Source organism: Folsomia candida, unplaced genomic scaffold (assembly GCF_002217175.1).
Source record: "Folsomia candida strain VU population unplaced genomic scaffold, ASM221717v1 Fcan01_Sc024, whole genome shotgun sequence".
Taxonomy (NCBI): Eukaryota; Metazoa; Arthropoda; class Collembola; order Entomobryomorpha; family Isotomidae; genus Folsomia; species Folsomia candida.
Genome location: NW_019091216.1, coordinates 194,374 through 266,462, shown reverse-complemented (window position 1 = coordinate 266,462; position 72,089 = coordinate 194,374). Strand labels below are relative to the sequence as shown.

The window sequence follows — 72,089 nt, the reverse complement described above, 5'->3', positions numbered from 1 at the left end:
ATTTTGCGAACCAGTGGTGCGCCGATCCACAAACTAGCAAGTGTGTGTATAAATAAGATTTTTCTTCCCGGTGATTTTGAAATTGATTTTGATTTGAAATTGATTTTGAAATTATGTCGTCCATATCAACCTTTCTTGAGGCAGTTTGTGCGATGGTCAGAATTTGCCAAAATATTTGAGGGCAAAGTTGAAAAATATGCGATGTTTAGCACAGAAAGAGAATTGAAGATTAGTTTGCTTACTCCGGCTGGTAAAAAAAATCAGCCATTTATCAACTCTGACCTCAAATATTTTGAGAAATTCTGCTCATCGCACAAACTACCTGAAGAATCGTTGGTTGTATTGACGAGGACCACATAATTTCAAAATTTCAGCCAAATCGGAGGGTTACACTTGATACACTCTAAGAAATGACTTTAACTTGTTTTTGGGTTAAAAATTGGTTAATACTGTCGGGGGTAAAGTCAATGCGTGGGTGAGTAAAATTCATAACCCCATGCCACATTGCATACAAAATAACCTCGATACAGGTAAAAGTAACCGATTTACTCGTGGGCGTATTGCCACAACCTCATAAGGAGTTGTGATTTTTTATCTCAAGTAAAAAGTGGAGCGGGTATTTAGATTCCGCCAGCCAGACCATGCCGCTCATTCAGTCTTCAAGTACGTCTCCTCCTGCTGCAGGACTTTGGAGAAAATAGTTTCTTAATTAATTTAACTATTCAAAATTGATCGACATGAGTCAAACGGAGGTGCATAGAGTTCTCACTCAGTGTGGATTGGCCGAATATATCACAAAATTTGAAGGTAAGACAATTTAAACATTCTTACTTCAGTTTTTTGGCATGCAAATCATAATAAAATATTGTAGTTAATTTTTAATAATTAATTTCTTCCAGAGCATCATATTACTGATGAAGATTTACTGGAACTTTCTAAGGAGGACCTCGCAGAACTTATTCCGAGCATTGGACACAGGACAAAATTATTCAACGCGATTAGCAAAATTAACGCCGGCTCCGTATATGTATGTTTCAAGTGCCTTGCTAAATATACAAATCTAAATAGCTTATCGAAACATTTGGCCGATTCTCACCAGTTAAAGACACACAGTGAGTATGTATGCCCACAATGCAAGGGTCATTTCCAACGACGGTCGTACCTTAATCATTATAGAAATTTTTTTAACTTCCATCCAGATTTATTACAAGGCGATGTGCATTTTAACATCCCGCAGCAAAATTTTGTTCGTAATTCTTTGTCAGTCCTTGATACGACAAATGATGAGGAAGAGGAGACCAATGTTCAATACTTAAAGAATTCAAGCAAAGAGCTAGAATATTGTGTATCGAAACTTTATGCCTGTATCTTAGAATCCGACAAAATTCCTATGTCGACATGCCTTAAAATCATCTCCGTAGTGAAAGAAACGGTGGATAAAGTTATAAATATTTGCAAAGGTGAAGTAAAAAAAGAGCTTGAACAAAATTGTATTGGACTAGATATTAATTTTAACTCCTTCCATAATTTGACGGAAATGTTCAATAAGTTTAGTAGTAAATATAAAATGGACAAGTTTCTAATTAAAAATGATTTCATGATAGCCCCCAAAGAAATTGTGTTAGACAGTGATATTTGTTTTAAATCACATAATTTAAGGACTCGAGGTCAAGTTTACGAATCGGTAGTAATGCAGTATATCCTAATCAAGTTATCAATTGCCCAACTCTTCAAGAAACCAGGTTTTTATTCGATCTTGCAAAATCGTTCTAGTTACAATGGTGAGGTTTATTCAAATTTTTATAGTGGTAAATTGGCTAAGCAATTTCAATCTGATAAAAATGTCTTGTTTCTTAATTTATATTATGATGATGCGGAAGTTGCCAATCCGTTAGGATCGAAAAGCGGAAAACATAAGCTGGCTAATTTTTACTTTTCAATCCTTAATCTGCCACAGCATTACAACTCAAAACTTGAAAACATTATTTTGGTTGCTTCACTAAAAACGGAAGATCTTAAACTTTGTTCTCCAAACGCTGTAATTCGAATAATTGTTAACGAACTGTTGCAGTTATGGAAAGAGGGAGTGGATATTCATCATAATGGTGAACAAATTAATATTAAAATCGTTTTAGCTCAGCTATCAGGGGACAATTTAGGATTGCACACTATTCTCGGCTTCTCAGAGGGATTTAATGCAAACTATCCTTGTCGCAGATGTAAAATGCAGAAAAGAGAGTGCCAAACTAAGTGTATCGAAGAAAAAGTGCAGCTTCGTTCTGAAGTTAATTACCAGCAGGATATTGAAATTAATAATTTAAGCGAGACAGGAATTAGTTTTCGGTCAATTTTAAATGACTTGCCATATTTTCATGTCACAAAAAATTACGTGTTTGATATTATGCATGATTTGTTTGAGGGAGTTGGTCCAGATCTTTTTCATGCATTAATTAGTAGTTTAGTTTCGGAAAAATTAATTACTATTAATAAGTTAAATTATCGTTTAGAATCATTTGATTTTGGTCGACATTATTGTGGAAGCCGACCCTCCCAAATTAAGCAGTCCTTTTTGAAAGGTGACATGAAGTCGGGTCAGAATGCTTCCCAAAATATTTGTTTACTATTATTTCTGCCAATCATTTTAGGTGATTTAATTGATCAAAAACATAAAGTGTGGTGACTTTATATTTTGCTAAATGAAATAGCTAGAATTCTGCTTTCGAATGAGATCAGTAAAAGTGGCTTAATTTACTTGGATTCGCTGATTTCAGAATTTTTGAATTCCTACACAGGTTTGATTAGAAAACCCTTAAAACCTAAGCACCACCACATGATTCATTATAGTTCAGCAATTAGACAGATAGGTCCACTTCGACAGTTTTGGAGCATGGCGTTCGAAGCTAGGCACAAATTTTTTAAAACAACGGCTCATGTGATTGGAAATTTTAGAAACATTTCCAAGTCGTTGGCCTATCGTTTTCAACTCGCTCGATGTTTTAAATTACTAGCAGTAGATAAATTCACCCCACACACATTTGAATGCTCCGATACGGAAGATAATTTTTTGTCTGATATGGATTGTGGTGGTATGATAGCAAGTTATCTTTGCAAAGAAATTTCCGAAAAAGTGTCTGGCTCACATAAAATAATTAAAAATGGTTCCATCTTTGAGGTGGGTGGATTTGTCTTGGTGTAACGTTGTACTCAATATCCCATTTTCGGTTTAATTAAATCAATTATTAATGAGGAAGACGAATGTTATTTCGTGTTGCAACATTTTAGTTCAGAATATGTGGAGCATTTTTGTGGTTATAAGCTAATTGATTCGGGTAATTTAGCTATATTAGATTGTAATGACGTTAAGTACTTTCAGTGTTTTTATCCGTCAATTTCATTCTGTAATGATTTAGAAAGGTACCATCCATATCATACTACCGGTAAAATTTGTATAGTTATGTAAGTTAAATTTTAAGATTCTTGAAACTGTTTATGTATATATTGTTTGTATAGAGTATTTAACGACAAATAAACCAATAAATGTATGAGCTAATTTGGTTTTGTTTTTTATTGAAAATAGGACTCTCAGTCATCCGGTTTTAGTGGTGTATTGCCAGGTGAACAGGAAATGAGAGAACGAGGATTGAGAGTTTCGCCATGTCTTTTCCGGAAATCATTCACCCCAAAGGTTGGCCCCCATTGTTCCAATGTCTGTGAAATCTTACCAGAAACAGCTTTGGTGCAGATGAATCATCAGGTAAATTGCGGAACAACGCATCTAAAATACATTATGCGTTTATTATATAAACATTCCGTAATTTGTATTAAAGGGAAGTGTACAAATTCTCGGAAGTCCACCTGGTCCAAATTCCAAGAGCGTGGAGTTTGAGCTTGACCTTTTGTCGCCAGGAAATTCTCAAGTGCTTCATACATTTGCAGAAAATCGGCAGGCTAACTCTCGCGAGATTCTTCATGGTGATTGTTCTTCGACATCAATAAAGTATTATAGTTTTGTAAGTTATCAGGCCAAGTGTGTATAATATAATGTGCCAATTATTAATTAATAGTTACTGTTTATTACCAACAATTAAATATTATTCTTGAAACAGAATTTGGAATCAATCTTGCTAGAAAGCGAGGCCGCACGAAGGGTTATCCTGGATAAAGTTCCTGCCAACATGTTCATAATTCGTGAAGATCGCCAAGCTATTTGTAATGCGCTCGTGGACGCATTAATTAAAAACTTAGGTAGAAGGTAAACATAATGAAAATTAAATTAAATTATTTTGTATTGTCATGCTTACGGATTTCGAATTAATATCCGTAGTCTCATTACTACTTGTTTTTTAGCCCAAGTAAGCAGGCAATGGAGCAGCTAGCCCTTGATTTGGTAAACAAATATCCACTTCTTGGAGATCCTCGTAGGAAGAATTTGGGGGCTGAAATGTGGTATTTTAATTCTGCACATTCGAGCGGGCCTATGGGATTCTTGGAAGAAAGAATTAAAAACCAACGAAAAAAACTGACCAAGAAGAAGGCAATCGAAAACAAGGTCGAGGATGACATTAGCTCGCTATCATGGGATTCTGAACTTGAAGAGGGTAGGTGTTTCTTTATCTTACATCTCATATTAAATCAGTTCGCTCATTAATTTATTGTCTACGTTTATACAGAAAATCCCGAACCTGATGCAAAAATGCTGGAATTTTTAAGACAGAATAGAGGTGCAGATATTGTTGACACAATGAAATCCACCGTGTTTATGCGCCGTACAGTTATTCGAGATGAGATGAAAGACAACCTCGCTGGTTTTCGTCGAATACCTGGAATTATTCCTCGTTTGTTTGATGTTGAAGGAATGGTAAGAACCCTTCATTGGTTTAAGAAAAATGAAGACAATAATTAAACACAAAAAAACTTCTTTATGAATTGCACGAGCAATTAAATTTAATTTGGTTAAATGGTTTTCTATTCATTTTTTCCAGATCGTTCAAGATTTTAATCTGCGACACCCTCAGCTCAACCTAATCGTTTATGAGCGATGGCCGGTTGCTTCAAAACTTTTAATTAGATACGCCGAAGAAAGCTCAATCGATTATAAGAAAACCCTGGGGCTTCATAAGCCAAAATCAGATTTGTCTGAGGGTAAAGAAAACATAATTATTTTGACTACTGACGCTATCAATGTACGATTTTAATTAACCCTTTATTCATGGCTAAATTGTCTTTCAATGCAGATGACATCTCATTGTTGGCTTATTCACTTCTTCCGTATTTGCTGCCTTCCTGGGCACGCAAGATTTCAACTGGGTTAAACTCCGTTAAAGAAGGAAGTGGGCAAAATAAAGGAGCAACGCGGGCGAGGTTGCAACTTCCGGGTGTTACAGGAAGCAGATTAGGCATTGCAGGCAGTTCTTCGGATGAAGAAAATGAGCAACGCCCAGTGGCTCAAAAACCTCGTAGGGCTCGGACTGTCAAAGCATCAAACTCTGATGCTCGAGATAGCTTGATTCTATTCCGATCGGTGAGAATTTTATACAAAATTCTGCGAAGTGTTGTATTATATGTTTATCGAATATTTTGTCCATATTTTTTTAATATCTTTTGTTTTGATACTTTGTTTAGAAAAATACCCACGTCGCGGATGTTTTGAGTGAAAATAGGAATGCTGCACCATTCATTTTGGCCCTAGGATCGACCTATGATTTGAGAACTGAATCTTTCTTTGTAATTTTGGACAAATTCGCCATCCCATGTGGATCAAGTTTTCTCCTGGCGCTGGATACTTGCCTAAAATCTTTCATAGTATTTTATTTACCACCCCCAGTGGAATCGAAAAATGTTTGGCAGTTTCTCCAGCACGGAATTACAGGAAAACCGTGCGAGAATTTCACACTGACTCCTGTTGTTCAAGCGCTAATTGGCCAGATAATTCCTCGGCTTAATTGAATTAAATTTATCAAATTATGATTATTATAAATTGTCAATTAATATGTAATGTCACTATGTAATTTATGTGTTTTGAGAGTATTTAAACGTTGTTATAAATGAAATATAAATTCATGAATAAGTAAAAATTTTTTATTTATTTGCATTTGGCGCATCTGGCATTGTAACCCATAAAAAAGTAATAGTAACCCGGCCCGCGTTAAAACGCTGCAGAGTTTCTAAGCAAAGGTTACCCATAATAGGGTAAAACAGAATATCCCGTTTTTGGGTTGATAGCCAACTCAACGTGAAGTAAAGTTGGTTACCCCTTTGCACTTTTGGGCTCGCTAACTCTGTACAGCGTCGTCGCCCTTTTTACCACTCTACGGATTGGCTTTTACTCTGTATGGGTTTATTTGTTTTAAGTGTGTACCATCGCATTGTAAGTTTAGCGCCGGACAGTAATACTTCAAAAATTTGAAAACGGGCATTTGTTGTAAAGTTCAATATATCAGAAGCGTAGTTTCATGAGAAAGGAAATTTTACTAGATAATTTTTTCAACTATTTTTTTTAATTAATGAAGGAGTTTTTTTTTTTAATTTATAATTAATTTGATATAATAATAGTAATTCTACTAATTTTTTCACGTAATGTTTACTCGGATAAACGAGTTGTAAATGGAAAATTGATATTTATGAAATTAAGTATAGCAATATTATAGGTATAGCAATTCACTTATCGTTAATTGCATGAAAATTGAAATTTTCAATATAAATGAATTTTTAACCGATGGAATGAAAAAGTGTTCGAAAATTGATGGTAAATTTACGAAATTCAGTGTAAGCAAGTTTAAAAGGAAATATTTACATTGTTTTAAATTTAGAGATCTACTTTAGAGAGCATGAAACTCGTAATTGCAGAGATTACATATCCACGTAATTTTTACTCGGGTAAAAGAGTTGTAAATGGAAAATTGATATTTATGACATCAAGTTTTTGGAAATTTTGGATCGGAGAGAAATAATAATAAATTTTAATGAACGATGACCTCTACTGTAAAGGTGAATGAGAATTACATGAAGATGGAAATATTATTAAATTTTTGGGGTAATTTTTGTAATTAATCGAGTTATAGAAAATTGATGATATATGAAATTGATATATGAAATTGCTTTTATTAAGTTTGACGTGGGATAGAAATATTCGTATTATTTGAAATTTGTAATTACTTCGAACATGGTTTTGCAGAAAAGTTTAATTGTTTTCATAATTTCGTAAATTGAAGTTTGTAATGATTCTTTTTACAACAATGGGTAAATTTATTGCCAATGGACATCATTGTACTAATATTTTCGAGTAAAATCAATTTTTTAATAATTGAAATGAAGATTTTTGGAGAAATATTGATATTTATGAACTTAGCGTCGAATAGAAAAATTTGTATTATTTGAAATTCGTAACTAATTTTAAGATGTGAGCATTCTGAAATTACTAGTGTTTTTCATAATTTTCGTAAATTTGTAATTATTTTTCCTAAATGGGGAAATTGCAAGATTGTTATATCTAAAATAATCTATAATTAGATAATGATTCTACAATTATTCTTTGTTAGCTGAACGTATGTGCAGCAAGAAAAAGAGGCTTTAAATGCTTAAAGCAATTTTAGAGGTGTGCGGACAATGCAAGTCTTTTACGTGTGCAACTCAGATCTGGTTGGGACCAATTTTATTTTGTTCACCACAAAAAATAAGCATACCCGTATTTTTTCATTTTTCATAATGCGCTAATTTGAGCGCGAGCCGCGAATTTTAAAACATTTTTCAGCCTAAACCTCGCTTTTTAAAAATTCTGTAAATTTTTGAATTTCAGCGCGAATCAAAAAATTCGAAAACATGTCTCTTCAGAATGACTTACTTGACTGTATAAAATCCAAATTTATTATTTTTTGAAAAATTAAAAATTTGAAAGAATTTGTAATTTTAATGAATTTAAAAAACTTTGACAAAAAATTTTGAAATTCATATTTTGAGGCAATTGGATTTTTTATAAGTCAGGTAAGTCATTCCGAAGAGACTTGTTTTCGAATTTTTGGATTCGCGCTAAAATTCGAAAATTCACAGAAGTTTTAAAAACCGAGGCTTTGGCTGGAAAACGTTTTAAAATTCGCGCCTCGCGCTCAAATTAGCGCATTATGAAAAATGAAAAAATACGGGTACGCTTATTTTTTGTGGTGAACAAAATAAAATTGGCCCCACCCGGATCTGAGTTGTACACGCAAAAGACTTGCATTGTGAGTGCTGATTTGATACTGTATCAGCACACTTGCTAGTTTGTGGATCGGCGCACCACTGGTTCGCAAAATATGCGCACCGAACCACACCGCGAACCACACCCGGTGTGGTTCGCGGTGTGGTGCACTGGTTCGTAGCTGTGGTTCGCGGTGTGGTGCGCTGGCTCGGAGGTGCGGTTCGCTATTGTTAATCGCAAATGAACCTTTAAACCTTTGGCACCATTTTAAGCTCTGGTAAAAATTTGGCTCAAAAATGATTCAGTGTTTCGTTTTGGACGTTTTTTTTACTTGCAGTGTCCAAAATTGTCCAATAAGACAATTTGCCTATTTGCTACAGCTTCTGTATTCATGCCGTTTTGGTAAATGCATTTTCAGATATAATGTCCTTTCAATTTTGGGAAATCTAATTCGCAATACCACGAAATTTGAGGATAGCCTTGTACTAAATATGTGGTAGTATATACGAACACATGCAAACAAATATATCTTACGTATATATCTTGAGAAATCAATCATAAATTCTCTAAATCGTGCCGTGTCATACTGTGTATACATAATATGCTCAAACTGAACAGGAATAGCATCTTCCAATAAATAATCCAGCAATACATTTTGGAGCTCCGAACTTTGAGGTCCAAAAGTGGTTAAAACCATTTTTGGACTGCTATTTTGGCCGGTAGTTACAACCACCACGAAACACTGGAATAATTATAAAAATATATTTACTATACAAAATAATAAAATGTTCCATTCTGAATTGATAAAACTGGTGAAAATGTGAAAATGTAGAATTTTAATAATTATGTATGGGGAAAGTTTTTTACAAGTCACAGTATTGTTTAAACATAACGTGTGTGTTTGTCGTATCTTTAAGCAGTCAGTGAACCATTGGTTCGCAAAAAATGCGCACCGAACCACACCGCGAGCCACACCCGGTGTGGATCGGGGTGAGGTGCGCTGGGTTTTCGACTTTCGCTGGTGTGGTTCGCGGTGTGGTGCGCTGGGTTTTAGGCTTTTGCTGGTGTGGTTCGCGGTGTGGTGCGCTAAGTTTAAGACTTGGCTGGTGTGGTTCGCGGTGTGGTGCGCTAAGTTTCCGACTTGGCCGGTGTGGTTCGCGGTGTGGTGCGCTGACCCAAACTAGCAAGTCTGTGTATCAGTGATACAGTTTTTGAATAATATGAAAATGGAAATTTTTAATGGACGTGAACAGTTTAATTTGAATATTATTGATATTTATGAAATCAAGTTTAGTTCGGCTCATACCTGTTCAAAAATTCAGTTTTCATTCAAGGTTCAGTCATCCTGATTTACGACTGAAGATTTTCATTCACATTCAGTAATTTTTGTCCAAATTCATTTCATTTTACTTCATCGGACTTCATTTCTTACTTCGCCCCATGGTATTAAGCATAGGGTGAAAAATGGAATGAGTGAAAAAGTCTTTCATTCACAGTCATTCATCTGAAATGACGGAATCCTTCAATCGTTTTCATTCATATGGCAGGAAACTCATTTTCACTCACTATCATTCACTATAATATTTTGTAAAATGAATGAAAATGAACAAGTATGTCAGATGCTCTTTTTAAATAGTATTTCAGTGGTAATTTTTTCATCCGATAATTGAATTGAAAAGTTAATTTATGAGATTAAATTGAGGCGAAAGTTTGACGTCGGGTAGAAATATTTGTATTATTTGAAACTAGTAATTAGTTTCAAGATTTGGAAACCCCTTGATTTGATTGAAATTTCATATTTCAAATCTGTTATGAATTTTTTAAATGAGAAGATTCTAGCAAGTTGAATTGCTTTTCATAATTTCTTAAATTGAAATTTGTAACGGTTTTTTTAATTGGGAAGAGTATTGACATCCAGTGAATTTGAGATGATTATGAAAATAAGTGCAAATTGCAAGATTTTAGAGAAAGTCTTTATTTTCAGCAGGAAAATATTACAGCTTTTAATTTCTGAAATTTCCAATTTTTCTTTGAAAAGGTCTGTTTTTTACACTTCATTTCACTCAAATAATTACATGTACGTGGGAATTTTATCAATTTTTTGAGTAATTTTTAATGGAATAGTAGAATTTTAATTAGAAAATTTATATTTATAAAATTAAGTTTTTGTAAAGCTTGACGTCGGATAGAAATATTTATAAAATTTTATAGAGAAGGTCTTTTAACGTAAAGATCAATAGGTCAATACTTCCATAAAATGAAGATTTTACTACATTTTTGGAGCATTTTATTAAAATTAATCGAAGGAAAAGTTGGAATATTTGGAAAATTAAAATTAGCAATTATTTTGTAGATCATTGGATCCAACAAGTTGCTAATTGGTTTTTGTAATTTCGTAAAGTGGAATTTGCAATGGTTTTCAAAAATTTGGAAATTAATTGATATCCATTTAACTCGTGATGAGTAAAGATTTTCACACCCGAGATGCTCTGTGTATAATTAAAACAAATCTTTGTTTTCTGTGAATGCAAATTAAAAGTGGAAATGTTATACTTTGGAGTAATTTAAGTTTTTAAAATATTTAGGTGAAGAGTTTTAGAGAAATACTGATATTTATGAAATACAAGTTTTGCATAGTTTAGCGTCGGATGGAAAAATTAGTAAAATTTTAAATTTTAAGCTACTTTAAAGATGGTTTAGGTGAAGAGTTTTAGAGAAATATTGATATTTATGAAATACAATTTTTGCATAGTTTAGCGTCGGATGGAAAAATTAGTAAAATTTTAAATTTTAAGCTACTTTAAAGATGACTTGTTCGAAAATACTCATTGTTTTGTAATAATTTCGTAACTTGGATCATGATTGTTTATTGTGGAAATTTATTGATATTCAATTTGTTGCGAATTTAGGCGTCGGATAGAAATGTTTGCAAAATTTTGAATTGAAATTTACCTTAGAGATCATCGAGTCCAGGAAATTCAATTGCTTTTCATAATTCCCTAAATTGAAATTTGAATTTTTTATTTTAAAAATATGGAAATTTATTGATATTCATTGAAGTTCAATGATTCAACTCCAAATGAGTATGAAAATCAATTCAAATTGCAGGATTTTCATAGTCCAGACGAGATCTAATTAGAGAAAATCTTTGTTAATTAATTGGGAATATAAATTAAAAATTGAAATTTTACTAAATTTTTGAAGTTATTTTATTACTTATTGAAATAATTTGAAATGAGTCTTAGATACATATATTAATGTTCATGAAATTAAGTTTTTGCAAAGTTTGGTGCCGGAGAGAAATATTTGCAAAATTTTAAATAATAATTTAGTTTAAAGATCATCGGGGGCAACAATTTTAATTGTTTTTCATAATTTCATAATTAGATAATTGTAATTTTTGTAAAATGTGGAAATTTATTGGTATCCATTGATTGGACTCGAGATAAGTATGAAAATAAATGTAAATTGCAGGATTTTCATAGTGGAGATGCTCCACATATAATTACAGAAAATATTTGTTATTTGCGAATGTCCATTAAAGATGAAAATTTCACGAAATTTTTCAACTTATTTTACTCTTTATTTAAATAATTGAAATGAAGAGTTTTGAAGAAATACTGATATTTATAGTTTTGTAAAGTTTGGTGTCGGGTAGAAATATGTATTTGCAAAATCTGAAATCAGTAATTATTTTCATATTATAATCAGTAAGATTACTTATTCCGGATACTTTTAATAGATAAATTTAAATAAATTAACATTTTAAATTTTAAATTAAATTTAAATGCATCAATACTTGAATTTGAAACCAGGAAGTGCAAATTTTATAGATTTTTATACCCGAGATAATCTACAAGTATACAAAATCTTTGTTATTTATGGGTATTAATAATAAATAATAAAACAGTTTTTTATCGATAATTTTAAAATGTGTCAATACTTTTTCTAGTGGAAATTTTTAATTGAATTGAAAGATTTTTGAGCAACAAGTTTTGTTTATGAAGAAAAAATTTACAATTTGGGGAAATCGAGACAATTTGTAATCAAATTTCATTTCAAGGTTTTGCAGCAAAAACAATTTTTTTATAAAATTTCATTTCAAGGTTTTATATCGAAAACAATTTTTAATAAAATTCCATTTCAAGGTTTTCCATAGAGACATTTTTTTTACTAAAATTTCATTTCAAGGTTTTGCACCAAAAACAAATTTTAATAAAATTTCATTCCAAGGTTTTGCATCAAACAATTTTTTATAAAATTTAATTTTAAAATTTTGCATCAAAAGCAATTTTTTTAATTACACGAAAAACCTTTGTCTTTTGAAATTTCAACAATTTAAATTTCTGAATTTAAATTTAAATTTTTTCCTAATGGTTTTTAAAAATCGAGCAAATTGAGTAATTGTTGGAGTAATTGTTAACAATCAAATTGAATACGGTCAGAAAATTGATATTTATGAAGTTAACTTTTTTGCTAAGTTCAACGTCGGATAGAAAAGTTTGTAAAATTGTAAATTAGTCACTACGACCAAGGTTATTAGATCATGAATGTTTAATTGTTTTCATAATTTCGTATATTGAAATTTGTAGTGGTTTTAAAAAAATTGTGGAAATCAAATTGACCTTAAAATACAACTAACAACTATTAACTTAAACATAATTTTTCCTGGATGGAATTGTTTTTTTTACAATTTCGTAATTTGAAATTTTTATTGAGTTGTAAAAAAACGGGGAAAATACAATTGATGGATAAGCAACACTATGAAAATAAATGAAAAACTACAAAATATTCGAGATACCCGAGATAACCCATAATTTCACATAATTGCCTGAAAATTTAAATAAATAAAAAATAAAAAGATAATTGTTAATATTACTAATTTAATTTTTACTCGAATGGAAGTTAGACGTCGGATAGAAATATTTGTAAAATTTTAAATGCATTACTCATCCAAAGCTGATATATCCTGCTCCTTTCTTTAGTTGGTTTTCGTAATTTCGTAAATTGAAATTTGTAATGAGTTTTTTTAAAAAAGGAGAAAATGAAATGGGTATTTTTAAAGTGAGAAAAAATAAAATGGATGCATAAGCAACGGTATGTAAACAAATGAAAAATTAAACTACAAGATTTTCATACCCGAGAAAATTTTGAGATTTTTGAAATTAGGTTTTTGTGAAGAAGTTTCGCGTCGAAGAGAAATATTTGTAAAATTTTAAATTAATGATTAACTTAGAGATCACGTTGATTTTAATCCAGGATTTATTTTTTTTTAATTTCGTAAATTGAAATTTTTATTGACTTTAAAAAAAAGGGGAAATAAAATTGATAGATAAGCAACATTGTGAAAATGAAAGAAAAACTATAAGATTTTTGTGCCCGAGTATAATTTCACATAATTACGTGGAAATGTAAATTTTGCTGAATTTTTGGAGTAATTTTTGTTCGAGGTAATCAGAAAATTGATATTTATGATATTCAAAGTTTGACGTCGGAAAGAAATATTTGTAAAATTTTAAATGCGTAATTACTTCAAAGATTATCTGATTCTGCAGAATCGAGTTAATTTAATTATCATAATTGAAATTTTTGATTTTTTTTAAGTTTCACGTCAGAAAGAAATATTTTAAAATTTTAAATCCGCCGTTAATTTAAAGATCAACAAAGATGATCCGCATACCTTATCGTAATATCGTAAATTGGAATTTGTAATGAACGTTTTAAAAAAATGGATAACGTTAAATTGATTGATTACATTAAATTGAGTGATAAAAACAATTTGCCATTGTAAAGGTGCGGGTTTACACTTCATTTCACACAATTCCATAAAGATGCAAATTTTACTAATTATTTGAAGTAATTTTTAATCAAATATAAACGACGAGAGTTTAAAAAAATTAATATTTGTGAAATAAAGCTTTTTATACAAATATAAATGGAAGTTATAGGATTTTCATACTCGAGATATGCATAATTAGAGCAAATCTTTATCTGTGAATATAAGTTTGAAATGGAAATTTTGCAAGTTTTTTAGAGTAATTTTAGTATTTAAAAAAATCGAGTATATTAACGTTCATGAAATTAAGGTTTACAATTTTAAAAAATGGGGAAAATAAAATGAATAGACAAGCAAAATCTGGAAATAAATGAAATTTATTTTTTTTAGCAAAGTTTGGCATCGGATAGTAATTGGATAGAAAGAAATATGTATAAAATTTAAGGAAGAATGACCTTCACTGCAAAGGTGAATGGGTTAGCGACAATTACATGAAAATTAAAATGTTACAAATATTTTGGAGTAATTTTTTAAATTAAACGAATATGAAAAATTGATATTTATGAAATTTTTGTAAAGTTTGGCGTCGGAGAGTAATATTTGTAAATTTTAAAATTAGTAGTTAACACTTTAAAGATGGCTAAAAGAATTTAAATCCTATGTGATAATTTAGAAAATTAAAATTTTTAATGATTTTAAGAAATAGGGAAAACATTGCTAGATAAGAAAAATATGATCAAAAAATTACAAGATTTTGGTTACCCCAAATAATTTTGGAATAACTGCAAATTACAAGATTTTTGTAATAGGTGCGTTTATTTATATAGTTCATTTTAATCGTGAAAATTAAAATTTTAGTATTTTTTTTGGAGAAATTTTTAATCGAATACAAGAGTAGAGAAAATGGATATTTATGAACATATTTGCTTTTTAGAAAGTTCTATGTCGGAGTGAAATATTTCTAAAATTTTAAATAAATAATTACCTTAAAGATTATTCATCCAAGTAGTTTAATTTTTTTGCAAATTTGGTCAAATTGAAGTTCGCAATGATTACAAAAATGGAGAAAATATCGAAAAATTTATGGAATAAATAGATAAAAAAATTGTAAGATTTTCCTACCCGAAAAAATTCATATTTATGAATTTAGTTTTGTAAAGTTTCACGTCGAAGAGAAATATTTGTAAAATTTAAAATTTATCATTTGACTGAAAGATAATTTTCAAGCCCGAGTTAGTTGAATTTTATGAAATTTATTTTTTGTAAAGTTTCACGTCGGATAGAAATATTTGTAAAATTTTAAGTACGCAATCAATTCAAAGATAACGAGCAGGAACCTATTACCTTAATTGTTTTTCATAATTAAAATTAATATAAATTAAAATTTGGAATGATTATTTTCATAAAATGTGAAAAATAAAATGGCTAGAAAAGCAGCAAAAGTATGAAAATAAATGAAAAATTACAAAATTTTCATGCATGATAAAATTGAATTTTAAAAAATTTACTTCTTGTAAAGTTTCTCGCCGGATAGAAATATTTGTAAAATTTTAAATACGAAATCAATTTAAAGATAAAGGAATTAACTTAATTGTTTTTCATAATTATATAAATTAAAATTTGGAATGATTATTTTGATAAAATAGGAAAAATAAAATGTCTAGAAGAGCAGTAAAAGTATGAAAAAGTAAAAAAAAATTCATTCCCGATAAAATTGGATTTTGAGAAATTCATTTTTTGTTAAAGTTTCACGTCGGAGAGAAATATTTGTAAAATCTTTAATTCGTAATCAATTTAAAGATAAAAGAGCATGTTCCTAATACTTGCTTTTCACAATTTCATAAATTTAAATTTTGAATGATTATTTTCATAAAATAGGAAAGATTAAATGTCTAGATAAGCAACAAAAGTATGAAAATAAATGAAAAACCTACTTCAAGCAACTTTGCGGGGCCTTTTAAGACGGCATTATTACCTAAACTAAAAGCCAGACTCTAAAGAACGATTGGCATATAATTTTTAGCCCGAACCAGGGCTTATGTAATCGACCTGTTCGTCTGGCTGTCTTTCCATAACTCTCGAAGGAGTTTAGTGCCGATTTTTACCAAATTTGATACAGACATGCATCTGGGCAATGCAACGACCTAGTTCGAAGATGGGTCAGATTGATCAGAAAAGATTTAGACCAGTGTGGGTCATATGAGTGGGTGGGGTATTATGCACCAAAATTTCAAAATTGTGATAGCTGAAATTTGGTATGTAGCGTGCTAATGGCTCATAATGAAAAAATCTGAAGTGAAATTGGAAAATTTTTCAACCGGGAGGGACCCGAGACGTGACCCATACCGATTTTCAGAAATTGCCGTAAGAAGCTAAATTTCGGCACGGTGATACTTAATGACTTCTCGTGAAATTATATGAACTAAAAGTAACCAGAGGTAGTAAGGTCGTCTTGTAAGTAATCAAGGAGTAAGTAAATATTTTTAAAAATTGGTAGAAGTAATACGAAGAATTGACGCTACTGGTTGGTAGTGTTTTTTTAGTTACTGTAAGAATTAAATGCAAAATGCACATAATTTTATACAAGATTCTAAATTTATCAATCCTGGTGCCAAATTTAGCTGCTTGCGACAAGTATCTTCGCAAGATACTGATTCGCTGAATCTTCAGCTTCCTACGGCAAATTTGTGAAATCGGTGTGGGTTATCCTATGGGGTCGTTCAGATTGAAAAATGTTGAAACTATACCCAAGCTTAAGACATTGGCAATCCACATACCAAATTTCGACCTCCTGCGACAAATTTTAGAAGTTTCTATGAAATTTAATTTTTTCAGTCAATCCTAACCACTTAAATGACCCTCATCGGTCAACCACTTGACCGATCAGGCTCATCTTCGAACTCATCCTTACTTTTTGCCCGTAGATGAATTATGCAAGTCGATAGCTTTTGCTTAAAGAGAGTTAATCGTGCCTACAGACGGACAGACATCCTGAAAAATCTATAAGGCCATCTTAAAAGGCCTAAAACTGTAAATTACAGGATTTTCATACCAGGAAGGATCAAGTGAAAGGATAAGGGCCCACTTTTAATACTTTGAAGGGTCCAGATTTTTGGCTTTTTTGTCAAAAAATGTCAACATTCCATAACCCGGACCCATCAAAGTACTAAAAGTGGGTCCTTATCATTTCACTTATCCTATTATATCCTCACTGCATAGTTTTCATATTTTCATACAAGGTGCCCTTTGCACTTGATTTCATGAAATTACATGAAAATGAAAATTCCGCGAATTTGTTAAGTAATTTTTAATCGGATGGAAGAGTTTTAAAATTAGGAAATTTGATATTAATGAAATTATGAAAATTTGTTGTGAAAATTTTGCATCGGATAGAATTAGTTATTAAATTTAATGAAGAATGACCTTTCCTGTAAAGGTCGATTGATGCAAAGTAATTACATAAAAATGAGTGTTGTTAATTTTTTGGAGTACTATTTGTAATTAATCGAATGAAAAAAGTTTTACAAAATTGATATGTATGTCATTAAGTTTTTGCGAATACAGAGTTTTAGAAAATTACTATTTTGAAATTAATTTGTGTTTCTGTGCTAAAGTTTTCCGCCGGATAGAAACATTTGCAAAATTTTAGATGCTAATTTACTTTAAAGATCATCGAGCTCAAGAGATTTAATTGCTTTACATAGCTGAGTAAATTGAAGTTTGAAATTTGTATTTAAAAAATGTAGAAATTTATTGATATTCATTGAAGGTCAATGATTCAACTCCAGATGGTTATACTCTAAATAAATTTGATTAAAATTTACTCAATTTTGAGTAAAATTGCCACGAAAGCAACTATTGAGTAAAATTTACCCTGACAAAGGTAAAATTTACTCAAGGTTGAGCAAAAATCTTTCAACCTTGAGTAAATTTTACCTTTGTCAGGGTAAATTTTACTCAATAGTTGCTTTAGTTGCAATTTTACTCAACTTTATTTACAGTGTATGAATATAAACGCAAATTACAGAATTGTCATAGTCGAGACACGTTATGTCTAATTAGAGAAAATCTTGTTATGTGTGTTATCTTACAGAATCTTTGTTATCTCACAAAAAAATGTGATAATAAAATTGACCTTAAAATAAAACTAAGCATTAACTTAAACTTGAAATTTTTATTGAGTTTTAAAAAAATGGGGAAAATAAAATTGATGGATCAGCAACACTTTGAAAATAAATGAAAAACTACAAAATATTCGAGAAAAACATAATTTCACATAATTACCTGAAAATTTAAATATGAAAAAATAAAAAAATAATTGCTAATATTACTAATTTTTTGAAGTAATTTTTACTAGACTCCATACCCCGGAAAAATATTTTTTTATCCTACCCTACTCATGTTGAGCTCAACACGAGTAGGGTAGGATAAAAAAATATTTGTCCGGGGTATGATTATGAGTAGAAAGTTGATATTTATGAAATTCAAAGTTAGACGTCGTATAGAAATATTTGTAACATTTTAAATAAGCAATCAATTTGAAATAGGTAATTATAGGAAAATGAAATAGGTAATTTTAAAATGAGGAAAAATAAAATGGACGGATAAGCAACGGTATGATTACAAATGAAAAATTAAATTACAAGATTTTCATACATGAGAAAATTGTGAGATTTTTGAAATTAGTTTTTTGTGAAGAAGTTTCGCGTCGAAGAGAAATATTTGTACAATTTTAAATTAATGATGAACTTATAGATCATTTCAATCCAGGATTTATTTTTTTGTTGTAAATTGAAATTTTTATTGACTTTTTAAAAATAGGGAAAATAAAATTAGATAGATAAGCAACATTGTGAAAATAAAAGAAAAACTATAAGATATTTGTACCCCAGTATAATTTCACATAATTACGTGGAAATGTAAATTTTGCTAAATTTTTGGAGTAATTTTTACTCGAGGTAAATAGAAAATTGATATTTATGATATTCAAAGTTTGACGTCTGAAAGAAATATTTGTCAAGTTTTAAATGCGTTATTTCTAAAAAGATTATGTATCCCGAAGGCCCGAGTTAATTTTCATAATTGAAATTTTTCAATTTTTTTTAAAGTTTCACGTCGGAGAGAAATACTTTAAAATTTTAAATCCGTCATTAATTTAAAGATCAATAGGGCTGTTATCCGCACACCTTAATTGTTTTTCGTAATATCGTAAATTGGAATTTGTATGTAATGAACATTCTTTAAATATTTCAAAATTTTAAATCCGCCGTTAATTTAAAGATCAACAAAGCTAATCCGCACACCTTAATTGCTTTTCGTAATATCGTAAGTTGGAATTTGTAATGAACTTTTTTAAAAAATTGATAACGTTAAATTGATTGATTAAATTAAATTGAGTGATTAAAACAATTTGCGGGTTTACACTTCATTTCACTCAATTCCATAAAGATTCAAATTTTACAGATTTTTTGAATTAATTTTTAATCAAATATAAACGAGGAGAGTTTTAGAAAATTAATATTTGTGAAATAAAGCTTTTTATACAACAGTTTGACGTCGGAGAGTAACATTTTTAAATTTTAAAATTAGTGGTTAATACCACAGATATATCAATCAATCAATCAATTTATTAAATAACATATGGCCTTTGGCCCTCATCATACATAGGAAAATATTGCATTACATTTATAATTTAAGGTATTTCGCTAAAATAATTACATAAGTCGAAAAGTTTAAAAATGTGTACAAAGGTCATTAATATATTTTTGTAGAATTCTGTGTTATTATAATTATCGTTGTACATAGCGTGGAAAGATGTAGACGAACTAGATAAGAATTTGCGTAAGAATTGTTGTACGATAGGTTTAGTTATATTACATTTGAACAATAAGTGGTGAACAGTGGAGCACTCATAACTACATAGTGGGCATTTATCGAATCGAATTCTTTTGTTTGATAACCTTATAGAGAATAGGGACACTCGGAGTTGGGCAATTAGTCTACATGTCGTGATTGGTAAATCCATAGTTAAGTATGGTTCTGGTTGACCGTGATGGAGGAAGATATCAGTGTGTGGGATAAATGTGGAACATTTTAAGCGCGTGATATCACTGGAAGTGGTGTCATTAGTAATTTTCTCTAGTATTCCTTTCAGGGATTTTTGGATGAGTGATGGTAGCTCCTTGATATCCGATAAGAAGATATCTATCCCGGTGTTGTGTTTCTTTAGTAATTCATTGAGTTTTTGCGCCCAGTTGTGTTTTGTGATTGATCTCCTTCCCCAGCGTAGTTGATATCGTATGCATTCACCCAGGAATGAATCCGCCTCTCGATTGAGCAATTTAGCAAGGAATTTTAGGGAATGCTTGATTATTTGTGTGATGATGGGGGTCATGGCAGTCTCGAGCCGAAGGGCGTAACCTGGTGTGCACATTGGAAGATTCAGTAGCTTTTTATAGTATTTATTTTGGAACGTTTCTAACTGTTCTGTAAAATTTAGAGACCAAACTGGAGCTGCGTAAAGTAGAACTGTTTTGACTAGAGCGTTAAATAGTTTTGAGTGGGTGTTGAGGACGGGGACGCGAGCACGACGAGTAATTGCATTTACGTTGGCTACTGCTGCCGTTGCTTTATTTATGAAAGAAAGTTTTTTTTTATAAATTGTTTTTGTTAATAGTTTTAGTAAATGGTTGGCGTCGAATAGAAATATTTGTATTATTTTAAATCAGTAACTACTTAAAAGATCATTAATCTGGGGGAAGTGTATTCGTCTTTAATAATTTAATTAATTTAAATTCTTTCGATGATTTTTGAAAACTGGGGAAAATAAAATTTATAGATAAGCAACAATATGAAAAAACTGCAAATTACAAAATTTTCATACTAGTTTTATACATTCAGTTAAAACTTTAATACATGTACATGGAAATTTATTAAGAGTTATTTTGACTGGAATTGAGGAGTTTTAGAAAATTGATATTTATACAATTATTGGTAAAATGTGCGAGTGAGTATAATAAGGAGTAAGGACGAGGATGAGACTCACTGTAAACTGTAGAATCCGGATTTAAAGGCCAATGGTCAACGTTTCGAACCTTCGTTCTTCTTCAGGACCGGAGGGAGAATTTTTGGTGACTGCTCACGGGAAGAACCAATGTGAGTGTGAAGGAATGGGGATAGGAAGGATGGAAAGGAAGACTGCCAGACCACGTGGGCGTAGCAGTCTAGGCTCAGGTACCTCGGGGTCGCCCAGACACCCGTCGGCAATTAAAAACCGCCCTGAGGGTATATTGAACTCACAAAGATTACTTTAAAAGAAAACTAAAATTGACATTCAAACCAGGAGGTTTGTTGGCCTTGAAATGAAAAATGATTTTATTCTCAAGTGTCAGGCGAGCCTTCTCATCTGAGGGTGCATTTACCAAAGCAGTGATCATGATATCATTCTCACTGTGATTATGGACAAAGTGATCGGAAACAGTAGTGTGAGAATCATTACGAATAGAAAGCAAATGTTCACGAAAGCGATCGGCCAGTTTACGAAGAGTCTGACCAATATATATTACATCAAGGCATTTGTTACAAGTGATAGCGTAAATTAGGCAGGAGCTAGTACAAGTAAAAAGAGACTTAATTTCAAAATTAATCGTTTTAATTTTTAAAGAAGGACGTTTAAGGACATGAGTGCAGGTTTTACACCGTGGGCGATTGCACGGAAAAGTGCCAAAATTAGTAACGTTGCTGATTGGGTCACGAATAGGTTGTAACTTGGATCGTACGAGAAGGTTTTGCAAATTAGGGGCACGGCGATAAGCAACAATAGGTTTAGATGGGAAATTTTTATTACGGGAAAGAATTGAATTGAATAACGATTTAGTTTTTGTAACCACAGAAGTAATTTGAGGAGAATAGCCAACAACCAACGGTAAGACCTCGCCAGCAGATTTATTATTAGGGGTCAATAAATGATCTCGGGACAAGTTTGTGACCTTATTTAGGGCATTATGTAAAAGCTCGGCTGGATAACTACGATTTAGAAAAAATTGGAGCATTTTAGAACTTTGGGTAAAAAAATCGTTATCATCGCTACAGATGCGTTTTAATCGTAGAAACTGTGAAAAGGGAATACTATCTAGAATGTGTTTGGGATGACACGAGTTGTACGGAAGATATGAATGGGAATCAGTGGGCTTATAAAAAATTGAGGTTTTGATTCTAAATGAATCAATGCTAAGTGTAAGATCAAGGAAGGAAACAGAGGTCGGGGACATATTGTTGTCATATTTAAGGAGGGGTGCCAAACTGAGAAAGCATTTAAAAAAGTATGAATTTCGCTTTCAGTGGCTTGAAAGAACATTAAAATATCGTCAATAAAGCGTTTGTATACAAGGGGAAGGGGACCAACATAAATTTCAAAGAATAATTTCTCCTGATACGCAAGAAAAAAACATGCATAGCTTGGACCAACTTTCGTGCCCATAGCCACGCCGGAAGTTTGGGAGTAAAATTCTGAATTGAACTCGAAAGCATTTAAAGTGAGGACTAATTCTAATAAACGTATCAAAACGTGGGAAGGGGGATCGTTTTCAGGTCGGGAGTCAAAAAAGAATTTGGCGGCTGTCAGGCCATCAGCATGGGGAATGACCGTGTAAAGCTGGGTCACATCCGAAGTAACAAGGAAAGTTGAGTTATTATGTGGGTCAAGGGGGAAGGAAAAATCTTTCAGAAAACACAGCAAATCCGTCGTGTCCTTAAGATACGACGGGGTTTGCGCGATAATGGGATGTAAAACGGAGTCAACGAAAGCTGAAATTAAAGAAGTGGGACATGAAACTGTCGACACGATTGGCCGACCGGGGTTACCAACTTTGTGGATTTTAGGTAGTAAATAAAATTGGGAACAGCGAGGGGACTTTTCAATCAAACGTTGAGCTATTAGGGGAAGCTCGCCACTGCCAACATAATCACCGACTGTTTTAGACACTTGTTTTTGATAAATGGGAGTTGGATCGTGGTCAAGTTTACAATAAAATGAAGAATTACTAAGTTGGGAGAGAGCCTCAGCTATGTATAGGTCACGTGACCAAACGACTACTGAGCCACCCTTGTCCGCTTTTCGGATAACAATGTCGTTACGGGAAGTAAGACTATTAATGGCTGAAAGTTCGTTGGATGAGAGGTTAGAATGTTTAGATTTGAAAAAAGAACCGTTGTCGGGAAGGGCGGCTCGACAAGTATTAATAAAATATTCTAATTCAGGGATTTGATTTGGAGGAGGAGTCCAGGCACTCTTTTTGGGGGCGACCGAATTAATAATTAATTCAGAGTTTGACAGACTAGAATCAGGGGACGAGTTGGAGGAGGAAGAACCAAAATAACACTGAAGGCGCAGGCGGCGGAAAAAATGTTCATGGTCTCTGTGCAAATCAAATAAATTAGACTTTTCAGGGGTCGGAGAGAAACTGAGACCACGAGTAAGCAAAGATTTCTCATCTGGCGAAATAATTAAATCGGAGGGAATAGTCACGACGGCTTTATCGGATGAAAAATTGGGGGCGGGTGTCAAAAGGGGTGAAGTTGAGCTAGGAGGACAAATTTTGTTAAACTTGGACTCCTTCCTGCTCAAAAGAACATTAAAATAACGATTATTAAAATACCGGGCAAGATCTACAATTCTACCATAAGTGCTTGGTGAGGCATGTCTCCTCAAATTACCACGAGAGTCATAAATTTGTGAAGAGAGTACGATATTTTGCTCAATTGAATGTTGTAGAGTCAAATCAATTAAAGAAAAAGACGCATTACGTAAACATTTACCTAACAGGTGTTTTTCATTCGCAGTAGGAACGAAACCGGGACTAAATTTTAGTTGAAACCCAATTGGAATGACTTTTTTAGAAAAACAACGACGTAAAAATTGAATATGAGAGGAGAGACGACATTTCTTTAAAAGCAAATTAAAGTAGGACTTTGCGAGTTCAATAATGGAGAAAGGGTAAGAGTTAATTGAACAGAGGAATTTATTGAATATTTGGGATTGGGTGGCCATTGTCGAGAAATTTTGAAAAAAGGGATGCACAAAAATTGAGGATAATAATTGGTAAAATGTGCGAGTGAAATGTGAGTGTGAAGGAATGGGGATAGGAAGGATGGAAAGGAAGACTGCTACGCCCACGTGGTCTGGCAGTCTTCCTTTCCATCCTTCCTATCCCCATTCCTTCACACTCACATTGGTTCTTCCCGTGAGCAGTCACCAAAAATTCTCCCTCCGGTCCTGAAGAAGAACGAAGGTTCGAAACGTTGACCATTGGCCTTTAAATCCGGATTCTACAGTTTACAGTGAGTCTCATCCTCGTCCTTACTCCCTATTTATACAATTATGTTTTCTAGAGTTTCGCGTCGAGGAGAAAGATTTGTAAAGTGATACATCGTAAGGATTTTAAAGATTGAAAAAATTAGTTATTTTTCGTAATTTCGTGAATTAAAATTTTGAATGACTTAAAAAATGGGAAAATTTCTTCACATTCATTAAATTAGAGTATGAAATAAATTCAAATTGCAAGATTGCATAGATTTTTTTGGAGAAATTTTTAATCGAATACAGGAGTAGAGAAAATTGATATTTATGAAAATATTTTTTTTTAGAAAGTTTCATGTCGGAGAGAAATATTTGTAACATTTTAATTAAGTAAGTACCTCAAAGATTAACTCGACAAGGTACTTTATTTTTTTTTAATTTTGTCAAATTTCGTCAAATAATTACAAAAATGTGGAAAATATTGAAAAACTGATAGAATAAATAGATCAAAAATTACAAGATTTTCCTACCCGAGAAAATTCATATTTATGAATTTAATTTTTGTAAAGTTTCACGCCGAAGAGAAATATCTGAAAAAATTTAAATTAACAATTTGACTTGAAGATAATTTGAATTCCGGAATGAAATTGTTTTTTTTTAAATTTCGTAAATTTAAATCTTATTGACACTGTGTAAATAAATGAAAAAGTATAGGATTTTCGTATCCGAGATAATCAATCCATAATTTTACATAATTACACTAAAATGTAAATTTTGCTAATTTTTTGGAGTAATTTTTACTCGAGGAATGAATAGAAAATTGATATTTATGAACTTCAAAGTTTGACGTGGGATAGAAATATTTGTAAAATTTTAAATGCGTTATTACTCCAATGATGATATATGTTTTCATAATTTCGTAAATTAAAATTTTTATGATTTTAAGAATTTTGAAAAAATAAAATTGTAGATGAGCTAAAGTATGAAAATAAATGCAAAATTATAGGATTTTATTACCCGAGGTAATTTTCATATCTAAGATAATTGAAACTTATGAAATTCATTTTTTGTGAAGTTTCACGTCGGAGAGAAATATTTGTAAAATTTTATATCTGCAATTAGTTTAAAGATCGTCGGAACATCATACTTTAATTGCTTTTCGTAATTACGTAAATTGAAATTTGTAATGAATTTTAAGGAAATTTATTGATCGATAAACAACAATATGAGAATATCTGTAAATGAAAAATTACAAAGTTTCGATGCTCAAGAACATGAAAATTTTTGAAATTCATTTTTTGTAAAGTTTCACGTCGGATAGAAATATTTGTAAAATTTTAAATACGCAATCAATTTAAAGATCAAGTAGTCTGATCTTGAATTGTTTTTCATAATTTCTTAACCTTTTCCTTCGTAAGAGAATTCTCAAAAATATCCCGTTGCTGCGGAATAGCAACGCCTCGCAACCACAGGTTGGCGTAGCAATTTTTTAATTACCAAAGCTATATCACGGAGCAAATGTAAATTTTAGTGATATGTTCCATGGATATAATTCCAAAATTATTCAACTTTCTGTGGAGGCATTTCATTTCAAATATGACGTAATCATGGAGACATTTCAGCCCGACCCAGGACTTATGTACCTGTGTTGTCCATCCGTCCGTCTTGCGTCTTGCCCTTCGTGAATCTTATTCTATCAACTTGAAATTTTGGAAAATTAAAAATGGCAAAGTAATAGTAAAAATTTAAAGTCGATAGGATAGATTTACGAGAGTTATTGATAACCAGGCAGGCAGAGACACACCGGACAAAACATGTACATGCATACATACATAGCCCCTGACTCGGGCTAAAAATCGAATTTTTTTCAAAATGCGTAAATCCATGGAAAAAATATTTTTTTCAATGAGAGGAAATATCCTTCGCTACGCAATAAAGTCAGTGACCAGAGGAAAGGATATTTCCTTCTTTCCGTATCTATGCCGAATTTTGAGACAACGGATAAATCCGTTGCTCCGTCGCAACGCCTTAAAAATTAGGATGGAAATATCCTCTGTTCCGTCACAACGCCAAGTTTATGACGACGGATATTTCCATTGTTCCGCAGCAACGTTCGAAATTCGGCGACGGATATATCCATCGTTACGAAGGAAAGGGTTAAATTTAAATTTGAATGATTATTTTCATAAAATAGGAAAAAATAAATGTCTAGAAAAGCAGCAAAAGTATGAAAATAAATGAAAAAGTAAAAAATTTTCATTCCTGATGATATTGAAATTTATGAAATTTATTTCTTGTAAAGTTTCACGTCGGATAGAAATATTTGTAAAATCTTTAATTCATAATTAATTTAAAGGTCTGGCTAATCCTTATACTGTAATTGTTTTTCGTAATTTCGTAAGTAGGAAATTTCGAATAACTTTTTTCGAAAAATGGAGAAAATAAAATGGTGAGAAAAGCATGAAAAATTGCAAAATTTTCATGCAAAACTTTGCTTGAACCAATCTACGACTGCCCCTCACGTTCTTGCGGCTGATTTTGCTACATGGATTCGAGTTGGTCTGACAATAATAAATTTTTGCAGTTCACACTTCCACAGTTTTTGCAAATTGCAATAGTTTGCATAGTGTAAAGATATTTAATTAAATGTAGGAGGAGGAATTTTTTGCAAGGATTCGTATTGTTACTAACTTGTGGAAAAGTTGGTCATCTTGTGTTAGTTGGTAAGTTAAATGTCGTAAAAGTGTGAAGGTTGAAAATTTCAACTTGAAATTTTTGAAATTGGGAAATTAATTTGTAGATTAAGTAAGTTCTAAATTAAAATTTGAAAATGTGTGAATTCTGTGGAATTTACTTGATCATCTTGTTAGTTAGTTAGTCAGTTATGAGTTAATTTCAAGTTAAATGTGGTAGGAGGATTTAATAAGTTGAGGATTGAAATTTCTGAAATTTGCAAATTTTTAGAAAAAAGTGCTCAAAATTTGGTAATGAGTGAGATCTGTGGAATTTTAGTTAGTCATCTTGTAAGTTAATTAGTCAGTTAGTTTAAAGGCAAATGCGGTATGAGGATTTGGTAAATTGAAGGTTGAAATTTCTGTGATTTACAAAGTTTTCGTGCAAATTAAAATTTGATAATTTGGAGATTTAGTTAGTCATTTGATTAGTTAACTAGTCAATTAGTTTCTAAGTTAAATACGGTTTAAATTTCTGAAATTAACAAATTTCTCGTTTTAAAATTTCCTCAGAAATGGGCGAATTCCGTGGCTGCCTGATTTGTCTGGAGCCTTGCACGGTGAAGAAATGCGACGTGGAGGTTATCAAGGACAAGGAACCAGAAATTTGCACGGGACACAATGAAGAATTAAATTTAATGTTCATTCTCAAAAAAGTTTTGAACGTTCCGAGCGAATTGATTGCACGGAACTTGATAAAACATGGGAGTCCCTCAGAGTGGGGGATTTCTGTGTGTGGATCGTGTAAACTGACGTATCTTGAAAGGTATGGGTGGTCAGATTTTATAAAAATTTTCAATTTTGTACATTTTTTGGTGGTGGACAATGGAGTTTTTGTAAATTTGAAATATTTGTATTACTGTTTTTTTTATGATTCGTAGAACCAAGATTTTGAATTGGATTTTATGAAATTTTGTGAATGTTTTGATGGCTGAAAGTTTTTGTAATTAGAAAGTTTGACGATCTTTAGAATTACGAGTTTTTGTAAACTTTGAATTCGCGATTTTGTAAATTTCAAAGTTTGTCGATATTTAGAATTTAGGATTTCATGCATTTTTGTAAGTTTTGAATTCGCGATTTTATAAATTATAAAGTTTGACGATGTACCGTGATCTTTTGCAAATTTGGAATTTACGATGGTTTATTGGCCGAAATTCTGTGCAAATTTCGAAGTTTTACGATATTTAGTATAATAATTTTTGTGTAAACTTTAAAAAGTTAATTATTCATATGATTTTTTGGTTATTTGCAGAGCCAAGATTTTGCACGATGAAGCAACAAGTGTGGAAATGGGATTTAAAACGCTCCGAAATCAGGTTGCGGAACATATAAGTAATTCAAAAATCAATGAAGAAGTCGTCCCGGGTGGAACTGTGCCCCCTCCACGACCCCCACCAGTCAAAGGAAGAGGAAAACGGAAAGGGGGAAGTGGTCAACCTAGCCCGGTTTTTAATGAAATAAGGTCATGGGTCGTGCAAAATGGTGAGTTTTTACGGTGGGGAAAATACTTTGGGTTCAAAATGCAGTATTTTGAGCTGGATTCTTCCCAGGGTTTGGATTTCGGGGGCTGTTACACCCTCAAAAAGACGAAAAGAAGGCAACAGGCAGGCGGAAATACAGATTTTGTAAACCTTTTGTGTTTTTATCGCGGTCACGCACGCACAAATGCATGTTTTACATTGATACAAAGTTAATTTCCTTTAAAAAAATGTATTTTAATCCTGAAGACCGAAACCCTACATCTATCGTCAGTTAAGTAATTAAAATTCGCCGTAATATTTTTTGGCGGTGTAAAATTCTTACAAATCTACGTGGAGAAGGCAACAGTCGTACGAAAATACGGGATTTGTGAAGAAATTCAAAGAATCTTTGACGTCTTTGACGACTGTGGTAGTGTGGTCTTCACGTAGATTTGTAAGAATTTTACACCGCCAAAAAATATTACGGCGAATTTTAATTACTTAATTGGCGATAGATGTAAGGTTTCGGTCTTCAGGATTAAAATACATTTTTTTTAAAGGAAATTAACTTTCTATCAATGTTAAAAATGCATTTGTGCGTGCGTGACCGCGATAAAAACACAAAAGGTTTACAAAATCCGTATTTCCGACTGATTGTTGCCTTCTCCACGTTGATTTTCGTCTTTTTGTGGGTGTAACACCCCCGGAAATCCAAACCCTGGGGAGAACGGGGCTCTTATTTTAATAACGTATTTTGCCAGGTCTTAAACTTGTGGGAGGATTAATTTGTAAATTATGATTTCAATTGTAGGCGACGACGAGGCCAAAAAGAATGTCGAAATAATGGTGAAAGCTGCTGGTGGGATTACGGTAACATTCATTAACAAAAAATTATTAATTAATTATGGGGCGAAAATAGTCTGACAATTTACATTTTACTTTAGAACTACGTGGCCCAACTAGATGCCGAAAAGACTTTTAAGACGTTGGGACCCGGGCGAAAACTTACGGATACTTCCGAACCTAAAGCCGGACCTTCGTCGGCAATTTGTGTTTCGAGCAAAGTACAAATCGCAGTAGCTTCATCGTCATGTACAAATACAAATCAGTCATCGTCGGCATCGATGTCATCATCATCGACAGGAAATTTACCGAGTGGAGGAGGAAATCCAAGTCAACCATCTGCCGCGTCCCAGGCCGCCTCCGCCGCTGCGGCGGCTGCTTTGGCAAGATTTGCAAAATCTACGAAGCCTCAAGTAGATTCAAAAGAGCTGTTAGCGTCGCGACAATGCGCATTTATTAAAGGTTTGTTGACATCAAAATGGTTAACGTACGACTATCACTAAAATTGTTAAAATCAACAAATTTTTAATCATTTTTCCGCTCTGGGAACTTATTTTAAAATTCTGGGCGACAAATTTGTAGTCAGTGAGTTGATTAATGGAATGGCGTCGAGTTTTTTAAGCCAGTTTCGACGAGTTCCAATTTTTCTGAAGGCTTCTTAACCTTAAGATTTCCTCTTTCAAAAAGTGTCAAAAACTGGGGTGTGTGTTTTTAAAAAATTGGCAACTCCCTGCTCTTCAAATTTGTCGTTCAGAATTTTTAGATTAAATTCCTAGAGCCGAGAAATGAATAAAAATGTGCCGATTTTGGTAATGAATCGAGTCCCACGCTAATTTTGTGTAAAATATTTATGCTAATTTGCGCATTTTGTAATTTAGAACAAGCCCGTAAAGAATTGGAGGCAGAACAACAGACATCCGAAAACGGTGGAGGAGATTCAACTAATGACAATCAGCCGTGTACTTCCAGTGATGCTGCCGGTAAAAAAGCGGAGAACGGTCACGTAGTCATTGATCCGGCGTGCTATGCAGTTCAAGGAGTGTTCTACCGGTGTCCAGAAATTGGTAGGAAGGAATTATGTGTCAATATTGCTTTGACTTATCTGAATCACAAAAACCACTCGTGTTAAACTACTGGGGAGTCGATAAGCGAGTACCATGCATCAATAATTACCCTATTCGCATCTCATTTTGCCGTACAAATTAAATTGTACAAGTCAATTATTTATTTCAGATTACAAGAAATTTTATGTAATTACAAATGATGTTATTATAAAGAGACGTACAAATTACACAAAGTTTCACCTAATTTGTTTTGTACGTTAAATATTTTGTAATTAAACAAAGTTCTAATATGATTTTGTAATTATGTAAAATATCTTTAAATCTGAAATATTTAAATAGGTAATTCATTTGTGTAATTTGTACGTCAAAATGAAGTGCAAAAATGAAAATATTAAATAGTGGTGGTGGTTGCGGCGGTAAGCTTATCGACTTCAGAGTAACTTGTGGTGGTAGATAAGTCAAACCTATATTTTCAGGACGAATAATAACTAAATATGTCGTATTTTTTTACATTTAGAGTGTCACACACCCGTCTCCAGAGCAGAGATTGATGACAAAATCCGAGAATATTTATTGAAACAGTTAAAAAATAGTGAAGCCGACCAGTACCTAATTCCGTGCCAAATGATTCACTCGTGCAACAAGCCGTTGGAGAGGGTTGGTCAGAAATATGGAAAAAAACTCCTTTGAATTTCCAGGTAGTTAAATATTCCCATTTTTTCTAGGTGACCACCTGTATCGACACGTTATGGAACATATTAAACAAGATAATCCACAATCCGACGGAACTAAAGTATCAACAAATCCGCTGTTTGAGTCAGGCCTTTCAAGAGAAAATTCATCCCGTCTTTGGCGGCGAGATATTTCTGAAGGCTGCCGCCTTCCAGAAAGTATTGCTCCCGAACAAATCCACTTTTAATGAAGAGGAAGAATATTATTGGGAATTTAATCCGGAAGATGATACCACTTTTGGGCCGGAGTTAATGGTAATAAGGCAGAAAATGGAATTATTCTCTACAATGTTTAAAGGAAGACTCATCGTCAAAATCAGCATATTTTTAATCATTTCTCCGCTCTGGGAATTTATTTTAAAATTCTGGACGACAAATTTGTAAAGGAGGGAGTGGCCAATTTTTTTTAGAAATACACACTCCAGATTTTGACACTTTTTGAAGGAGGAGATCTCAAGTTTAAGAAACCTTCAGAAAATTGGAAGAACTCGTCGAAACTGCCCTTAAAAAACTCGATGTCATTTTATTAGTCAACTCACTGACTGTAAATTTGACGTCCAGAATTTTAAAATAAATTCCCAGAGGGGAGAAACGATTACAAATGTACAGATTTTTGGTGATGAGGCATCGAATCCTGGGGCAAATTCGCCCTTAAATTTGACCCAGTTAGCAAATATTACTCGAAAATAATTTTAAAAATTTGTTGGAACGACATTTTGCAAAAAAAAGTGTGTCAAAAATTCAATATTTTTGGAAAAAACACATTTTGATAATATCTCTGAGTAAGAGCCCTCAATATTTGCATACATGTAAAAATTACGTAAATATATAAAAAGTATATAAAAAGTTTTAAGCTGTAATGATGCATTAAATTCGCAAAATCGACAGAAATTACACGATTACAAAATTAATTAAATTTTCAATATTAACAATTTCGTTTAACAGAATAAATACTTTTAAGACTTAAATTCAACTCTGTCCAATTTTTGTTCCAGGTGCTCCGAGACTTGCTCAAAAGTACCGTTCCCATCAAGCCAGAACTGGATAGAAACGTCCAAGTCCTTCGAGCTCAACAGGTCGCGATTAAAAGCGAGCTTCCCGATGAATTTTACACCCTCAGCAAGGAAGAAGTCAAACGTGAACAGCAATTAAAGACTGAAACTGTCGAGCGTGAATTGACCTTGCGGACGAAAGCGATGCGCGACCGTGATGCAACCAGAGAACTGCGGATCTACCGTTTTGGCGTGATGCGAATTCGGTTTCCTGACTCGAAAATTTTGCAGGTTTGTGGTAGACAAACAGGGCTTTCTAATTAATTATCTAATTAAATAGCATATTTAAACCAATTATTAATTACTAATTAACGTTAACTAGTACTACCGAAGCTAATTTTAATTACTAATTAATTAGAAAATCGCTAAAAATCACCAATTAATTGGCCAATGTTGTAATTAATTAGCTAATTAATTGGCTTAATTGGCAACCTGAGTTTAATTACTAATTACAAATTAATTAGACAAAATATTTTCCTTCTAATTATCAATTACTAATTAATTAGAAATGTGAGTAATTAAAAAGCTCTGTTAAGATAAACAAGTTATTTAAAATAACTTTTTTATCCTAAATAATCAGAAGGCAGTTATGTATTTATTTTCAACTTTTTCATTTGATCACGACCGACGGTCGAACATTGTGGGTGTGTTCCTTAACTTTTACGGATGACAAAAATTTCAAATTTTTTTACATATTCACGCAGATTTCTAGGTTTTCAGAAATATAAATATTTCCGCTACTATTTCAAAATACGTAAATCTTTTACATATTTTTCACAAATTTTGTAAATATTTCAAGGGTTAGAGATGATTTTTTTTACTCGAGGAAATTGGACCATAAAAATACAGGATTAAACTCAGAAATGCAAAGTTTATGAAAATATCTATTTTTATGATTTTTTTATTATTAAATATTCTGTAAATGTTTTGGCGTTTTTACATATTTCGTAAATATTTATATTTCAACGATCAGATACGATTTTTTTTACTCGAGGAAATTCAACCATAAAAATACAGGATTAAACTCAGAAATGCAAAGTTTATGAAAATATCTATTTTTATGATTTTTTTAATTAAATATTCTGTAAACATTTTGACGTTTTTCTTCGTAAATACTGTAGATAACCTCCCTGTGAAGATTGCAAGTTTATTTCACCATTTTTTGTTTGTTATTCTTTTCAGGGAACTTTCAGCGCATCAGATAAGCTCTCCAGCCTATTCAAGTTTGTCAGGAAATACTTAGTGTCTGCCGAACTTGAAGAGTTTGACCTAATTCAACCCGGTGGAGAAACGCTCAACAAGTTCGACATGGAGACGCGACTCTCCGAATTGAAATTGCTGCCTTCGTCGGTGCTCATGTTCAAATTGGAGCACACTCCGGAAGCCCTCATGTCTGGCGAAGTTTCCTATCTCAATCCAGATCTGCTCATGAAATGGGAGATGTTGTAACAATAATTATAGAAAAATTCTACAAAAAATAGGAGTAGTTTAGTTAGTTGCTCGATCGAATACATAATTTGCTACCTTTGAATACAAACATTTTCTATGCAAATGAGATAGATAGATATATTTTGATACATATTTACCTACATAAATATTTAATCAGTGGATATTATGTATCGTCCTAAATTTAGTACAAAGTTACAAAAGTATGTACTTTCTATTACCTGGGTGAACTTGGAGGTAGCAATCTTACATATATGTAGTTCTATACATTTGTTTAGTTCAGTGCAAAGGTGGGCAAAATATAAGTACGTTACTATTTATTTTGGGCTCAGTTGTTCCCAGGGTTTGGATTTCCGGGGCTGTTATACCCATAAAAAGACGAAAAGATACGTGGGGAAGGCAATAATCAGTCGAAAATGCAGGTTTTGTGAAGAAATTAACTTTTTATCGCTGTCAAAAACCGTGAAAACGATGTATTTTCACAGTTAATTTCTTCGCAAAACCTGCATTTTCGTGTGACTGTTTCTTTCTCCACGTGGATTTTCGAAGTCTTTTTGTGGGTGTGACAGCCTCGGAAATCTAAACCTTGGGAGGAACAGGGCTCAAAATATTTGCTCTATCTTGCCCACCCTTGTTAAATTGTGCAATTAACTATCCACACACATATATGGCTGCCTATTTAATTCTATTAAAATACGTAAGAAAAAGTTTGCACGTGTTTACAACATGAACTCGTATTGATGAATTGATTGCAAGAGAAAGTTAGTTTTCTCTTGATAAATAGTTGATGAATTAATGATACAATGCTGAAATTATGGGGTTATGTATTTCAATCTGATATAAGAATAAATTCATTCAACCGGAACATTGTTTGTCGTCGTTTGCATATTATTAAATCATGTCCTCACACAATAGGAAAAACACGTTTATTGTCTGCCAGTGACGAAGGAGTGACGACAATTCATGAAATTTAGGCAAGTTCATGGCTAAATTTACTCCCGTTTTTGTAGACATTCAGTTTGTCTTTATGCATGGATGAGCAAAAATGTGGCAAAAAAACTTTCAATTTTTCCCAGTATTTTATTTAGTTTCCGATAATCATTCCGATAAGTTGGCCAATATTTTTGTATTTTACGCAAGTTCACTGGTGGAATTGGTCCGTTTTAGGGTTCAGTTTGTCCTTATTGTGGGATCGCTTTAAGCAAAAATGTGGCCAAAAAACGTGCAATTTTTCCTAGTATAGTGTATCTGTATATCTCATTCCATGATTGTGACATTGCCAAAATGTGGCAAAAACACGTGCAATTTTTCCCCGTGTTTTATTTAGTTTTCCATCAAACAGTGGATTCTTCAGACAAATTGGCCGACGTAGAATTATTTTTTGATCTATATCCCGAATTTGTGCCCGGAATTACAATTTATTTTGAGTCGATATCATTTTCTGGGGAAGATTATGATTTTTTGGACAAATTAATATCCCATTTTTTCTTGGAGAGAGAAATTCCTGTAAAATTGGCAGATTTAGCGTCTCCATTCGTCCAAGTGACGAAAGTGTGGGCCATTTATCACGCCAAGGAGTTAAGTAACCCTCGACTTATCCGAAGAAATGATACGTTCCGTTTCCATCATATGCAACCCGAGCGAAAAACGAACCTAATTTTATACAAGAATTTAACCTTTTTGCACAAATTGACAAAATCCGTGCAAATCGTGGCGCCATTCGGGTTAATGAATCTGTACGAGGATTGCTTTGTGGGGGTAGCGTTGGGGGAAGAAGTGGAATCTGGGGATAGTAAAAGTGTGATGTATGAATCGAATTTGTTTAAGGTGTATCCCAAAATAGGGTTTGACATTGGGGGGGATGAAATCCATAAGTTTTGCTGGTTTCATTGTGACCCTGATAAAGGGTGCAGTATGTGGAAGAAGGTCGCCGATCTGGAGGAAGGGGGGAAAGGATCGAGGTCCAATTTGCATGGGTGAGTTTAGGATATGAACGCGTCAAGTTTTTTTTAGTTATGTTATCAGATTTTTAGAATAACAGGAATGAGAAGGGAAGATCTTGTAGGTCAAAAGGTCATATAACCAGAGGGCGGATTCAAAATATTTCCACGTATTGTCATTCATATTTCTAGATTTTCAGGCACATAAATATTCTCGCTATTATTTGAAAAAGGGACCAAAAACCAAAACCTAACCTAACTCAACCAAAAAAATCTGAAGAATGAAATTCAAAAGTTTCCAAAAATCCTTATTTTTATTATTTTTCGTAACAATTTCATAATTTTGTTTCTAAATATTACTACATATTTCAGCGATTTTTCGTAAATATATATCCGCCTTCTGGCCATAATGTTATATTAATAGTTGGGAATTTTATTGGTTATGACTTTATTTTTTATTTTTTGCCAGGCTGCCAATCCTCGTCGGAAACTCTGACCAAGACGCGGAACACTTTTCTCATTCAGATTTTCCCCTCCACGGCTACGACGACTCTCGCCACACCAACTTTAAGCTAAACTCTGCCGCGTCGCATGCCGTTTACACGTTCGTAAAACGATACAATGGCACCTTATTCTCGTGTAGATGGGGCGTGGGTCAAAACGGGATTCCGAACAGGGGTCCTTGTTCCCGCCGTCGAGATTTCCACCTGGTTTTCAGCCGAAGTCAGCACTCCTTATTTTACTGGTATTTAAACTGGCCGATCGTAATTCGGAAACATTTTTCCGGGGAAGCTTTTACCGCCCAGTTTATCGGAGTTCCAACGCCGGCGACGGGAGGTACGACATTTTTGGAGGCAGAGGTGGGCAAAATATTTTGTAGAAATATTTAGCATTATGCGAGCTTATCCCAGGGTTTGGGGCTGGCATACCCAGTAAAGGATGAAATTTTACGCGAAAATTTAGGTTTTTTAAAGAAATTTAGGTTTTCATTGCTGGTAAAATTAAATTATTTTCCCGATTTTTTTAAAATACAATATTTTGACAGCGATTGAATGTCAGAAAACCAATATTTTCGGGGTCAATTTTGTCTTTTTTCGGGTGTAACAGCCCCGAAAATCTAGACCTTGGGAAGAACGGAGCTCAAAATACTGTATTTTTACAAAATATTTTACCCACCTCTGATTTTTGTAGGCGAAGACGATGAACTTTGTCCTGGTTTATGTCACGTTTGTCGCTCTCATAATTGCGGGAATGTCCTTCCTTTGCGCCAAATATATGAGGAGGATTGATCAGAAAAGGTGGAACTGTTTCCTGTCCTCCTTCTTCCGACCGGTGGTGGCACATCCGGCCAATTTGACCTCTAGTTTAGGTCACGACCTCAAATTTCGAATCTTCTACGTCCCCTGGATAATATTTTGGATGTTGCTGTCCGAAGATTTTAAGGGAATGATTGTCAGCCAGATGACGAAGCCGAGAAAATTGTATTTTCCAGAGGTGGGTAAAATACTTGGTCAAAATTCAGAGTATTTTAAGCTCCGTTCTATCTAGGGTTTAGATTTCCGGAGAGAGTTACAAAGAGACGAAAATCTACTTGGAAAAGGCAAAAATCATGCAAAAATACAGATTTTCTGAAGAAATTAAATTTCTATCAGTGTCAATTTTTTAAAAGTTATGAAAATAGTGTATTTTGACCGGGATAAAAAGTTAATTTCTTCAGAAGTTAGATGTATTTTTGTCAGATTTTGGTCTTCTCGATGTAGATTTTCGTCATTTTGTGGGTCTGGTGCCAGCTAACAGCCCCGGAAATCCAAACCCTGGGGCTCAAAATACGGTCCATTTTGGCCAAGTATTTTACCCACCCCTGACTTTTTCCCCGCAGGATTTCTCCGCCTTAAGTAACTCAAGTTTTCCCACTTTCGCCATTTCGAACCACTCCCAAAGCGTCATCGATTCGCACGAATATCGCTATTTATTAAACAATTCTCGATTTTCCGGACTTCTCGAAACAATCGAGAAACACGCTTGGGAGAAATTCGGATTAATCGGGACGATCCGCGACTCCATGGGGAAAGAAGGGTCGCCAATTTTTGTCGGAAATTCGGGTGAAATTGCCATCGCAAAATTGTACTTTATCCTCGCCCTGGGTCCAGATTCGTATCAGATGTCGAAGCAAATTTTGACCGAAGAAAAAATCTGGATCGTGGTCAACACGCCGTTTGCGGGGGACGTTTTATCAACTTTTGTGGGGTTAACGACCTCCGGAATTACGCAGCATTTAGGGAAGTTGTTCCAACAGAGTGGGTCGGTTCGGTATGTGAAAGAGTATTTTGAGCGGGGGGAATTGCGTGGGGTGAAAAAAAGTGAGGGGGACGGGGGAAGGGGGAAGGGGAAGATGGATTTTGTTAGATTGGCGAATAATTTGGCAGGCAAGATTTTGAAAGTTTTCACAATATTTTGGGCCGGAGTGGAGGCCGCGGGAGGCGTGTTTTTTGTGGAGGGGGTAGTGTTTTATGTGACCTTGAATTATGTCGTGATTGGGGTGGTGGTGATGAGAGGGGGGAGAAAGGTGGGGAGGTTTTGGGGGGGAGTGGGGAAATTTTGTGGCGAATTAGGGAAATTTATGGGGGGACGGGTATCACGTGGGGTTAGGTGGGTTTGGTCGGGTTGGGGGCGGGGCAATAATTCGGATAAGTTATCATCTCTCACACTTAATTCCACGACGTTATTGTCAGTCGAAACAATAAAAGAAGATAAGATAAGAAATAAGATAAGTCAAGTTATCACCGTGGACCAAACATGATAAGAGTAAAAAATTGTAGGATTATTTATGATTTATGTGAGATGAGAATTGCGTCTCGTTTTTTAAGATTCTTTTTTATTATTTGGTGATATCAGACGCTGTTAATTTATTTACTGATTTATTTTCTTATTTATAACAATTCAGGTTGTGTGCAGTTTTTCTCTTATATTTGTAATTAAGATTCTGTTTATAAACGAAGTGATTTCGTAAAAAATTCGTGAATTATTTCTAAAGTAGTTCTGAATATTTATGAAAACTTATAAATACGGAGACAAAAATTTGAATTTTAGAAAAAGTTTACGGAAGTTTGAAAACACATCTACTTCGAAACTTGTGAGATGAAAAAGCCGAAAACGAATAAATAAACCGTTGCAAACGAAATGTAGCAAACGGTTGAAGCGACACGGTCACACGGTCATGGGTCATGGCACGTCAAAACCAGGTTGATTAATGAAATTCCGCCCAAAACTACGTCTAAAAAGGGCGAAATAAAAAATTCGACATTTTTGACCGTTGGCGTCATCACCTTGGCGCCGTGACCTTATGACCTTATGATCTTCGAACTCATCCGTACATAAAAAAAATTAGAAACACGTTGGCCAAAACCTCATGTCGAAATTCGAATCCGTTCTAAACTTATCATGGACACAGATGGACGGACAGACAAGACATAAAGGGATTTCACCTCTTAATATAGTCAGAAAGATAAGGGAAGTTATCACGGTGGAGCTAATGTGATAAGAGTAAAAAGTTGTAGTAATTGTAATTCATGTGAAAATAGTTTTTTTTACAAAAAAAATATTTTCGAATTATTTGTTAATAATTAGACGCCGTTTATTTAATTTATGATTTATTAAATTTTAAATGAAAATCTAGATCGCGTACCATTTTTGTTATAAAGGAAGCGTTTTCTCCAAGAAACATTGGAATTTTTTAAATAAAATGAGGATTTTTTATAAATGATTAAAGCATTTATATTTCTGAAAACCTAAAAATATTGAGGCAAAAATTGTAATTTGAGAAAATAATTTGAGATTTACAAAAGTTTGCTTAAAACTTGTGGGATTAAAAAGTCGAAAATGAATAAATAAGTAGACCACGTTTGATCAATGGCCGCAGAAGTGTGGGGAAAATGTCCCCATGATTATTTGATGTCCTCATCATCTGCCCCCCTTCCAATGGAAATGTCCCCACGGCTTCTGTGGTCTATGCATTTAATAATTTATAATTGAGGTTGAAGAATATTCCATCCTTTTTTTGTTAACGAATAATTAAAATACATAGATTTTATTTTATGGGAGTAAAGACTTACAATAAAATTAATTAAAATTTAATTAATTAATTAATTAATTAATTAATACGCGATAATTTCCGCTATCCAGGCACGATACTTTTCCACCGATGTGAAATGACTGATGGGTTCGGAATCTTGGATTTCTTCGTAGCTCATCACTCCCTAAATTTAATGGGTGGTTAATAAATAATGACATGAACATTATTACGCACCCTGTATTTTGTACCTTTAATGAATATCTGGACCCAAACCGTGTCTTGGTCAGAGTGACGAATGCACCTCCGGTGTCAACTTGTCGGACAGAATTTCCTGGAAATTTTTTTTATGTAATTTGCATATAAAGTTTGCATAAAATGGTTAATTAATTACAATTTCGCAGGTAATTAATTTTTAAATTCAAGCTCTATAATTTTTCTAACAAATCGTTTTACATCCAAATATTGACGAAATAGTGACAAAATTTCAGGGTTGGCCAAGATACTTTGTTTCAAAGATACAAGATACAAGATACAAAATATTTGAACGAAACCTTAAGATACAAGATACTAAATACAAATAAATAGTTACACAAGATACAAAATACAAGATAGATTTTATCTGCTGTAATCCCAGATACAAGATAAAAGATATTTATTTGAAATAATTTTTTCAAGATACAAGATAAATTATTCTGAGCTTGCAAAGAAACATGAAATAACGAAGCACCGCTTGATTTTTTGTATTGAAGCCGAGTAACTTGTTAATAATGATAGAACAGACTCATAACTTGCATTGTAATTTATAATGCAAGTCCTCACCCTCTATTTACAATTTATAAACAAATATGAGGATTTCATCTGTGGTGACCCATGCTGATTTTTTTAAATTATTCTATGGAACTGAAATTATTATTACCAGTATATTCAGTTGAAATTTGGAATAATTGCTCTAATGGTGGTACAAATTAGGAATATAATGCAAATGACAAAATTTGCCAACATGCGAAGGTTTATTTACTGTGGATAAATAAATATTACGACGTTATACAACCGAACCTTGCGTCCGGCTCGGCAAAGCTGTACACTGAGGTTTTTAAATCTTCATAATTCCAAGTTTTAATACTACCAAATATGCAAGTTTCCCGGTTTTTCACTAAAAAAGTATCTTGTATCTTGACTAGTATTTCAAATAAAATACGGTTGAAATAAATTCTCCAGATACAAGATACAAGATACAAAATACTTTTGCGAAACGTTCAGATACAAGATAAAAGATAAGATAAACTCCGTTACACAAGATACAAGATAAAAGATATATCTTGTATCTTGTATCTGATATCTTGTATCTTGTTAAATTATCTTGGCCAACCCTGCAAAATTTACGAATTTTAAATTTTTTGAACATACATTTTTTTCAAATAATAACAGAAATAAAATGAAAGGTTTAATATTTTGAATTTTTCCGGAAATTGATTTTTAGTCTGAATCTCGAATATTTTTGTAATTTTTTAAAAATAAATATAAATAATAGTATAAATATTATTTCAATATTTTATTATTAATTTTAAGTATAAGAAGGTTTAAATACCTAATTAAAATTTCAAAAATTTGAAAATAAATATGTAAAACAGGAGACATATTTAGAAATTAGTACCCTGCTTGTGCCCCACGCATTGGAATTGGGCTGCCGTCGTGACGCCAAAAGTATTCGTGACACATGCCATTTCTGCGACGGAAGGGAAGTTGTGAATGTGGAGACCCGTTTGTGCAAAGGAAATCAGGCTCGAAGGTTCGGAAGGGTTGTTCGGAAGTGCGGCGATTTTCTGTTAGTAATGTTTTTAATTTGCATAAATTTTTTGCACAAATTTTGGCACGCATTTTAAATATTTAGCTCACATTATCGATGCTATACTTATCTAGGAAACAGGCGGGGCGAATCAAGGCACCGAACGGTAAGGGTCGTTTGAGCTTGATGAGGGCGATATCGGCGGATCTGGATTTTCTGTCAAATTCGTCGGGTCTCCAGACGTTGTCAATCTGAATAAAAAGATTCCAAATTTTCATACAAAAACTTAGGAGTCGATGGCGCTTCGCCAAAATCAGCACATTTATAAAGTTTTCTCGCCTTTGGGAATTTGTTTTAAAATTCTGGATGATAAATTTGAAGAGCAGAGAGTTTCCAATTTTAAAAAAATGTGCACTCCAGATTTTGACACTTTTTGAAGGAGAAGATCTCAAGTTTAAGAAGCCTTCAGAAAAATTGGAACTCGTCGAAACTGGGTTAAAGAATTCAACGCCATTCCATTAATCAACTCATCGATGGCAAATTTGTCGTCCAGAATTTTAAAATAAATTCCCAGAGCGAAGAAATGATTTAAAATGTGCTAACAATTTTGGCGATAAGTCATATACGAAAATTCTGGACGACAAGTGGGTGAATTTTTAAAGCCGTTTCGACGAATTCCAAATTTGCTGAAGGTTTTATGAACTCGAAATCTCCTGCTTCAAAAAGTGTCAAAATCTCGAGTGCAAATCTTTAAAAAATTTAGAAAAGAATTTTAATAAAGAAAGAACGTCCAGAATTTTAAAAAATAAATTCCCAAATATTTTAGTATTTACGTCCGTAATGAAGGGTCGATCATGGTTCAAATTTTCCGAGAAATTTTTTCCCACCGCGGCGCCCACAACTTTGAAAGATTTGAGAGACGCGTTGGGCTCAAAGCAGGAGCCGGCAGTGATTAAATATTTTGTCGAAATTATGGTAGCTCCACAAGCAAATTTTATTTTTTGCGTGGAACGATCCAAGTTGAAAAGTAGTGTGTGCCACGGGAGGACGATGGCGTCGTTTTTGGTGAAATTTGTCCCGGAGAAAGTTATCTTTTCATTGATGATGCCACAATCTGCAAAAAAAATCGATGGATTTACGAAAAATGTGAAAATATTTATTTGCAAAAATTGGTGAAAATATTAATTTTCAGAGATTTAAAAAACACGGTATTTATATATGCAAAAAAATTCAAACTATTTACAAAAAATCAGAAAAACATTTATTTTCGGCAGGTATTATTTGAAAATTAATTAACAAATTTATGAAAAATTGACAAAATATTTTTTAAATCGGAAAAATAGGAAAATTTGCATATATATTTTTTAAACTTTTACAATATTTGATGGATTTAGGAAGAAAATGGCAAACTGTTTTCACGAATATTGCAAAAATGAGAGTTTTAGACATTCATTTCCAAAATTAAGTCAGAAATTCGAGCATTTACATATATTTATATCATATTGTTATTATTACTAATTGATTATTTATTCGTAAAATTTTGGTAACGTAATTTTTTTGCCTAATATCTCCGAAACATTGGCAAAGTTTTTTTTTTAAGATATTTACGAAATTTGGATATTTATGAAAAATACGGAATTTAAAACATATTATGGATTAGATTAAAGTCGAAAACAAATAAATCAATCATTAGCAATAATCTGACATAAAAATTAGATCGACGGAATGGTTAGTATAAGGTAGAGTTAATTAATAATTAATTTATAATTGGCTAATAATTGATTAATAATTAATTAGCAACATAAATACTTAATTACAATTAAAATAAATAATAATTAATTACTAATTAATTAATTACCTGGTTCACACTGCATTTTGACGTTTGCGTCACTCCATTTTCCATCTTCGTTGCATTGCTGTTCTAATCGTGACTGGATTTGTGTTGATTTATGGAAGGGTTTGCATTTTGAAATTGCAAACGTTCCTTCCGGAATGAAAGTGCAATTTGCCAAGGCGTTCCTATTCAGGGTGACGTACTCGATTTGGACGCCCTTCATAAAATCAAGGTAAATGTGACAAACTAATGAGGTATTGACAGTTTATGTGATTGGAAATGGTTTATATTTATGAAAAAAAACGATGGAAAAATATATTTCCGAAAAAAATGTGAAAATGTAAATTTCGGAAATTTTGGGCAAATTATTACATATAGGCTTATATTAATATAACTCTATGCATATAGGAGATTCTAATTCATTTTTTTGTAGTGCAATTTTTGTTGCATTTTTTGGTTTAAATTATGGAAATAAGGGTAGAAGAGTTTACTTGTTTTTGAAAACAATAGATGACAAATTTGCAAAATATTGATATTTTGAAACAAAAAAAAATCGTGGAAAAATATTGAACTATATTTCTGAAAAAAATGTCGGGGAATTTTGTTGCCAAATTGTTTAATATTTTTATAATTCATTTTTTATAGTAAATTTTTGTAGTAAATTTTGTTTCGTTTAAATCTTGAAACAAATACTTGAGAAATATTGATAGAGGATTAAGATTAAAAGTATTTTTGAAAAGCTAAGAAGTGAAAATTTTACAAAATAATGATATTTGGGAATCCATTTTTTGAATTTTTTGATGCTCTATTTGGACATAATTTTTGAAAAAATGGTTGACACATTTTCACAAGAAGCACATGTCTTGAATTTTTTGGACCACACTTTAAATTCGAAAATAAATAAATTGTGACGTACGTCTGATTCGTGAATTGATGGGCAATGTTGCTGCTGGGGGAGGGAATTATCTTTGGAAATGTGTCTCGAACTCCGCGACCCTGCGATGATGATTTCCCTATTGCACAAAATCGGGCTTTCATCCGAACCTTGGTCACAGTCTCGAACGCCGTCGCAAATCCGCTGCTTGGAAATGCATCCGCCCCCGCCCAAATTGCACTGATGGAGGGAAGGGTCCCCTCCACAGGTGCGGTTTATGTCGCAGAGAACGTCATGCTCGTCCGAATCGGTGTCTTCCAAGCAGTTCCGAACCGAATTGCAGACCGATTCGAGGGGGATGCAGGTCCCGTCGAAGCAGGAAAAACTGAATGGGCTGCACCTACGTATATAAAGGTATCAGTAATTAGAAGATGAAAAATTCGCGAATTTTGGACCAGTGACCGCGGAAGTTGTGGAGACATGTGGGTACATTAACAATTAACATTGTAGGGCGGGGTTTATATAAGATGGGCAGATGATGGGGACATAGAAAAACCGCGGCCACTGTTTTGGACTGTAGCGCAAAAACTCGTAATGTACCCCCCAATATTATTAAGAATTCTTTTTGCATAGAAAAATTACGCAAATTTTAAGTGTAAATATACATGAAAATCGTTTGAAGATGAAAAACCACGATCTCATCGTATACATATTTCTAGATAAATAATTAGTTTGAGAACTGTATGAAAATCGCTGCTGCGAAAATTTGCACATTTCCCAGAAAAATGTTCTGTTTTGCAGATGAGAGATGACAAATTTTTCACAAGTTTAAGAAAAATATCTACGTATGTATTTTACTCCGTAATGTGCATGAAATTTGTGAAGAGCTAATTCTGCAAAAAATATTTTGCACATATTCGCCCTTTGTGCAGTGAGAGTTTACAAATTTGATCTTCTTCATAATGTGACGAAATTTGCAAATTTTTTACAGTTAATTTTCTTATATCTAAAAAAACTCAATTTTAGAAAATTTTAAAAATTTGTATTCGTCATATTTTATTCAAGAAAATGTTTTGTTTTTTTGAGTTTAACTTATTTAAATAAAATACATAACCTAATCATATTGATGTCATTAAGGTTTAAATAAAAAATTTATTTTGGCGTCTTCAGCTTACATATTTCTGAAAAATCGTAGAAATATTAACATCGTCACCTATTTTTAAAAAAACGGTATGTGAATAGGGTACTTTTTGCCAAATTTTTAAGTTGAGTATAAACAAAAATTGTTGTTTTTCTTAAAGATGATTATGCATGTTATTATTATTTAAAGCTTTTTTAATTCTATAATATTTACTAAATATTTACGAAAAGTGAAAAAATATGAATTTTAGGCATCGTATATTATGAAAATTTTAGAAATAGATACTTCTTTTATATTCGTCATGTTTTCTTTACTTCAAGAAAATGAGTTTTTTTGGGGGGCTAGATTTTAAATTAGGAAGGAAAGAACAAAATCTAAGAATATTAATATTCTATAAAATTTTAAATCAAAAATAAATTTTGGCGTCTTCATATTCAAGTTTTTTCTTGTTGAATTTTTTATATAAAAATAATTATTATTGAATAATTTAATATTTTAAATTCAAATTTTTGAATTTATATGTGAGCTCGCCAACTAAAAAATCTACATTCTAATTGAGGAAATGTTACAAAAGTTTACGAATTATTACGCAGTGAAATTGTGTAAATTTGTGGAAAATTCTGTACCTCTCTGTTCTGCAGAATGTAATGAAATTTGCAAATTTGTTACAGTGTTAATTTTTTCATGTCTACTAAAGAACCTCAAACTTTTCCTAAATTTGCGGAAAATTCCGAATGTCTGTTCTGCAAGACGTGACGAAATTTGCAAATTTTGTTACAGTCATGTTTTTCATATGTAAAAAAACATGAAACCTTTTTCAAATTTTGCAGAAAATTATGCACTTCTTTGGAATAACGACTCCCACTACCAGCAGCGAGCTTATCCCTGTTTTGCGTGATGTTTGTGCGTCAGAAGAATGAGCAGGATGAACTACGAAATCCTCTTTGTAATAATGATGTGAACAACAAACGGATGATTTCTATTAATAGCAACACCCAAATTTATTGTCACCAACTAATTTCTTATTAATTTGAACAACTATTAATTTTGCACAATGCTGCCGAATTACAATTCTACTACTACTCTCCTCGACAGCTACATTACGACTTAACTGCTACTAAAAAACTCCCCTTCTTCTCAAGATCAAGTTCAATGTCACGTACATGCCGTCTCCTTTCTCTTCCAACTCATCAACCGGCATGTTTAAGTATTTGGGGCAAAATAATACATTTTAAAATGCGAGAAAATAAATACATATACATTCATGTTATGCAAAATCCTCCCACCTCTTTTGTGACTGAAATACGAGCAAAAGACTGCATAAATTCAATTAAATTCAACATTCATAAATAAAATAAATTTTCTATTGATCTCTAAATCTTATTGGTCGTTGCACCATCCGTCCTGATCTGGTTTGCACTACTGGTAATGTCGCAATTGATTGATTGTTCGTTTGATCTGGCATGTTGCTCTTTGCGATTTTCTGAATCGTAGCTGGAACGTCTGGCAAATTGGCTTCACTTGAGATCTCCAAAGGAAATAAGCGTTGTAGCGGACGGGTCAGGACACCGCTCGTCGTCTTCACCTTGGCGACACGACAGACGCCATCCGTACCGGCAATCAACTCTACGATACGTCCCATGGGCCATTCCAACCTTTTCCGGTTATCACTTCCGATAAGAACAACTTCTCCCTGTTGAAATCTGTAGTGCGACTTCTCTCTCTGCTTTTGCACCAGAAGTCCGAGGTACTCTTTTCGAAATCTTTGTTGTAGTTCTCGTCTCAGCGTCTGCATCTCTCTATATTTTGATCTTAAGTCTTCTTCATCCAATGTTCTCATCTCGGGAAAATTTGACTCTCTCTGACTCTGTATGAACATTGCGGGTGTCAGGGGGATGAGGTCGTCTGCGTCCTCTCTCACGTAAGTTAGGGGTCTCGCATTGATGATTCCCTCCACCTCACAAAGACATGTAATTAACTGTTCCTTATTAAGACGAGATTTACCCAGCATCCTCTTCAACAAATCTTTGACACTCCGAATGAGTCTTTCCCAGAAACCTCCCCACCATAGACCTGAAGGAGGATTGAATATCCATTGGATTTTCTTCACCATTGCTGTTGACTCTATCTTTTCCCAATTTAACTTCTTGAATAGATTGTCTGCTCCCACGAAATTCGTCCCATTGTCTGAATAGATGGTCGTGGGTCGTCCTCGCCTGCTCACAAATCTGGATAAGGCCAAAATAAACTCTTCCGTTGAGCAGGCTGTCACCAACTCTAAGTGTACTGCGCGGAACACGGCACACGTAAATAAGACGATCCATACTTTCTCTCCGCATTTCAAAACCAATGGGCCTGCAAGATCAACTCCCGTTATCTGAAGCACCGTGGCGTCTTGCACTCTTCTGCTTGGTAGTGGGGCTGATTCGACATCTTGCTTCTTTAATGCATGCCTTCTGCACCTTACGCAACTTGTTACAACTTTCCTTATTGACTTTCTTGACTGCAATATCCAATATTTTTCTCTCAATTGACTCATTAAATACTGGATCCCGGCGTGACCATTCTGCATATGTTCCTCTCTAATTATCTGCGTCACGAACGGGTGCGAATGAGGAAGAAGGATGGGTAGACGAAAGTATTGTTTGTCCTCTCTGTTAATTAACTTCGTCTCAACAACTATCAATCCATCTTCTCCTGTCTTGACTTTCACCGTGCATTTCTTTTTCCATCCGTCGTCGCTGTTGAATGCCTCATTCTGGATTAGTCTGAGCACCCTTTTCTCTGCATTCCATATTTCTTGTTGGCTCAGCTTTCCAGATTCTCTATTCTTCTTTCTACATTTGTCCACAAATCTGAGACACCACGTGACGAGTCGGATATTTTTGGGGGCGGATGAGTACCGCGTTGCGTACGACGGCGTCCTTACCTCCAATGACACGATAGCTACACTTGTTCTTTTCTGCTCTTTTTCACACTTTCCTCATCTGTAATCTCTTCACAGGTTGGCCACTCTTCTCTCGGTTTACGTAACCACTCCGGTCCCTCCCACCAACGACTGTCTAATAATTTCTTCGGGGTACAGCTTCGGGAAGGAAGGTCGGCTGGGTTTTGCTTTCCTGGGACATGTGACCACTCTTGGGGAGACGATAGCTTGCATATCTCTTTCACTCTATTTCCGACGAATGTCCCCCACTCACTATTTCTCTTCACCCATGCTAGGGCAGTACTGGAATCTGTCCAGTAATATTTGGGGACGTCTTGCAACGACATCGCTTCCACCACGGTCATCATCATCCTGGCCAGTATTACGCATCCTAACAACTCTAATCTTGGTATTGTGGTGGTGGGTCGGATGGGAGCCACTCTAGACTTGGCCTGTAGCAAATGACATTTGACACTCCCACCGTACTCTACTCGAATGAAAACTGCGGCCGAATATGCATTTTGGCTTGCATCTGAGAATCCATGCAGCTGGATACTTTCTCCTCCAAATGCGAAGCGTGTAATGCGCACTCTCTCCAATAATTCGGCCTGTTCCCACCACTCACGAAATTCCTTTTCGATCTTCTCGTCCAGTTTCTCATCCCACGTTTTGCTTGTTTTCCAACTTCTCTGTAATAATATCTTCGGGATGATGGTTGCTGGACTTAAATATCCCATACGGTCGAAAATACTCTGCGTGTGCGACAACAACTTCCTCCTAGTCATCTTCTCCGGTAGCTCACTCTTCGGTATGTTGATGTGTAGGCAATCTTCTGCTTTATCCCACGCCATGCCAAGGACACTCGTCGTCAAATGAGAGGAGTAGTCGCTGCCTGGTCCAAGTAGGCACTCACTACACTCCCACTGACGGAGTTCCATGCTGGCGGAGGCAAGAAGTTTGACCGCTTTTCTTCTCAATTCTTCTAAATCTTCCACCGAATTAACTGAAGTAACGAGGTTATCCACGTAGAGGGATTTCGCCACCATGATTGCTGTCTCTCTATCCTCTGGACTTGCAGATTCCAAGTGAAGTCCGATTACAGCCCCCAGCAGGAAAGGGCTGCTATTTACGCCAAAAACGACGCGACGATGTCTGTAAATCTTCACATCTCTTCTCTGGTGTGGATCCTTCCACCACAAAAAGCGGAGGTAATCTCTATCCACGGGATCCACCAAAATCATTTGAAATGCTTTCCGGATGTCCGCGATGACTCCTATTTTCTTTTGCCGGAAGCGTAGAAGAAGAGACGGAATGAGCTCGAGTAAGTTGGGACCCTTCTCGAGACAGTCGTTCAATGAAGGATTTCTCCCAGTTTTGCAAGAGGCGTCAAAAACTGGGCGTACCGGAGTGGTCAAGCTATTCGGCTTAAAAACGGGATGGTGGGGCAGATAGTGGATTCTTGAATTCTTCTCTTCTTCCTTTACTTCCTCAATGAATCCTTCTGCCTCCCATGGCTTGAACAAATCTCCGTACTCTGCGATCTTCCCTTTTTCCAACAATTTTCTGGTGCCAGACATAAGCCTCTTCTCTGCAACTGAACGGTTGTCTGGCAAAGTTGGATTCTCGACTATCCACGGAAGACGAATTGAATATCGACCCTCCTCATTTCTTGATACTGTTTGTTTAAACTTTTTGATAGTTTCTTCTCCTCTCTCGGTTTCATTCTTCATTTCTGCCGGATCCATAATTCCCAAACTTTCCAAACTCCACAATGACGTAATGGATCCTTGACATGCGAGAAGAGATAGAGAAACTGCTGCTGAACTTCTTCCTTCCGGTCTTCTTCCGGATAGCGCCCACCCCCACACATACTGAATAGCAGTAACCCCACAATCAAGTGACTCAATGTGCCCGGTCATCAGCATCCCTTCATAATCATTTCCAACTAATATCTCGATTTCCGGGTTGTTTGATTGTAAATCTGAAACTCTTATCTGTTTTTGAGTTAACTGCTTCATCCACTCCCCTCTCGGTATACGCGGAATAAATCCCACGATCTCCTCTTCATCATGAGCGAGAAGTGTTCGCGTGTTGCGTCCACTAAGGTCAGCAATCCTCAGTTGGTAATTGTGGTGAAGTCGTTCTGCGGTCACTCCCCCTCTGTACACCATCTTCGATTGTTTGAAGGCGCCGACAGACTTCAAATTTAACGACTTTATTGTGTCCTTCCTGACGACAGTACGGTGTGCGCCTCCATCAAACAACAATCTTACTACTTATCTACTACTACTTATCCTCCACTGTTGTCGTACAGCCGCACCAATAACGTTCTTGACAATACTGCGCCAGAGCATTCTTGACTTGCCATCGCACTTGAAGAGGAACCTCTCTATTCTCCTTGGTCATCTCTCGCCGCCCTCCCTATCTCCATATTTCTGTTGGACGGGTGGTCATAACACATAATTGAGTGATGACGTCTGTTGCAGATTCCACATTGTACCTTGGTCTTGCAAGCCGATGTACGATGTCCAATTTTGAAACAGACCAGGCACGCTTTCTTTTCTCTGAGCTTGTCCCCTTTTTCCTTATAATTCATCTTCTGTGCTGAGTAGCATGATTGACCGGAGTGACCTCTTCCACAAAATGTACAGGCTGAGTTTGGACTGGAACTTGCAAATAATCCAGCCGCGGTGGCAACTTCCTCCTTGCGAGGTGATTTCTGACTTGCTTGACGTTGCGCACCTTTCTTCTTCTCCTTTTCTCCACTCGCCTGTTCAATCTTCCATTCGCTTTCCACTTCATCTTTCAGGAACTCCAACATGCACTCCAACTTTGATTTTGAGGGGACAAGGTTTCCTCCATTTACTTTTGATAATGGAGAACGGAACCACGCTGTTAGGGTCTCTTTGGGCAAACTCTTCACGATCATCGGGACAAGATATTGGGACGATTCTTCTGACTTGACTCCGAGTGATTCCAAACTTTGTAATTGAGTTTGCAGACTGACAAAGAATTTTGATAATGGACCCTTATCCTTATTGAAAAGCAGCTCCGCTAAATCCGTCATGTACATTGAAATCAACATGTCCTTCTTTCCATATTTTTCTTTTAACATGCTGATGGCCTTTTGATAATTTTCCGGTATTTTAGGAAAGCTTGATACTATTTCCGCCGCTTCTGTTCCACTTTCCAATGACTGTACCAAATACCGAAACTTGTCTGCTGTTGAGATGGACGTGTCTGTATGTATTTGATTGAAATACGTCCACCACTCCAACCAGTTCCTCATCTTCCCATCAAATTTTTGCAAATCGCATTTTGGCAGCTTTACTCTTCTCTCCCCCCCACTTGATGTGAGGCTGTTGGCACTTCCAACCGGCGAATCAGGTCGTCTGGAGCAGTTGTCGCGATTTTCATGCGCAACGTCAATTCGACGACTTCTTCATTGATCTGACGCCACTTTCTCCTACTTTCGCGAAACTTTTCCTCCAGATTCTTCTTCACATAATAATCCAAAACTTGACCCGCAAAATCTTCACTTTCATCTAATAACTGCTGAATAGTTTGTAATTTGGGATTTAGAAGTGCTTGATTTGGCTGCTCCTTTTCTAACTCCAGATTTGCAATATTCATATCTTCTTTCAATAACTCCAACGCCACCTTTCTTCTCATTTTGACTTGGGTGATGGGAGGAGACAACGGTTGAATTAACGGTCGTGGACTCATGGGGACATGTGAGGATTCAACATCTTCAGGATTGGGAATGAATTCTCGCTCCATGTCCTCCTGTCGCAGACCTCTGTTCATGAACCACATCTTTTAGAATTAATTCTCAAATTATTATAATGGGAACGGTATGACCTGGTTTTACTCCCGTCCGGTGGGAGTAAACCTCTACGTATTTGACGTGTCGATTTACAGCACGACACCGGCCTTTCCGCTGTTTCCCTCTGGCGCTGGGACCTTGTTGATCTCCTTCGGCGATTGTGACGTGTCCAGTCCTCCTCTCCTTTTATGAATTGGGATGACCAGACCGTCTTCTCTTCTTATAATCTCAGGATCAACACACCCAACAAACGATACCAATTAGTGGTGCAAATAATCAATTCCGAACGATACCGACCTGGAGATGCTGCCTTTAGGGCGACAGCAAACCGCTCGTACTTCTTTTTTAACAAATCTCCTGTCGTTGATAACGAGTCCTCGCCTCCCACCGTCTGCACTGGGCCACAGCTGGGATGACGATTCTGCTTCTTCTTCTGTGATCGTTCTTGCACAAACGATCACGTCGAGGTCACCATTAATTTGGGATGACGGCTCCCACTACCAGCAGCGAGCTTATCCCTGTTTTGCGTGATGTTTGTGCGTCAGAAGAATGAGCAGGATGAACTACGAAATCCTCTTTGTAATAATGATGTGAACAACAAACGGATGATTTCTATTAATAGCAACACCCAAATTTATTGTCACCAACTAATTTCTTATTAATTTGAACAACTATTAATTTTGCACAATGCTGCCGAATTACAATTCTACTACTACTCTCCTCGACAGCTACATTACGACTTAACTGCTACTAAAAAACTCCCCTTCTTCTTAAGATCAAGTTCAATGTCACGTACATGCCGTCTCCTTTCTCTTCCAACTCATCAACCGGCATGTTTAAGTATTTGGGGCAAAATAATACATTTTAAAATGTGAGAAAATAAATACATATACATTCATGTTATGCAAAAACTTCTTTCTTCTGCAAAACCGGAAGAAAATTTGCAAATTTTGCTACAATTAAGTTTCTCATACATATGTAAGAAAAAAAAGAACCTCAAGCTTTTTTCGATCCATTCATTGGCCGTGGAGAGTCTGGAGTTGAAGTAGACGGTGTCGTTTCGACAGAGGCCACCTTTTCGGCCGCGAACGTACGTCGTCAGACCGGCGAGATAATATTGATGACCGATTTTTGTCGTTACGGCGCTTCCCTGCATTAGGCATCCGGTCGGTGGAGAGATTCCAGAATCTGAAGCGGAATTAACAGAGGGCGGATATGTATTTACATATGTACGACAAAATAGAGTTCAAAACATTAATTCAAAACTAAATTAAAGAATAAAAATGGGCCAAAAATTGCTAGAATATGTCTTTAATATTTACGAAAAAGGAGTAAAATATTTGCGAAATATGTATGTACTAAAAAACTAAAAATGAGCATTTTCACACAAAGCTTCTGCTTTCGAAATTACATTCAAAGCTAAATTCAAATGTGCGAAAAATTGCTGCGATACTTATTAAATATATTAACGAAAAAAAGGCTTAACATATTTGCGAATTGCGTCTCAAATCGGTGAAGTGTTGACAAAATAATATACATATATTGAAAAAGATTTCCGTCTTTTTTAAATAATAGCGAGAATATTTAAATGTCTGAAAGAAACCCCAGAGATATGTGACAAAATGTGGAAGGTATTTTGAAAATTTGTAAGAGTTATGGAACACACCGACAAAGTTTGATGGTCGGTCGTCATCAATGCAAAAGGTGGAAATGAATGCATATCCGCCCTCTGCTCATTGCCTTAATTAACTTATTTAATTATAATTATTTAACTAACTAAATTACTAACTTGGAACTGGGGGAGGCATCACGGCACAAAACATTCCGACGGGAAAGACGCCGCCGCCGTAATATTTTTCATAACTTTTGACACAATTGTAGCCCATGACGGTCTGGACGAAGTGGACCTGCAGCCCGGCGTCATCCTCGCCGGGAAAAAGCCCGCCTTTATTTCCCGCCTGTTTCAATTTGAGGAAACCGCCATGTAAAAATTCCCCCTTTCCGCCGGGGTTCCGCCCAAGTTGGAAGTGCGGGAGGCAGATCGATTTGACGAAGGGGGTCGAGAAATCCAGCGTAGTTTTTAAGTGAAACATGACAAAGTGAAAGTCTCTCTGGGAACTTTCCTGTGTTATGTAGGGTTCGATGAAGGAAACCTAAAAAGAGAATATTTTAGGAAATTTTTATATGAAATTTTGTTAAGAAACGTGATTTTTTAAAAAGTTTTGTGAAACGTTTTGTGAAAGTTTTGTGAAAAATTTTTGTTACAAAAACAAGTTTTTATGAAATTTTGCTGTAAAACGTTTTATTTTTTTAAATAACCTTTTTTAAATGACATTTTTTGCTTGAAGTTTGATGTAAAATACGTTTTTTATGAAATTTGTATTGCAACATATTATTTTTGCAAGGAATTGTTTTGTTTTTCAAAAAATTTCGTTCGTTAAAAATATTTACTCTGTATGAAATTGTGTTGCTAAAATGTTTGCTGTTCACATAATTTTGTTGCAAAAAATATATATTTTTAGGGAATTGTGTTTGAAATTCTTTGTTTTTTCAGTAAATTGTGTCACAAATTTTGTTGATGTAGCTTTGTTTCAAATTTTTTGTAAAATGCATTTAAAAAAATTTTACATAATTTTTTTGCATATTTTCATGGAACTGTGTTATAATTTGTAAAATGTAATTTTTAATGACATTGTGTTGCAAAAATGTTTGATTTTCAGGGAATTTGGTTGCAAAAATAGCACATCTTTTCATGTAATTGAATGAATACCTCTGCAAATTGTGAGTGTTTATCGGCGTGGTGTCCACTCAAATTTCCGGAACGTAAACCGACCCCGACTAAAAAGTTTTCAGGACCCGAATTTCTCCCGGGTTTTATCCTTTTCGCAAGTTTTTCTAGCGGAGACGTGAACACGGTGAGGATCGTGGTTGGAGAGAGGATAGTTCCCGTGGCGTGGAGGGCAAATCCGCCCCCCACGGTTTTTAGATAGATGCCCGCCGTCCATGGAATTTGCGTCCGAGTGTCGCCCGGTATTTCTTCAATTAGGCCGCAGTCATCTGTACACAAATTTATGACGGTATTTTTGAAAATTGAAAGTTTCTGAGGATGAACATACACTCAAAATAAGGTAGTAATGAATCATTACCATGCGGAATGACTATGTGGCTCTACCACGTCGGTTACGATTTGTCGTAGAAATGGTAATAATAAGTTCAGGGAAATTCAAATTTAATACATAATGGTATTCACTTCCTTAATATTTGGTAATGAATTTGAATTTCCCTGAAATTATCATTACCATTTCTACGACAAATCGTAACCGCCGTGGTAGAGCCACATAGTCATTCCGCATGGTAATGATTCATTACTACCTTATTTTGAGTGTACGTCTAGGTATATTTCTGAAAATCCTACTATAAAATTTGTTTTTTTAATGAAATTTGAAATATTTATTATTAGCCCGCAATTATCTGTACACAAAATTTATGATGGTATTTTTGAAAATTGAAAGTTTCCGAGGACGAATATATGCATATATGTTTCTGAAATATTGTGAACTAAAATTTGTTGTGTTTATGAAATTTGAAATATTTATAATTAGTCCGCAGTCATCTGTCATCTGTACGCAAATTTATGGCGAATTTGAAAGTTTCCGAGGATGAATATACGTATATTTCTGAAAAATCCTCACCTGATTTTTTTTTATGAAATTTGAAATATTTATTAACTTCCTAAGTATTTTCTGGTATAATAATTTCACGAGGACGAGTATATATTTCAAAAATAGTTATTTTATGTTTCTTATTTTCAAAACTAAAATTTTCAAAATTTCTTATTTTCAAAATTTTCAAATTTATTTGAAGAAAATGCGTTTTTTAGCCCAAATTTGAGAAGCTAACCATGAAGCCATGTGATCCGATGTTATTAATTGTATTAAATTGTACATAAAAATATATTTTGGCGTCTTCGTCATTCAAATTTGAACAATTTTTTTTCAATGAATTTTTTATCGATAAAAAAATTATGAGCTAACTTTAATGTTTTGCAAGATACAAATTTTGGATTTTATATATGTGAACTCGTTAGTTAAAAAATGTGCATTTTAATTGAGAAAATGTTACAGTTTTTGAACTGAAACGTAAAAAAAAACTTTTTCTAGTATTTTTCAAATTATTATTTGAGTATGCGCAAAAATTGTAAATTTCTGAGGACGAATCTGTAATTATGAAAAAGCTTTTACTTCAAGAAAATGAATTTTTTATATGGAGATTTTGAATCCCTCAGTCGACGTGGGATCTTAATATGTTTAATGGAGTAAATTGTCAGAAAAATATATTTCGGCGTCTTTACCGTACAATTTTGAACAAGTTTTTTCAAGTGAAATTTTGTATCAATACAAAAACTCATTTTTTTCGAATGAAAATTTTGGATTTTATGTATGTGAACTCGTTAATTAAAAAATTTACATTTTAATTGAGAAAATGTTTATGAAATATTGACGAAGAGAAACGTGAAAATTATGAATGTTTTTCTTATTTCTGTCCCAATAATTATTTGAGTATAAAGAAAATTGTAATTTCCTAAAGATGAATACCTATGTTTGTATTTATGAACAATTTTGAAAAATTTATATTATATTCCATATTTTCAAATCATTTACTTGAAGAAAATGGATTTTTTATCAGAAAATTTGTTTCCATCAACTAGAGTGAAAATTCTCTATCTTGGTATGTTGATAGTTGGAAATTCTGAGAAAAAGAAATATTTCGGCATATTTCGTACGAATCATACCTGTTCAAAAAAACATTTCTTCGTTCAAAATTCAGTCATCCCGATTTCTGACGGGATATAATTCCAAAAAAAGAATCTTGATAAATCTACTTTAATGAAATTTCAAGGAAAAATACATTTCGGCTCGTTCATCTTACAAATTTTAACCAGTTTTTTAAAGAATTTTTTTAATTTGTACTAAATTATGATACACTAATTATGATACACTACAGTTTGGCCATTTAAATTAGAGACTCTTTTTGCATTTTGCAATTTTTCCCAGGATAGCAACAAATTAAAATTAAAATTCGCGAAGAGCCGTTCGTAGACTTATGCAATGAATTATTTGATAGCAATTGCATTTTTTAATTGGCATACAATTTGTGAACAGCTCTTTTTAAATTTTTTAAATATTTTTCTTAGTTACCAGAAAATTTGAAAATTTACCAAAAGAGTCTCTAATTCAAATGACCAAACTGTAATATCTTGAAAAATGCAAAATTTTAATTTTATGTGAACTTGGTCAACTAAAAAAATGTGCATTTTAATTAAGAAAATGTGACAATAGTTTAAATAAACTACGGACGAAGACATAACATTGAATTTGTTAAATTTTAAATCAAACAATATATTTCGACGTCTTAATCTTACAAATTTTCACAGGTTTTTTTCCTCGTGAAAGTTTTAATCGATATAAAAAAATATGTATCAACTTAAATCTTTCACAAAAAGCAAATTTAGGATTTTATACTTGATCTCCTCGATTAAAAAATGAACATTTTAATTGATAAAATGTAACACTAGTTTCTGAACTATTGACGAAGAATAATATTTAAAATATGAATTATCTAACATTTTTTTACACATTATTAATTGAGTATGAAAAAACTTGAAAAAACTAAGATGAATTTTTATATTTTCAGGGATGTAATTCTGAACAAAAATTGGGTTAATTTTTTGAAATCGGGTTAAAATTCGAAAAGTTACAGCATTTTAAAAATCCTGATTTTGGCTGAATTTTTTTTGAAAATTCCGCCAAGGGCGTAAACATGGCAATTCAGGAAAACGAAGAAATACAGGTCCACTTATTTTTGAGCGTGAACAATTTAAAATTAGTCGGTGGATATCGGCGATAATCACCACACACCTCCTCATTGTCAGTTATTTTCGTTCAAATGCATTTCATTTCACTTCATTTGACTTCATTTCTTACTTCGCCCCATGTATTAAGCATAGGGTGAAAAATGAAATGAGTGAGAAATCCTTTCATTCACAGTAATTCATCTGAAATGACAGATCCTTCACTTATTTTCATTCAAATCACGGGAAATTCATTTTCATTCACTATCATTCCCTATTATAATCAGTCAAATGAATGAAAGTGAACAGGTATGGTACGAATTTGAATAAGCTTGTTTTTTAGTGGAATTTTTTATCGAGAAAAAAATTCCAATTTTGGATTTTATACGTGATCTCGTCAATTAAAAATGTGAACATTTATTGGAAAAATGCTACAGTTTATGAAATATTGATGAAGAAAAATGTAAAATATGAGAATTTTTGACATTTTTAGCCAAGTTATTAATTGAGTACAATTTTTTAAATTTTATAAGGACGTATATGCATTTATGGAAAATTTCAAAATTTTTATATTTTACAACGTTTTTCTTAGAAATGAATTTTCTGTTTACATTTTCTGAGGATAACCATGATCTGATAATCTTGATTTTATTAAATTGTACATAACGCGATATATTACGGCGTCTTAATCTCACAAATTTGAACAAGTTTTTTTCTAGCAGAATTTTTATTTATACAAAATTACATATTCAGTCTAATGCTTTGCAAAATGCAAATAATGGATTTTATACGTGAGCTTGTGAATTAAAAAATGTACATTTGATTTTAGAAAATGCTACAGTTTATGAAATATTAACGATAAAATGTAAATATATGTAAGACTTTTTGGTATTTTGAACTAAGTTATTAATTGAGTTCAATTTTTTTATTTTGTGAAGACGAATGTACATTTATTTAAATTTTTTTAATTTGTATTTTAGTTTTGTTATATTTTAAACGTTTTTAATTAAAAATGATTTTTTTGCCTAAACTTTTACGAGGCCAATAACAATCTGATAACATTGATTTTATTAGATTTTAAATAAAGCAATATATTTCGGTGTCTTAATCTCACAAACTTGATGAAGTTTTTTTCCGAATTTTTTAATGATACAAAATTACTGATTAACTTTAATGTTTTGCAAAATATAAATTTTGGATTTTACACGTGATCTTGTCAATTAACAAATGTACATTTGAATTAAGACACTGTTACTGTTACTGTACTGCTACAGTTTATTAAATATTGACAAAAAAAATTTTAAATATAAGAATTTTTGGCATTTTAGGCAAGTTATTAATTTAGTAATTTTTTTTGAGGACGAATATTTGTGGAAATTTTTTTAATTTGTTTTTACAAAATTTCAGGACGAGAATAATTTCATCTGGTAACATTGCTTTTATAAAATTTAAATACAAAATAGATTTTGGCGTCTTCATCTTCAATTTTGTGGACTTTGTTACAGAACAAAATTATGTATTGGATTTATTATTTTATTTTATTGTAAATTTTGGATTTTATATGTGAGCTCGTCAACTATGAAAATGTGCATTTTAATTGAGGAAATGTCACAAAATATTGACGAAGAAAATATTTTGCAGGAAATGTGGTATTTTTTGGCATGGCTATTTTCAAATTGGTTGTTTTAAAATTCATCAAACAAAACCTAATTTGATTAATTTTTTCCATACAAGAAGGAAAATTTAGAAACAATATTTCCATGAAAAAAGTAGCGTAGCTACAAGTTTTAAATAATTGGAAGTGTTTGACACCTAAAATAAAATTCTAGTGAATTTTAATTTTTTTTAATTTCATAAATGAATCATTGACCGTTTTCTGGTGATTTTTTGAGTGTCGAATGGAGGTAATGAAATAAATTGTATGATATCCACCAATTTTTTTGATAACTTTAAAAAATGAGTGGGCCAAAACACTTTGATAAAATGCAATATTTTAATCACACGTCTTCCGAAGGGTTGGATTTCAAGGAAAAAATTTCCACGAGTTAAATTCCTGAACGATTTTTGCATGGAGAAAGTAACAAGATTTCAAAAATTGCAAGAGTTTGTCACCGAAAAAAGAAATCTGGTGAATTTTAACCATATAGAATTCAATAGATACGTTCTTTTGGGATTTTAATGTCAAATGAAATTATTTAAATTTTATCATAGAAAATAAATGTTTAACAAAAAGAGTTTGCCAAATAATTTATCAAAATGCAGTATTTTAAGTTCTATCTCTTCCAAAGGGGATGGATTTCCGGGAAAAAAAATTCCACGATTTCCTAAACGATTTTTTCATGGAGAAAATAACACAGATATAAGTTTTCAAAAATTGCAAGAGTTTGCGACTAAAAATAAAAATTCTGGTAAATTTTAATTGTATAAATTGTGACAGATTTTGCTTGATACTGATCACAGAAATTGAATGATAGAAAAACAGAGATCTTTTATGAAACCAGTTTGAAACCAGTGGTGGCCTAAAATATTGCATTTTGAGTTAATTTCTTCCGAAAGGTTGAATTTTGAGGAGACAATTTTCCAAGATTTCTACACAAATGTCTAAACGATGTTTACATGGTGAAAGTAACGTAGGGACAAGTTTTCAAAAATTGGGAGAGTTTGACATCGAAAAGAAAATTATGGTGAATTTTACTTGTTTAACCCTTTATGGTAGATATATAGGGTATGTAATCCGTTTTCATTGAGTGGTAAAACGAAACAATTTAAGTAAATTGAATGATAGTAAACACTGATTTTTTATGACTTTAAAAACCAGAGATGGGTGGAATACTTTGTCAAAGTGAAGGTTTATGAGTTTACAATGCGATGGTGCGAAGTATAACCCTTTGTAGAGCTGTGCGAGGGTATGATTTTTGAAAATCCTACCCGACCCTAGGTTTCCCAAGATTCTAAATACCCTACCCTACTATACCCGACCCATTGTCGTGCCCACCCGACCCATACCCGGCCGGAGCCGGGTAGGGTATGAACCCGTCAGGGTAAATCCATACCCTCGCACACCTCTAACCCTTCGATTTGGTTGAAATTTTAAAATTAGATATGTGGACCAAGTCAATACAAGCAACTCTTCTTGAGGCAGTTTATACGTATGGCAGGCTGAATGAGTGAAACTAATACCAAAGTTATTAAAATTGTCGAGAAGTATAATTTGATGCGAATATAATAACTTTCTTGTAGTTTCAGGTTCATATTTTTAAATTTTGAAAAGATGAGGAGTTAAATAGTATTAAAATTTGTACACTTTTTAGAAGGAGTAATCCTCCATTTTATTTGTTTCGGTACAGTGAAAGATTTACAGAAAAAACAACGTGTTCGGGATGCATTTGATATCACATCAAGTTTTTTTCCATTTCATTTCATTTCCTTGCATGTTAATAAGGATGACTGACTTAAGGTGTTATTGGATGAGGATTTTGTATGGCATGGATTTTTAATCTCACTCTACCTCTGTGCAGTTAACGTGATTAAATGCAAATTTCTAAAATGGCATAAATTTCATGAGTTTTCACATAAATGCAACTTTTCATATTATAATGTAAAGTTAATTTTTGGTGCTACAAAACTATCGAGCTAAAAAAGTATTGCTACTAATTGTTAGTCTACAATTTTTTCACAACAAATTTCCTCAAAAATAAATTCGCCATTTTTGTTAAATCGATACTCTTGTATCACCAAAAAATTCACTTAACATTATCGTATGAAAAGATCCAGTTATCTCAAAACTCGCGAAGAAACATGCAAAACATTGATTTTTTGGTCTAACGTTTTTCCAAATTATTATTAGACACAAAAATTGCAATTTTCCAAAGATGCTTATTTAGGATAAATTTTGAAAAATTCATTTTATATTTGGTACATTTCAAGAAAATTATTTTCTTCAGGAAATTCATGTTTTTGTCACTCGGCGAAAAAGAATCTTGAACATGGTAATTTTATGCAATTGTAATTAAAAAATATATTTTGGCGTCTTCAATTTACAAGTTTTTTTAGTAGAAATTTGTACACTCAAATATTTTGTACTCACTTTAATGTTTTGCAAAATGCAAATTGTTGATTTTACATGTGACCTTATCAATTAAAAGATGTACATTTTAATGCAGAAAATATTACATTATATGAACTACTGACGAAGAGAAAGGAAAGTAGAAATTATGAATTTTCTTGCATTTTTCTTTTCAAATTATTAATTGAGTATACACAAAAAATGTAAATTTCTGAGGATGAATATGTAATTTTAAAACATGTTGAAAAAGGTATTTTATGTTTCACATTTTCAAAGCTTTCACTTCAAGAAAATGGATTTTTTATTCGGAAATTTATGCCCACAGTGACTCAGAGGGAAGATTGTATCTTCACATGTTGATTGTAGGAAATTGTAAGAAAAAATATATTTCGACATATTTACCGTACAAATTTAAACAAGTTTTTTTTTTCAAGTGAAATTTTTTACCAATAAAGAAATTCATTTTATTTTATTTTTTCCAAAATAAAAATTTTGAAGCTTATTTAAGCTCGTGTGTGAGCTCGTTAATTAAAAAAAATGTGTATTTTAATTGAAAAATGTTTTCCTGAAATTTGTTATTTCAGTTTAAAAAAATAATTTTTTGAGGTGACTGGTCAATCCATTGTGAAAATTGTAAAAGTGTCTTAAATTAGCAGAATTTGGGAGGAAAAGATCTGAAATTATTTTGAAAAATTTGTTCGGTAGATAATTTTAGACGAAAAAAAATCCTGCATAAAATTTAGGCAGACATAATTTTCAAAAAAAAATTATCATTTTTTGACACATAGAAATTTGTTTTAGAATGAATGAAAATCTAACCTGAATAATTTTGTTCCGTACACAAAATAAAATTTTTTTTTTCAAAATATTGTTAGTCAAAAATTTCAAAATGATATAACCATAACATAAATTTTGTAAAGTATATATTTAGCAAGAGTTTGACACCAGAAAAAAATTTAGGTGAAGTTTAATTATTACAAATATAATGAGATATATGTTGGTGGCTTTCCCAGTTTTTGAGTTGTGAAACGAAATCTTTGAAATAAATTGAATGATTGTCAGTGCATAGAAAAAATATTATGAAAATTGAAATGTACGCTAAAAACTAGCAGATTTTGGGGAAGAAAACATTTTTTTTAAATCTGGTCGGGATATAATTTTAGCGAGAAAAATAATCACTGGATGATTTTTGCATGAAAGAATTTTGTGTTTCAAAAGACAATTTCTACAGAAAAAAATTCCTATTTTATTCTGAGGTGAGGAAAGTAACCAAGGGCTACCCTCACGACAGAAAAGCGCATGGTTACGGCGAAGCCAAGGTATGCTTTCAAGACAGGGTCCTAAAACTTCCGCCACGGCCACAGCTCGAACGGTTGCATTCAGTGAAAAATTGTTGAAACAAAAAAATCAGACAATTACGAAATCTAGTGTCTTTTCATCTTTCTCGTTATGAAAGTCTAATATTGCAAGAATGTTAGGACCTTTGAAACTTTAAAATGAACCGGAAATTCAATTTTACCATACAATGATCATGTCGGATATTGATTTTATTGTGCGGGCACTGATTACGCACCATTTAAGATACGTTCGAGCAAAATCGGTTGAAAAATGAGAAACTTTTGATGGAGGTATCTGCAGCCGTTTAAGCTGCTTAATCGCATATAATAATTGCACCTTACCTATCTTATTGCTATTGGTAACCAACAAAAAAAATTCCAACCCTAAAACCAGAAAATAAAACTACATTTAAAAAACGGCATTCTTCGGTGAGGGTGCGACTAAAAACTTTTAAACAAGAGGATTGAACAAATTTTAAAATTTAATATTACCAACTTTTGCCTCACCGTGGGTCCAAAATGATTTTGCATTTAAATAAATGCCCACGGTGAGGCAAAAGTTGGTAATATTAAATTTTAAAATTTGTTCAATCCTCTTGTTTAAAAGTTTTTAGTCGCACCCTCACCGAAGAATGCTGTTTTTTAAATGTAGTTTTATTTTTCTAAAAAATTTTATGCGGTTACGTTTTAAAAAAAAAGTGGAAATGTTTTTTTCGGCGTATATATTTCCAAATTGTTTTTTTTTCAAAATGCATCAAACACGACCTAATCTAATCTAAATAATTTTGTTCCATACAAAAACGGAAATTTTTCAAAAATTGCTAGGTTTGATATCGAAAAAGAAATTTTGATGAATCGATTCTGTAGGAAATGCGAAATTAGTATTTTTTTGGAATGTCTATTTCAATTTTTGATTATTTCGAAATGCATCAATGAAAACATAATCTGAATAATTTTTTTCCGTACAAAAACGAAAATTTCTAAACAATTTTTGCACGGAGAAAGTAATATCGTTACAAGTTTAAAAAACCTGGTAGAGTTTGGTATCGAAAAAGAAATTTTGATGAATTTTAATATTTTAAAATGTTATAGATGGACCGCCGACCTTCGCTATGTATTTATTCATACCTGTTCACTTTCATTCACGTGATTGATTATGATAGAGAATGAAAATGAATTTCCTGTGATTTGAATGAAAATGAATGAAAGATTCCGTCATTTGAGATGAGTGACTATGAATGAAAGGATTTTTCACTCATTTCATTTTTCACCCTATGCTTCATACGTGGGGCGAAGTAAGAAATTAAGTCAGATGAAGGGAAACGAAATGAGCTTGAAAGAAAATGTGAATGAAAATCCGCACTCAGAAATCAGAATGACTGAATTTTGAATGAAAAGCAAATTTTTGAAGAGGTATGGAAATATGATCGTCATATTTTTGAAACAACGAGATATTTTTGCAATATAATAATTTTCAGAGGACGAGTATATAATGCAAAAATTGTGAAATATTTATTTTATAATTTTTATTTCCAAAGCTTTATCTGTACTTCAAGAAAATAAGATAGATTTTTTTAACCCAAACTTTTAAAGAAAAAGAATTTTTTAAGGAATATGGTAGTATTGGATGTAATAACTGTGCATAAAAATATATTTCGGCGTTTTCATCCTACAAATCTGAACATTTTTTTAAATGAATTTTTTATCGATAAAAATTTATGAGCTAACTTTAATGTTTTGCAAAATAAAACATTTTGAATTTTATATGTGAGCTCGTTAGTTTAAAAATGTACATTTTATATCCACAAAAATTCTACATTTCTGAGGACGAATTTATAATTATGAAAAATTGTGAAAGGTTATTTTATATTTCATATTTTCCAAGCTTTTACTTCAAGAAATTGAATTTTTCTAAATTTAAACAAGTTTTTTCCAAGTGAAATTTTTTATCAATAAAGAAATGTATTTTATTTTTTATTTTTTGCAAAATAAAAATTTTGAATCTTATTTATGTGAAGTCGTTAATTAAAAAAAATGTGCATTGAATTGAGAAAATTATTTTCCTGAAATTTGTTATTTGAGTATAAACAAAATTATTTTTTGACGTAACTGAAAATATTAAAAGTGTCTTAAATTAGCAGAATTTGAGAGAAAAAGATCTGAAATTATTTTGCGAAATTTATTCGGGAGATAATTTTAGGTGAAAAAAAAATCCTGCATATTTTACACGGAAAAGAATTTAGGGAGACATATTTTTCGGAAAAATTAATCATTTTTTGGCACGTATAAATTTGTGCAGATTGTTTTAGAATGAATGAAAATCTAACCTGAATAAGTTTGTTCCGTACACAAAAAAAATTTTTTTTTTCAAAATATTTTTATTTAAAAATTTCAAAACGATATAACATAAATTTTGTAAAGTATATAGCAAGAGTTTGACACCAGAAAATAAAATTAGGTGAATTTTTATTAATACAAATATAATGAGGTATGTCAAGGTTTTTCCAATTTTTGAGTGTGAAACGAAATTTTTGAAATAAATCGAATAATTATCAGTGAATAGAAAAATTATTATGAAAATTGAAATGTATGTCAAAAATTTGGTAGATTTGGGGATGCAAACATTTGTAAAATTCTGCAAAATTTGTTCGGGATATAATTTTAGGGAGGAAAATATTCATCCGAGTTTTCGCGTGAAAAATTTCTGCGTGTTTCAGTAGAAATAAGTTTCTACAGAAAAAATTGCATATTTTACTCTGCATAAAAGTTTGGAGCGGTGGGGGCATGTTTTGCAGGAAAAGTGGTCTTGTTATGCAGATTGTCACATTGGTTATTTCAAAATGTACCAAACAAAACCTGATTTGAATAATTTTGTTCCCTACAAAAACCAAAATTTCTAAACATTTTTTTTACATGGAGAAAGTAACATCGGTACAAGTTTTCAAAAATTGCTAGGTTTGATACCGAAAAAGAAATTCTGATGAATTGATTCTGCAAGAAATGCGAGGTATTTTTGCCATGTCGATTTTCAAATTTTATTATTTCAAAATGCATCAAACAAAATCTAATTTAAATAATTTTGTTCCATTAAAGGACGAAAATTTTTAAACTATTATTGCACAGAGAAAGTAACTTCGTTATAAGTGTAAATAACCTGGTAGAGTTTGACACCAGAAAAGAAATTCTGATGAATTTTAATAGTTTAAAATGTAATAGGTGCACAAACGACCTGCTCTCTGTATTCATACCTGTTCACTTTCATTCACGTGATTGATTATGATGGTGAATGAAAATGAATTTCCTGCCATTTGAATGAAAATGATTGAAAGATTCCGTCATTTCAGATGAATGACTGTAGGTGAAAGATTTCTCACTCATATCATTTTTCACCATATGCTTAATACATGGGGCAAAGTAAGAAATGAAGTCGGATGAAGTAAAATGAAATAAATTTGAACGAAAATGGCTGAATGTGAATGAAAATCGTCAATCAGAAATCGTCATGACTGAGTTTTGAATGAAAACTAAATTTGTGAACAGGTATGGGTGAACGTAACGTGGATAGATACAAGTTTTCAAAAATTAAGAGTTTAACACCCCAAAAAAATTCTGGTGGATTTTAATTTCCTAAAATATGATAGATACATATTTTCCTTTGATTGAGTGTAAGACGAAACTATTGAAGTAAATTAAATGCTAAGAAATATAGAATTTATTTACTTCAAAACCAAGATATGGGTAGAATACTTTGTCAAAGTATAGGATTTTGAGCTTGTCTTGCAAAGGGTTAGATTTCCACGAAAATTTCGAACGATTTTTCTTTGGGGATAGTACCTTGGGTACAAATTTTCAAAAATTAGAAGAGTTTAACACACAAAAATGACATTCCGGTGAATTAGAATTGCTTAAAATGTGATTGTTTATTTCTCTCCGTTCGAATGTGAAACGAAAAAATTATTGAAATAAATTGAACGATAGAAAAAAACAGATTTTTTACTACTTAAAAAAAGGTTAAATGTGTTAAAAAAATATAAATTTATGTACCGGCATTTTTAGCAAAAAAATTATTTGAGTATCAACAAAAATTGTAATTTTGTGAAAAGTGAAGATGAATAAGTATTTATTTATGACAAATTTTGAAAAATTTATTTTAAATGTTTCCAAGATTTTTGAACATAGTGAACTTTTTTATCCATAAATTGTCCAATCCAAAAAAATGATGTTTATCATATTAAGATTATGAAATTTTAAATACAAAATATATTTTGGCGTCTTCATCTTGCATCTTCATCTACCTATTTATGAAATATTTATTAAAAATATGGTTTAAAAATATGAGTTTTAGGGTATTTTTGCCAACAACTATTCGAGTATGAAGGTAAGATTATAATTTTCTAAGAACGAATATATTACTGAGAATTTTGACCTAAGTGTCGCATATTGGAGAAAAATATGGTATAAAATTTTTGAAAAAGGATGCACAAATGTTAATTTCTCGCACTTTTTTGCAAATTCTGAAATAAATAAAAATGTTAGAAAATATCATCTTTCGTGCATTTTTGTATAAACTATTATTCAAATTTAAAAAAAAATTGCAATTTTGTAAGGACGAATACATCTCCGAAAATTTTGAAATATGTGTTGCATATTTTAGAAAAATGTGGTACAGTATTTATGAAAAATGTGATACAATATTCATGAAAAATGTTGTAAAAACGAGAATTTCTCCCTCATTTTTTTCAAAATTATGATAAAATTAAGATTTTTTATTACCTGGAGTGTAGTGATAAGTGTGGCAGGCTGAATGAGTGAAACTAATGCCAAACAAAGTTATAAAAATGGTCGAGAAGTATAATTTGCTGAGAAGATAATGACTATCTTGTAGTTTAACCTTCATATTTTGAAATTTTGAAAAACTTATGTGGAGTTAAATAATATGAAAATTTGTACACTTTTTAGAAGGAGTAGTCCTCCATTTTATTTTTGTTTCGGTACAGTGAAAGATTTACAGAAAAAAAGAACGTGTGCGGGATGCATTTGATATCACATCAAAGGTTTTTTCATTTCATTTTCTTGCATGTTAATAAGGATGGCTGACTTAAGGTGGTATTAGATGAGGATTTGATGTGACATAGATTTTAAATCTCATTCTACCCCTGTGCAATGTCTTTAAATGTAAATTTCTTAAATGGCCTAAATTTCATGAATTCTGAAATAAAAAATACAACTTTTCATATGATAATGTAAAGTCAATTTTTGGTATTGCAAAAGTTTTGCAGTAAAACTATCAGTTTGAAAAAGTTCGCGAATTCATTTTTACGGAAATTTATTGTGGAAAAATGAAAAATATATAAACTAATCTTTTCAACTTCAGAGTTTCTGTCATACTAAAAATTCGCTGTCTCACCTTAATTTATTTTCCAAGTTAAACGCCAAATAATAAATTTTGGAAAATTGTTTGCAAAAAATAATACTTCTAGGTCAATTGGGTTTTGTTTGGCAAAGGAATCCAAAATTCTTAATTTTAGAAAAAAATGAAAAAATCTCCTTACTTAATAAACTTATTGTTAAAAATACCAAATGAATTAGTATTTTTTTAATTAGTAGTTTTGCAGTAGAAAAAATTAACTTTGCATAAAAGTATGAAAAGTTTAATTTATTTGAAAAAAATGAAATTGCTGCCATTTTAAAAATTTGCATTTAACTAGATTAAATTGGGGTGGAGTGAGATTTAAAATCTATGGCATATCGAATCGTCATCCAATTCCCCCTTAAAACGGGGAACTGTTTTAAAGCACGTTTTTATGAGAACAAATTCAACTTGGAAAAAGAGAGAGATGGAGATAAACAGATGTGGAAAAGCTAAAAATGTTGCAAAATTCCCATTTTTCAGAATAAATGGTGCTTAATTTTTATGACAGTGTAGGTGCACACACTATAAACCTATAATTATCGGATGTACATAACCCTTGATGTGTGGAAAAGATTGGAAGAATATGTATAAAGATCACACAAGATAAGAGGTTTAAGCCTGATAAATCTGCCACATTGACTCAAACAAATATTGGATTTTAGCCAAAGTTGAATGCCATTAAATTTTTTTGAATAAAGTTGAACGATACTAGAGTGATCTTGAAGATCGTGTAAATCGTGTCAAATAATGATGTTAAAGAAATCACAAATTTTCGAAGTATTAGTAACGTTTTCATAATTTGTCACAATTTTCTCAAAATAAATGTAGAATTAAATTTCCATACTTATTTCCAAAAATATTTGGTAACCTGTCAATAACGATATTAAAGAAATATACTCTTATAAATGGGGTTACGATTATAACCAAAAAGTAAACGAATGTGACTCTACCGCCGTGGTTGTAAATTTGTCATCGTCGTGTGGTTACAATTTTCACCGACTAATTATGAAGTTTCACCGACTTGTTATTAAATTGTCACCAGAGCTAATAAATTTATGACCAGTTGGTGACAAATTCATAACCACAGCGGTAGAGTCATATGCGTTTACTTTTTGGTTATAATCGTAACCCCATTTCAAAGAGTGTAGTTAAATAATTGTCCAAATATAAATACACGTTTTCATAATTTGTTACAATTTTCTCAAAATAAATGGAAAAGTAAATTTCCATGCTTATTTCCAAAAATAGTGTATACCGTGTCAATAACGATATTAAAGAAATTGTGCTATTTTACCAAGTATAAATAAACATTTAATAAGTAATTTATCCCCAATTTTCTCAAAGTAAATGAGAAATTACTTTCACTAAAAATAATGAAAATAATGCGTCTAGACACGGGTGACGAGGCCAATTAATTGAGAAACGAAACCAATCAAGGCACCCACGCGTCTGGAAATTTTCCCAAAAACAATTCGACCCTGGAATTATTTCGGCCATAATCCGTTATTCCGTTATTTTTGCTGATCCGACTTTTTGCCAGTTTTCGCAATATGTATCAAATATTGAGCGTACTCACGTCAACCTTCGCATATCTCGCATATCTCGCAAATTGAGCATAGCAACATAACTTGCGAAGTTTTGCGAGATATGCGAGATTTCGCAAAAATTTTGCTGAAAAACCATGGGATTTTTTCGCAAATTTATCCAGCAATTGGGCATGTTCTTATTTCGCAAAATTACTTCGCAAACTCATCCTCGCCATCCTCAGCAGGAGAAATTAAAGAAATCCATGGAAACGAAATAAAGAAATACCAAAGTTGGTGTTTTCAGTAGATTTGCGAGATTAGAGAGATTTGCGAACTCATATTTTGCGAATCCCCTCACGACAGAAATATTTTGATCTTCGCAAGTTTGCTAAATGAGTTGCGATGCGAAATAAGAAGTTGTCGTGAGTACGCCCATTAATTAAGTTTGACTAAATACATCAAATAGTGTGATAGACATGGGAGAAAATTATATTGTCATAAACTATAGGAAAAAACAAAGCTTTTGTGTGGGCGTATGTATGTACATGTATTGAGTGCATGTTCAATATTTGCTCAATTCTTCCTGTAAACAGGAGTTGTTGTTGTCTGTATTTTACATACAATAGATTTCTAACAATATCCGTGTAATAGATTCATGTGCATGCTTTGGAATTGATCAGCTACATATGTACAGAATTGTGTATTTGAACCATTTACATAATTGTAAATAGCAAGATTTCCTAACTCATCTTTTCACACAGATTATGAAACAAGTCTCAAACTCTTTTAAAGTTTAAAGATTGATGGAATATCTTGGTAAATGATAAGTTCCAGAGGGCGGATATGTATTTGTTTTCGACTTCTCGATTTGATGGCGGCGGACGGTCAAACTTTACCGGTGTATTCCATAGATAGCATATTTAGATCACACAAATTTCAAAATATTGACGCATATTGACACACATTTCTAGGTTTTCAGAAATGTAAATAGTTCCACTATTGTGGAAATCTCTTACATGTTTTTAAATATTTCAATGAAGCGAGACGATTTTTTTCTCAAAGAAATACGACCACTAAAAGGATTGAACATAAAAGTACCAATTTTGCGAAAATTCTTATTTTTATGTTTTTTGTAAATATTTCGCAAATATTTTGGCATTTGTTTTTGCTAAATATTTAATACATGTTTCAGCGATTTTCATGCATATATATCCACCCTGTGATATCATAAACTCGATAAGAATTCATAAATATGAAATGTAAATATGTATGAATATTATCACTCTAGGAAATTATATCCGTGTCGAACTTTTACTTGTCAAAGTCAAAGTGTCAAAGTCCCAATTGCATAGTTTTTGTTCTTTAAATAGTTATTACTGGACTAGCCCGTCCTGAAGACGGGCCGCACGAAATTATTTTTTTAACGTTACTAAGGAATTTTTTAAATGTTGATAAGAAGATTTCATTATGTTGCTAAGGAAATTTTTTCAGGTTGCTCAGGAAGTTTTTTCATGTTGCTAAGGAATTTTTTTTACGTTGCTAAGGAATTTTTGTAATGTTGCTAAGGATTTTTTTTATGTTGCTAAGGATTTTTTTTATGTTGCGAAGGAAATTTTTTTATGTTGCTAAGGAATTTTTTTTACGTTGCTAAGGAAATTTTTTTGATGTTGCTAAGGAAATTTTTTTACGTTGCTAAGGAAATTTTTTTGATGTTGCTAAGGAAATTTTTTTGACGTTGCTAAGGTATTTTTTTATGTTGGTAAGGAATTTTGTTTATGTTGCTAAAGATTTTTTTTATGTTGGTAAGGCATTTTTTTTATGTTGGTAAGGATTTTTTTTATGTTGGTAAGGCATTTTTTTTATGTTGGTAAGGAATTTTGTTTATGTTGCTAAAGAATTTTTTTATGTTGGTAAGGCATTTTT

At 32.8% G+C, this 72,089-nt stretch overlaps 2 protein-coding genes and 1 long non-coding RNA gene across 4 annotated transcripts; 2 read left to right on the top strand and 1 right to left on the bottom strand.

The window, feature by feature from the left end:
• Window positions 1-21,020: 21,020 nt before the first annotated feature.
• Window positions 21,021-24,255, top strand: LOC118438683. The gene is made up of 3 exons (XR_004836990.1): window positions 21,021-21,034; window positions 22,830-22,832; window positions 24,110-24,255. It is a non-coding gene; the product is annotated as an uncharacterized LOC118438683 (long non-coding RNA).
• A 2,538-nt stretch (window positions 24,256-26,793) lies between these two features.
• LOC110859110 (UBX domain-containing protein 6) lies at window positions 26,794-34,439 on the top strand. Its single transcript, XM_022107981.2, has 10 exons — window positions 26,794-26,969; window positions 27,492-27,744; window positions 28,231-28,460; window positions 29,250-29,308; window positions 29,383-29,743; window positions 30,160-30,345; window positions 30,863-31,002; window positions 31,071-31,331; window positions 32,072-32,359; window positions 33,311-34,439. Exons 2-10 carry the CDS (start codon window positions 27,494-27,496, stop codon window positions 33,575-33,577), a joined length of 2,043 nt encoding a protein of 680 aa, XP_021963673.2. The 5' UTR covers window positions 26,794-26,969; window positions 27,492-27,493; the 3' UTR covers window positions 33,578-34,439.
• A 4,467-nt stretch (window positions 34,440-38,906) lies between these two features.
• Window positions 38,907-68,295, bottom strand: LOC118438690. 2 transcript variants are annotated; one of them, XM_035859274.1, is made up of 12 exons: window positions 68,001-68,295; window positions 54,744-55,030; window positions 53,763-54,126; window positions 52,969-53,161; window positions 44,123-44,480; window positions 43,231-43,423; window positions 42,206-42,486; window positions 41,483-41,623; window positions 41,241-41,409; window positions 39,835-39,917; window positions 39,627-39,770; window positions 38,907-39,520 (listed from the first exon to the last, which is right to left on the bottom strand). In XM_035859274.1, exons 1-11 carry the CDS (start codon window positions 68,122-68,124, stop codon window positions 39,669-39,671), a joined length of 2,295 nt encoding a protein of 764 aa, XP_035715167.1. In that variant the 5' UTR covers window positions 68,125-68,295; the 3' UTR covers window positions 38,907-39,520; window positions 39,627-39,668. The 2 variants fall into 2 exon arrangements, with proteins under 2 accessions (XP_035715167.1, XP_035715166.1); XM_035859273.1 differs by lacking the exon at window positions 38,907-39,520 and having other exon boundaries at window positions 39,563-39,770.
• Window positions 68,296-72,089: the final 3,794 nt, after the last annotated feature.

Coding starts and splice junctions, on each gene's coding strand:
- LOC110859110 (XM_022107981.2), top strand. CDS start 27,494: ATGGGCGAATTCCGTGGCTGCCTGATTTGTCTGGAGCCTTGCACGGTG. Junction 30,346..30,862: donor CTACCGGTGTCCAGAAATTG/GTAGGAAGGAAT, acceptor TTTTACATTTAG/AGTGTCACACACCCGTCTCC. Junction 32,360..33,310: donor CTGACTCGAAAATTTTGCAG/GTTTGTGGTAGA, acceptor TATTCTTTTCAG/GGAACTTTCAGCGCATCAGA.
- LOC118438690 (XM_035859274.1), bottom strand. CDS start 68,124: ATGAAGGTTAAACTACAAGATAGTCATTATCTTCTCAGCAAATTATAC. Junction 53,162..53,762: donor GATGCCTCCCCCAGTTCCAA/GTTAGTAATTTA, acceptor ATTCCGCTTCAG/ATTCTGGAATCTCTCCACCG. Junction 39,918..41,240: donor ATGCGTGGGGCACAAGCAGG/GTACTAATTTCT, acceptor AAAAATTTCCAG/GAAATTCTGTCCGACAAGTT.